Source organism: Onychostoma macrolepis, chromosome 06 (genome assembly GCF_012432095.1).
Source record: "Onychostoma macrolepis isolate SWU-2019 chromosome 06, ASM1243209v1, whole genome shotgun sequence".
Classification (NCBI taxonomy): Eukaryota; Metazoa; Chordata; class Actinopteri; order Cypriniformes; family Cyprinidae; genus Onychostoma; species Onychostoma macrolepis.
The window spans coordinates 2052089-2113036 of NC_081160.1; the positions used below are offsets into that span (position 1 = coordinate 2052089).

General features: G+C 36.5%; 2 protein-coding genes and 1 long non-coding RNA gene across 10 annotated transcripts; all 3 read left to right on the plus strand.

The window, feature by feature from the left end:
* The first annotated feature begins 7134 nt into the window (after positions 1-7134).
* LOC131542931 (E3 ubiquitin-protein ligase TRIM39-like) lies at positions 7135-15793 on the plus strand. The gene is made up of 8 exons (XM_058780031.1): positions 7135-7243; positions 10139-10230; positions 10589-11142; positions 11287-11382; positions 12694-12927; positions 13022-13160; positions 14880-14906; positions 15066-15793. Exons 2-8 carry the CDS (start codon positions 10158-10160, stop codon positions 15611-15613), a joined length of 1671 nt encoding a protein of 556 aa, XP_058636014.1. The 5' UTR covers positions 7135-7243; positions 10139-10157; the 3' UTR covers positions 15614-15793.
* Positions 15794-43403: 27610 nt separating this feature from the next.
* Positions 43404-48922, plus strand: LOC131542841 (E3 ubiquitin-protein ligase TRIM39-like). 2 transcript variants are annotated; one of them, XM_058779869.1, is made up of 8 exons: positions 43404-43503; positions 44167-44258; positions 44579-45132; positions 45279-45374; positions 46599-46832; positions 46927-47065; positions 47896-47931; positions 48085-48922. In XM_058779869.1, exons 2-8 carry the CDS (start codon positions 44186-44188, stop codon positions 48630-48632), a joined length of 1680 nt encoding a protein of 559 aa, XP_058635852.1. In that variant the 5' UTR covers positions 43404-43503; positions 44167-44185; the 3' UTR covers positions 48633-48922. The 2 variants fall into 2 exon arrangements, with proteins under 2 accessions (XP_058635852.1, XP_058635853.1); XM_058779870.1 differs by having other exon boundaries at positions 47905-47931.
* Positions 48923-50758: 1836 nt separating this feature from the next.
* On the plus strand, positions 50759-60640 carry LOC131542842 (uncharacterized). 7 transcript variants are annotated; one of them, XR_009271793.1, is made up of 9 exons: positions 50851-51027; positions 51113-51212; positions 52014-52149; positions 52973-53061; positions 53161-53277; positions 53398-53552; positions 54067-54154; positions 55129-55211; positions 60190-60640. It is a non-coding gene; the product is annotated as an uncharacterized LOC131542842 (long non-coding RNA). The 7 variants fall into 7 exon arrangements; XR_009271796.1 differs by having other exon boundaries at positions 53398-53499; XR_009271795.1 differs by lacking the exon at positions 60190-60640 and adding an exon at positions 55531-55566.
* Positions 60641-60948: the final 308 nt, after the last annotated feature.

A 60948-nucleotide genomic window follows, 5' to 3' on the forward strand; every position in this document is an offset into this window, starting at 1 on the left:
TTATTATTGTTTAGCACGTTATTAAAATCTATTTTGGAACAGAGTAGGCTATTAATAATGAACATGTTCTAAACATACTTGGACTCGTAGCATCCATCATATTACAGTGTACACTCATATTACTTTTATTATTGTTTTATATAAAGCATGAAAACATCATCGCGCCGTAAGAAATTTAAATACAATGAATTGCCTTTCATATTCAAAATGTTTTACTCAATTTCAAACATTGTAGTCAGGAATTATAGTTTGGGGAAAACCCAACTATGCCATATAGCCTAGTATGTACAATTTTATAGTAGCCTGTGATCTGATTCTGTAGCATGTTTTGTACTATAAAAAGGATATTTTATATCTGAGAAACGAATTATTATTGTTTAGCATGCTATTCAAATCTATTTGTGAACAGAGTATTAATATATTCAATATCTGTACAATATATTCAGCAATAAATAAAAATGTACCAAAATTATATCATCGGGATTTTTTAATTGGAGGTCCAAAGTAATTAAACAAAGAACATTGTTTTTCAACTTGCATGTAGTAATTTCAAAGAAGAAACAGGAAAAAAATGGCACGGGCAGAAATAAAGGCACCCTTCCTTAATATTTGGTTGCACACCCTTTCGCAGCAATGACAGCCTCCAAACGCTTCTTGAAGCCATCTATAGGCTTCTTGCATTTCTCTGCTGTTATTTTCTCCCACTCTTCCTTTGCAATTTGTTCAAGCTCTTGAGCATTTGCAGGGTTCTTTTCCCTAATGGCAGATTTCAGCTCACCCCAAAGATTTTCAATGGGATTGAGATCAGGGGTGTATTCCAGAAAGCAGGTTATGTGACATGCCCAGGTATGTTTGAGGATAAGTGAGCGGATAACCTCAGCTTTCGGTTCCAAAATCGGAGGTTACTTTCAGGGTAAGTAAATAACCATAGCAACTTGCTCTCTGAAGATAACCTACTCCGGAGCAGGTTATGTTCCAGGGTTAGTTCACTTCAGCGCTATCAGAGCATGTATGATCTACTGACGAGCCTTCAGTGGGCGTGACAGATAATATAAGTAATAAATAAGGTTAGCCTATATATTGCTCTAATATGGTTATTATATTTTATTAGCATATATAACAGTTATCTGTATAAATTATAAAACACTATTATGAAAATGTAATGTTTAATTTATTATATTAGCCTATATATATTTATTACATTTTATATTATCATCTCACACATGGATCGGTATTTTCTATAATGTATTTCTATAAAAAAAATACACATCTGATATGACTTAATATATAATTAGCATCAAATAAACAATATAATTCTTATTCTCAAGGATTAAATATTAAATGGAAAAAATAAATAAAAATGATTGCAAAACCATCAATTAGGTGGCGATATGCACTAAGCATAAGGCCTACATGACCTTTGAACAGAAGAAGAAGAAAGAAGCAGTATGGCACGCTTATTCTTAGCGTCCGTTTCCATAGTGACTCGTCGATTCGTCGCTCTGTTGAGAATGTCTTGAGTCTTAACCAGGAACATACTCTGAGTTGAATGAACTTACTCCCGGACACGTTTTTGTAACCACATACTTCGATTAAGCAAGGTTTGGGGTTAATCAACCGAAAGTTCAGGGTTTATTTATCTGACCGTGCTTTCTGGAATACACCACAGGACTCATTGCTGGCCATTTTAAAACAGTCCATTTTTTCCTTTTCAACCATTCCTGCATGCTTTTGGATGTGTGCTTTGGGTCTTTGTCTTGCTGGAGGACCCATGATCTTCGACTCAAACCAAGTTTTCTTACACTAGGTAGGACATTTCACTCTAAAATCTCTTGGTAATTCTCTGATTTTATGAGACCTGTGATACGGTCAAGTACCAGTACCAGACGCAGCAAAGCAGCCCCACAGCATTATGGATCCTCCACCATGCTTAATTGTTGGTAGGGTGTTCTTTTCATTATAAGCTTCATTGCGTTGTCTGCAAACAAACTGTATGTGTAAACACCATTATGACAAAGGAACAGGGGTGTATTCCTGTAAGACTTTAGCCAGCAATACTTCCTCCAACCACTAGGGGTCATACTTCTGCCATGATGAGCAGTATTGCTCCCAGCCACAAGGGGGCGCAGGATGTCTGTTGCCTGCAATCTTCCTCCCAGTTGCCAGGGGGCAACCATTAGCAAGAACTCTGTGCCTAGCAATTATTGTTGATGATACTCGCCTGTGTAGGGCTCTATTTAAGTTGCCTTTAGCCATTGTTTTTTGTTCAATCTTGAGCCTACCTACCTGTGTATCCTGTTGCAGACCGTGAGTCTTTGTAAGCAATCGTGCTTGTTTTGTTTTCCCTTTTTGTAACTATTGGAAGCTTTGCTTCTGGTTTTGTTTGTACTTTGTTTCTTGCCTTTTTTTGACCTTCTACAAGTAAAGCCACTTGAAGTTATACCTCTCGTCTCCCAATTGTGATTCCTCTGCACTTGGGTCTCAAAATCCTCAACTTAGGTTAGCTCACTTAGGAAGAACACCAGCTCTGTGTCCAGAAGATATGGGTTCTAGTCCTGCTAAGGTTCAAGATTTCAGTTTATAGTCTGGCAGTTCCTGCTTCTGTATCATTACAATTCTAGAAAGCAGGTTATGTGAGGATAAGTGAGCGGATAACCTCCACTTTCTGATTCCAAAATCAGAGGTTACTTTCAGGGTGTGTAAGTAACCATAGTAACTTGCTCTCTGAAGATAAGCAGGTTATGGTCCAGGATTAGTTCACTTCAGCGCTATCAGCGTTCACGTGATCTACTGACGAGCCTTCAGTGGGTGTGACAGATAGCGTACAACATTATATAATATTAGATTATGTAATATAGCCTATTATATATATATATATATATGATGTTAATGATTAAGAGCTAATATTATGGAATTAGATTTGTGCCAAATAAAATGAATGTAATTTTTAAAGAAATGTATGAAAACATCAAGTGAAACTGAATAAAATGTCTTTGAAACTAAAAAATAAATAAATTACAGGCAAAATCTTTGACCTCGTTTTTAATACACTGCAGGTTTTGCAACTGTTTTCTCATCTTTCATTCGTTGATCTGTACTTACAAATGCACTGCCAGAGTTTTAATTTACGCTTCTAAAGTTTTCGTTTACGATTCTGAAGATTTCGTTCGCCATTCTGACACACAGCTCTCGTGGGGGCGGGGTTAACAGCGGTGTGTTCTCATTGGCTACTGAGTTTTTGATTGACAGCTTCTTGACCTGGAAGTGAAGGCGTCAGTATCGTTGCGCCTGTGTGGATGTGAGCGTCTGTTAGCGGCTTCCTATTTCATTTTAATGATATAAAATGATATATAAAGATTTTTTATTATTATTTTATCAGTATTTTTCTGCTGCTACACTACATTGAGATGATTTCTTAGGAATAGCACAGATGAATGATATAATCATCATGATCATCAATCATCGTTGTTCTCAGGATACTCACAGTAAGTGTTCTTGATTTAGTCCAATCACAGGACCTGGTTATCTACACACAGTTACAGTCTTCAATTAGATCATATTTGCTTCGATTAGTTCATATTTTCCCCCAGCACATAGATTGTACAGTACTAAATTTACTGTATCTGACAATAACCAATGCTATTTTACAAGCCTGCTGTCAATCACTGCGCTGTCAACTTTAGCAAGGTAAGCCTTTTACAAACAAACTTTGACAAATAATGCCTAAATATATATCCAAATGCAAAACCTAATACATGCAAATAATTATGACTGAAAACAGTTTCCAGCAACTAGGGTATACACAGTCATGATTATATAGGGCTATACAGAGCCATCTAATGGTTACACAGCGGTATTACAGATGATTAATGGTACATAACTTTGAGGTATTTTAGTACCAAGTTAATACTAATATATATATATATATAAATAATTATATTGTGTATTTATTTGTTTGAAATATTTTAAGTTTGAAATGTGCCATGGGAGTTCAAAGCAGTTTGTATTGTTAGACTATGATACATGTCCTTTCTCTGTTTCCAGAGAGAAGAGCAACTCTTCCATAAACTTCTGATGCTGACCCAGAGGATGTAGTGATAGTACCAGAGAGCCCTCATCAGACAAGAATCTTATTGTGTTCAGACACATCACCTTTGAATGACTGGGATCTTGATCTTCAGACACCTGATATTATGCAAATATCTTTACTTCTTTGGAGCTCTAGATAAAACAAACACTGTTCACAAGTACACAAGAGGTTGCACTTTATTCTTATTAGTCTATGCTGATCTTGAATTGGCATACCAACAGCATGTGATTGTTAAGGGGATAGTTCAAAAATAAAAAATATATATATTTTGAATTTTACTCACCCTCATGCTGTCTCAAATGCATATTACTGTACTTTCTTTCTACTGGACAGGTAAACACAAGTTAAGATTTTTAGGCAAATAATTAATCTCTGAGTCCTAAAGATGCTTTAAAAACCACACACAGCGACCATGACCGTAATCCATCTGACCTTAGTTTTTAAATCAGTATCTTTTGAAGTGAAACAACAGATAAGAAAAACACTAATAATATAAACTTTTGACTATTAATTATCACTTCCACTCAACTGTCAAATGTGCATGGGTTACAGTTCACTTGTGTTATGTGGATTCTCAGAAATGGATTATTTTCTTAAAAATCTTTGTGTCAAGAAAGAAAGTTATATACATCTGGAATAGCATGAAAGTGAGTAAATGAAAGAATTTTCTTTTTGGCGTGGACTATCCCGTAAAGACTGATATTGCACTCAGTACATTACATACTCATTCACTGTTTTGTAACTTATACTGTAACAGGAACTGTTGAAAGGATCATTGCAGTGTTTAAAACATATGAATTTTAAACATTCTGTATGTTATGTTCTTGTGCATTTTGTGTGGTAATGTAAAATATAATAGTACTGTGCATTATGTATATATGCAGTTAGTGTTTTGTGGATTCTGGTCTTTCCTGTCACAACATAATTGCATCCAAGACTTTCACTTTGATACTTGTGTATATGCTATAGTGACAATAAAGAATGTCAATTTATTTGAATTAATTCATATTTTCATTTACATTCATTCAACTGGTTTATAAAAGTCACACTTGAAAGAGTTGATTGTTAAAAATGTATTTCCAATTTTAAATGTTAGATGATGTTAACTAAATAAAATAACTAAACAAAATGATCAGCATGATAAAAACAATTGGCAGCAAGAACATTGTTTGTGTGGGATATGTAATAAAATGAGCTTGATTGCCTGGTTGGAGTGAGACTTTCTTGACGTCTGAATATCACAGTATAGTATTGTATTTCAAATGTAACAGCTCAACCTAATTAGACCCTATAATGCAAAAGAATCAAGAGCAATAAACACATATAATAAGAGAACACTGGACATTATACGATATTTCCAGTATTACAGTACTTTAATAATTAAACCTCAATATGACCTTTTTCTCTCGCGTTTCTCATGCTCCTAAAAGCTTATGTTGACAGAGTAGTAGCAACAGATGAATACAGATTGAATTCAAAACAAAACTCCTAACTTTATATCATTAAAATTAAATAGGAAGCCGCTAACAGACGCTCACATCCACACAGGCGCAACGATACTGACGCCTTCACTTCCAGGTCAAGAAGCTGTCAATCAAAAACTCAGTAGCCAATGAGAACACACCGCTGTTAACCCCGCCCCCACGAGAGCTTTGTGTCAGAATGGCGAACAAAAACTTCAGAAGCGTAAATGAAATCTTCAGAATCGTAAACGAAAACTTTAGAAGCGTAAATGAAAACTCTGGAAGTGCATTTGTAAGTACAGATCAACGAATGAAAGATGAGAAAACAGTTGCAAAACCTGCAATGTATTAAAAACGAGGTCAAAGATTTTGCCTGTAATTTATTTATTTTTTAGTTTCAAAGACATTTTATTTAGTTTCACTTGATATTTTCATAAGTTTCTTGAAAAATTACATTCATTTTATTTGGCACAAATCTAATTCCATATAATATAGGCCTAAGTAATAAATAAGGTAATATATTATTCTAATATATCTTATTATATTCATTTTATTGGCATAACAGTTATCTGTATAAACTATAAAACACTATGACAAGGTAATGTTTAATTTATTATATTATATTTATTACATTTTATATTATCATCTCACACATGGATCGGCATTTTCTATAATGTATTTCTAGAATAAAAATAAATATCTGATATGATAATATATAATTAGCATCAAACAAACAATATAATTCATATTCAATCTCAAGGATTAAAGATTAAACTGGAAAAAAAAAAAACAGAAATGATTGCACAACCATCAATTAGGTGGCGGTATGCACTAAGCATTTAAATGACCATAGAACAAAAGAAGACGAAAGAAACAGCAAGGTGCGCTTTTTCTTAGCGTCCATTTCCATAGCGACTCGTCGATTCGTCGCTCTGTTGAGAATGTCTCGAGTCTTAACCAGGAACATACTCTGAGTTGAATGAACTTACTCCCTGACGCATTTTTGGAACCAGATACCTCGAGTAAGCAAGGTTTGGGGTTAATCAACCCAAAGTTCAGGGTTTAGCTGAAGGTAAGTTAACCGTGCGTTCTGGAATACACCACAGGGAGTAACGTGTGGCTTTTTAAAACACTGAAGTCATCATTCAGTGGCTAATTCATGTCACATGAGCACTGGCAATTTATCACAGGTGATTCTCATTTGTGATTTAGCACAGGTGAGTCAAAATGTATTTCCATACTGATTTATAGTAAAGGGTGCCAATACCAGTGTCACAGCTTGAAGTATTTCCCATTGCTGTTTTTTTTTTTAAATTGTTGTTTATCATTTGCTCTTATGTATCAAACACAAGTTCTCTATAGAAAAAAAGCTGTTTCACTTTATTTACTTTTTTTCAGGAGATATTCCACATTATGTACTTAAACTTCATGGGTTCCAATAATGGTGAGCAGGACTGTAAGTCTGCTGAAATCTCTTTATCACTGGCTGACAGAAACATCAGTCTCAGTACAAACAGACACACATGAACCAACACTGAATACAGGAGGAGCTCTGACATCACTGTAGTTCAGAGAAAGTGAAAGTGAAACTTGATCAGCAACAATATGGACGCCTGGAACTAACAAACTCTATAAACAACAGAATATTTAGTCGTTTAAAGGCACTTGTGGACACATCTGATGCTCACAGGTAAGTGAAATATAAGAAATATAAGAGAGATTGTCCTGAACAGGTTTCTGATGGCAGTGGTCTGGTTTAGTAGGGTTTATGTCAGACTGGAATAAGCTGAACAGAAGCAGGTTTAAGCGTCAAATACTCAGCTGCTTTAGATGTTTACTGCACTGAAATGCTATCATTATTGTATTAAAAGTATGTCATTTGATTGGTTGTAAATCAAAGTTTGGTGTTTCTGTCATTTTGCCACATTACATTAAAGACTAAAGAAACAGGAAGTAAATGACCTGCAGATAAACTGATCACAAACCTGCTAGAACTGCAGCTGAAAAATCACTTTAAAGGGGTCACATGATGCTTTTTTAAAGATCATTATTTTGTGTATACAGAATATGTTGACATGCTTTAATGTTCAAAAAACACATTATTTTTCAAATACTGTACATTATTGTAGTTCCTCTATGCCCCGCCTCTCTCAAACGCATCGTTTTCTTCCGACAAGCGCAGTCTGCTCTGATTGGCCAGCTGGCACAGTGCTTTGTGATTGGCCGAACACCGCAAGCACTAGTCGGAAATGTAACACCCCTTACCATAATCGCGAGCTTCATCTTTCAAAAGAAATGTAAATACAGTTAATAATGTCCTTAGTTTTACCATCAGTTCAAGCCCGAACGTGGAACAGAGTCACGTGACAGACACAGTGATGAAGCACTTATGTGTTTGCACACAAGCCACGATTAAGACAGCTAACTCCACTGTGATGTGACCCTGTGTGTCTCTCTCTCTCTCGCACACACACACGCACGCACGCACACACATACACACAATGCGCAAAACTCTGCATTTGAACAGTCAATAGCAAATACTTAAACTAATAACAAAACATACTTACACTCGCTGATTCAGAAGCCCTGATTGTCATAGCAAAGTCAGAATTACCTCCTCTCCTAGGTTCACGAAACGGTCGTCCATAAAATGCGTTGCTGTTCTGTTGTAAGTAATCTTAATGATTCCTAAATGCATCTACTTTCGGAAGGCCAAATAAAGTGCTTTTGCTTTCGCATAGAAACACACGGCATCTCCCTGACATGGCTGCATCAACACTACTGCTGTTATTGAAACCACACCTTCTTTCTTTGCGTGAACATTTGGGTGACATTACACAAATATTTCCACACAGTGACGTAGACATGTGGGGGCGTGTTTGAATGAGCCGTTTTAGAGGGGCGTGGCAGAGTCTTAACTTTGATAAAGAATATCTCTTTGGTTTTGAGACTTTAGTCTTTGCAACTTCAGGGATCTCATCTATGCACAATCAGCTTGTAACACTCCAAAAAGAAAGGAAAACTTGAAATCACATCATATGAAATATGATATATATAAAATCACTTTTATAAGGTGTTTGAACACAGTTGTGTGGCAGCAGTGTGTGAAAACAACCAGCCTATAATGGTAAAAATCCACCCACTCATTTTTTTATAATCTAAAAAAATCATAAACAGTCTCTCAGAACGAGCAGTTTCAGATTCTCCCTCTGTTCATGTCACCGAGGGGAAAAAGACCCGCCAATTTGTGACGCTGTCCTATCAGCATAGACACAGCCCTGAGTGAGAAGCTGCGGTCCGCCTCCGCCATTACTGATTACTTGCTGTAGCTGCTGGAGATGTCAGCATCAAAGAGGCATTTCAAGTGTTGTGATTTGGGACGCACTAACGAACATAGGAATCTCCATAGACTCTCTCCATCTGAGCCGCTGAGGACACTGTGGTTAAATTTCATTGTCTAAGGAAATGTCCTGGAAAAAATCCCCAATAAAAGTCCCCAATACGTGTAGGGATTAATACCAACACTTCGTGCGCGAACGTCAGCTCCAGACAAAGTTAGTATCACAGGTTTGTTTTCCAAATTGCCCTTCTGAAAGAGCCTCTCGGCACTCTGTGAGGCTAATGATGCTAAAGCTACCATCGTCTCTGCCTGTTTTCACTGGTGCTGCCTTCATGAATGATCGTGAATAGGAACGTGGTGGTTAAAAGTTGCATATGAAAGCAATGTGAGTCGATCGCTTGAGGGTTTTTTTGAGCTCATAATCACGCGTGGGACTTATAAAGTTTGTGATAGCATGAGACCAGCTATGTTGTTATTGTTATCGTGCTGTGCTCCCTGTCTGTGTAATTCATAAACGCGAATTTATTATGCACAGTAACGTTACAATCAGATGACTAACTTTTAAACAGAGTATGTTTTCTGTAAAGATAACAGGCTTGTACTAATAGGGGAATGTTTATTTGCAAAGGCTAGCACTGCTAATGCGGAGCTTGAGCTCTTGAAGCTCTGCCCTCTTCTCCGGGAGCAACAGCTCATTTGCATTTAAAGCAACATACTCAAATTCAGCACATTTGGCTCATACCCTAAAAGTGGCAATTTTAACAAGCTATAAAAAAAATAATCTGTCGGGTATTTTGAGCTAAAACTTCACATACACACTCTGGGGATATTAGTGACTTATTTTACATCTTGTAAAAAGGAGCATAATAGGTCCCCTTTAATATTAAACAGGATGAGGGATTACTCTTGACTGTGCAATATCTTTTGTGGAGAGATGTGTCTAATTTTCTATAAAGAGATATATATGTATGTTTGTTGGAAAATGTATCACTTGTTCTTTGTACTGTCTTCAATCTAAACAGCAGGTCATAGTTCAGATTGTTCAGTGAGTTTATGATTCACTCGCTGTGTTTCAAATGAATAATTGTGTTTCCATCACTATCACTTCTTACATGAGATTTAAACACTTTAATGTAAATATTAAATAAATGGCCATGAGTCAAATTGTCAAATGGCCATGAGTCAAGTCTGAAAAAGAGAAAATAACTTATACTGTATAATACAAAATTATTTTTTCTTGAAAAGTCTTGAAGAGATAAAAACGATGGCAGAATCTTCACCAACATCAACAAAAGCAAGAAAAAACAGGATACAGAGTATTGAACATGATCCTCCAAGTAAGTTAATAAACCAGAAAAACAGTAAGTTTATGAATGACTTTTACTCTTCTTATATAATATTTAATGAGTAAAGAAGATAATTCAATATTTTCAGCTTAACTCTGAAATATGTCTCAATATTGTTCATATATTCATGTATTAGGTAAGTGGTCGTGTAATGAGCTTCACATTCGGGTTCTGATCAGCTTTTTTCCAGGGTTCATTTTGCAATAATGATCAGCTGACTGTATATGATCTTGTACATATTTGTCTCTAGACGCTCTTTACATTCAACCAGCTGCACCTGCATCATGGGCTTCTTTATAAACATTACTGGAGTTTACATGCACACTGATCCTAAATAATCTCTTTCCAGTAATGTCATCCTCCATTAGTTCACTGACTGAGGAGATTCGGTGCTCGATATGTCTGGAGGTGTTCACTGATCCAGTCACGACTCCATGTGGACACAACTTCTGCAAGATCTGTCTGAATAAGTGCTGGAACAACAGCCAGACCTGCAGCTGTCCATACTGTAAAGAAACCTTCAAGCAAAGACCTGATCTCAAGATTAATACCCCACTCCGAGAGCTCGTAGATCACTATAAGAAGAAAAGTCCTGAGAAAACAGCTGAAGTTCTGTGTGACGTCTGTGAGGAAAGAAAGCTGAAAGCCCTGAAGTCGTGTCTGGTGTGTCAGAGCTCTTACTGTGAAACTCATCTGGAGCCTCATTTGAGAGTGACAGGTTTGAAGAAACACAAACTGATGGATCCTGTGAGTAATCTGGAGGACTATATATGTCAGAAACATGAGAGACCTCTGGATCTGTTCTGTAGAGATGATCAGACGTGTGTGTGTTCAATCTGCATCGTTAAAGACCACAAGAACCACAACACTGTTCCTATAGAAGAGGAGAGTGAGCAGAATAAGGTAAGTTACCAAAAACTGCTTTTAAAAGGCTCATATAATAAGGAATCAGATAGTATTTCATGTTGTGAAATAAAATCTCATTATGAAAACATATTGTAAATTTAATCTGTGTTATGATCAACGAGTCTGTTGTTCTCTCTATAGTCTGAACTGATGAAGACACAGAAAGACGTGCAGCAGACGATCCAGAACAGAATCAAGAAGATTCAAGACATCAAACACTCAGCAGAAGTCAGAAAAGTGAGTTTAAAATAATGAAATAATAAAATACATTTAAATATTATATATAATTTTGTTGTAGATGTATAGTTGGGTGGTTGTTTTCTATTCTGAAGGGCTCATCCCTGTGCCCTAATGCCTTTTAAGGGTTTACCCTCGAGAGTGAGAGCTTTGAAGGAATGAAGGGTGTAGGGGACCAAAACCAGTTCCTTATAAACACTTTTTCGTCATTTTACAACAAAAATTGTTCAGTGTGAACCTGCCATTAACTCCACCACCTTAAGATGCGTAGGAAGGATCCAACGAAGGAGAAATCGATGGAAAACTCATGTATTGAAATATTCTTGATCACTGGAGCATCACTTCAGAGCATCATCATCTGCATTTACGTGATCTGCCATTATGTGCTGAAGTTTGGTTATATAAAACATCCATAATAAATATAATTAAAGCAAGATGCCCTGTTAAGATAAGTAACATATATGATTTATTTAACTGCAAAGGGAAAACATAAGTTAAAATTATTGTGACAGATGTGGGAGGAGAATTTATATGTGCACCATATTTTTTGAAAAGAAAGACTTCGGCATTGAACACATCTGTTTATCCTCTCATATACTGTAGCTCCTCTGAACGCTTCCTCACTCCTCGTTCCACACAATTAAAGAACTGAAATGTCCTTCAAGATGACTGACTTTGATCAGTTTCTGGGTCATGGACTGAAGGACGGAGGAAATGAGGAAACATTCATTTGAGTTTTGATGAGCACTCGGTGTATTAGTGTTGGGGATTTTACAGCGACTCTTTCTGTAGGTTACATTGTTACACCAGTAGTTGGTGACAAGTAAACATCTTCATGATTGAGTCATTGATTTTGATTTATTCACTCAAATGATTCATTCAAAAACAGGAATGAATCAAAACTACAGTTTGCTGCAGCTTTGTTTGAAACTAGAATATTATTCAGGAATCAGAGCAAATACAAACAACTGACAATAATTTGTCTAAAATGTAAGTTACTTAACATCTTATTTATTTTATTGTTGTACACTTGCAATCACACTGTTGGTCTGAATATCATCATGGCTGTGATTATCTGATCACTTAGTAAAGTAATAGCACACTTCTCCTCAACATTATTGAAAAACACATGATTTGAGAATCATTCAGTGCAAACGGTGCAGGATGAAGTTTATTCTTCAGTTGAGGGATTCTGAAACCCCTTAAAAACACATGTATGTATGTGAAAAAAAAAATGTATGAGCAATAGTAACACAGATTCTTCTCTTAGTAAGCACCACTAATAATTAGTTGACTGTCCTGGTTGACCAGAGAAACACAGTGAAGGAGAAAGCAGCCCGTGTCGAGCTCTTCACTGATCTCATCCGCTCCATTGAGAGATGTCAGACTGAACTGCTGGAGATGATGGAGGAGCAGCGGAAAGCAGCAGAGAAACAGGAGCAAGAGCTGATTGAAGAGCTGGAGCAGGAGATCACTGAGCTAAAGATGAGAAACACTGAGCTGGAGCAGCTCTCACACACTGAAGATCACCTCCACCTCCTACAGGTCAGTCAACATGATCTCTCTGATCAATGATAATGCAGTATATGACACCATAACACTCCCCATGCTGAAGGATTTCTCCTCTCTCCTGCTGTAGATTCACTCATCCCTGTGCAGCCCTAGAAACACCAGGAACTGGCCTGAGATCAGTATGAAGACTCATGAGAGTCTGGAGACTCTGAGGAGAGCTCTGAACCAACTGAAGGACACTATAGATGACAAACTCACACAAACTGGTACATCAATACATACACTGATCAGATAGAAACATGATGATTTACTCAATTCTTTAAATATACGGTAGAGTGGGAGAAAACGCCTCTCTTAAGGACTGTGTCATTTTTTTCTGTGAAACAAAAGTTAAATGTGTTCAGAAAAGTTATCATAGTTTTAGTGACAATGACACAAATTATAAACAAAGTATGAAACATGTCCAGCATTTTCATGTTATTAGATTTAAAAAAAAAAAAAAAAAAAAAAATTTGTACTAAGGGGGTGTTTTACTCCACCTACTGTATGAGGCAAAACGCCCCCATGGGTGGAGTACAATGCCCCCCAGTGTTTCAGAGCAATTTGCTTCAAACAATTACAGCAAAATCAGATACAGACAGAGTTTTTGCTTAAAATAAAAAAGAATATAATCAATAATTAAGAATTACAAGAATTACACCCAAATATGAAAATTGTGATGTCTATCTGCTTACCCCCAGGGCATCCAAGATGTAGGTGACTTTGTTTCTTCAGTAAAACACAAACGAAGATTTTTAACTCAAACCATTGCAGTCTGTCAGTCATATAATGCAAGTCAATGGGCACACAATCTTTGAGAGAAAAAAAAAAAACATGCACACACAAATCCAAATTAAACCTTGCGGCTCGTGACGATACATTGATGTCCTAAGACACGAAATGATCAGTTTGTGTGAGAAACTGAACAGCATTTATATAATTTTTTACCTCTGATACAGGCAATGTCCAACTCTCCTGAGCTCTTCCACAACATCCGGCACGTGACGCGTCAACGGCTCTGGAACATAGACACATATATACATAGATATATACATAGAACCTTGCGTATCGCAGCCCATAGAAACAGTCGCTAATGAGGCATCTATGTATATATTTATACATATCTATGTGCCAGAGCAGGTTGACGCGTCACGTGCCGGATGTTGTGACAGTCGGAAATTATATAAATGCTGTTCAGTTTCTCGCAGAAACCGATCGTTTCGTGTCTTAGTACATCAATGTATCGTCACGAGCTGCAAGGTTTAATTTGAATTTGTCTGTGCATGTTTTTTTTTCTCTCAAAGATTTAGTGTTCTAATGAAGAAACAGTCACCTACATCTTGGATGCCCTGGGAGTAAGCAGATAAACATCACATTTTCATTTTTAGGTGAACTATACCTTTAACTCGTTAGCTAATTAGCTACCTGATGCTAACTTGAGGTAATTTTTAAATATAAAATCTAAATATTTTATTCAACCTAGTTAGAATAGGCTTCATTTGATGGAAAAACAAAGGATTTGATGTTCAGAACAGAATAACTACAGTAATTGTTCATTGCTCCCTGGGGGGCGTTTTACTGACTATGTTTGAGAAAAAAATTATGTCATTCTGAAAATATAATTATATTTGTATTAAATAACACGTATTCACTATCTACAGGTCTACTGTTCTCATATCATATATAACTGTGATGTTCTACAAAACAAGCTTTAAAACACTTTCTTACTGTTTATAATTAGATCATTTACAGTGAAATCTGTTTTCTCTCCGATACATCACCAGTGTGAGCTTCATGATGAAAACTACTACATCACTCTCGTCAACGTAGTCCATATTTACAATAAAAATGTATCTTGACTTTATCTTGTGGTTATTTTGGGAAAAACACCCACTCTACCCTAACCTTCAGGTCTGATTATGTTTTATTGTCATGTGTCTCTACAGAGCTGAAGTGGATGCAGCAGTATGCAGGTACAGTGTGCTGTCTGCACTACACTAGTTTACATTCATACACTCACAGCTTCATTACTGCACTACAATCTGATTAAACACTGGATTAAACATTAAAAATATCAGCATCACAGAATCTGTGTATTGTGAAGTTGTGATTGATATTCTGTGTTTTCTCAGTGGATGTGACTCTGGATCCTGATACAGCTCATCCTGATCTCATTCTGTCTGATGATGGAAAACAAGTGAGAGATGGAGACATTAGACAGAAACTCCCAGACAAACCAGAGAGATTTGATACATGTCCCTGTGTCTTGGGGAAGGAGAGATTCTCCTCAGGGAGATTTTATTTTGAGGTGCAGATGAAGGGAAAAACTAAATGGGATTTAGGAGTGGCCAGAGAATCCATTAACAGGAAGGGAACGATCACAGCAAGACCCAGTGATGGACAATGGACCGTGTGGCTGAGGAATGGAGATGAATATAAAGCCTGTGAGGAACCTCGTGTCTCTCTGTCTCTGAGAGTGAAGCCGCAGCGGGTCGGTGTGTTTGTGGATTATGAGGAGGGTCTGGTCTCCTTTTATGATGTGGAGTCCAGCTCTCATATCTACTCTTTCACTGCTCAGTCTTTCACTGAAAAACTCTATCCATTATTTAGTCCATGCACTAATGATGGAGGTAAAAACTCAAGCCCACTGATCATCACATCTGTCAATTATAACAAATGAATGTAAACTCCTAAAATGAAATACAATATTAAAATAATTAATGATTTATAAAAATAAATGTTTATAATTACAATTTTAAAAACTTTTTGTGCTGCTTTTTTTATCATTTGTTTTTCAATTTTTAAAATCTATATTCTATAATTACATTTTCTCATGTTCTGTGATATTACTGTAATACATCAGACGACAAAACCTTGATATGTATCATAGAACTGTATGATTAATATATTCATATACAACGGTATGTACATGTTACTTTAAGGTACATAAAAATACCATGATTTTATGTTCATAGTAGTGTCCAAAAGACATGATCTTACTATAGTACCATGCCATATGTTAACACAATGGCAAAATGAGGTAAGTTTTACTATAAAATAGAACAGAAATACTTTGAAGTGAATTAAGTTCTATTCATAAATTAGAAACCTTTAAAAGTTTAAAGAGAAAGTATGTCTGTAACACAAATGGTGCAATACGACTTGCAGGCTAAATTCAATATCAGCATGAAATCCAGAATGACCATATTTACTGTTTTAAAGGCCATTCATGGGTTTATTATGAGTGTTCAAATCAGCAGTAAATATGCAAATCCTTTCATTCTTGGGAGTAAACACGTAAATCAATCTTAATTTTATTAATTAATGCAAGCCTTGGCCCTCTCATTAACCTTTCACATGAAATGCTATTATACTTACAGGTGCATCTCAAGAAATTAGAATGTCGTTGAAAAGTTCATTTTATTTCAGTAATTCAACTCAAATTGTGAAACTCGTGTATTAAACAAATTCAGTGCACACAGACTGAAGTAGTTTAAGTCTTTGGTTCTTTTAATTGTGGTGATTTTGGCTCACATTTAACAAAAACCCACCAATTCACTATCTCAACAAATTAGAATACTTCATAAGACCAATAAAAAAACATTTTTAGTGAATTATTGGCCTTCTGGAAAGTATGTTCATTTACTGTATATGTACTCAATACTTGGTAGGGGCTCCTTTTGCTTTAATTACTGCCTCAATTCGGCGTGGCATGGAGGTGATCAGTTTGCGGCACTGCTGAGGTGGTATGGAAGCCCAGGTTTCTTTGACACTGGCCTTCAACTCATCTGCATTGTTGGGTCTGGTGTCTCATCTTCCTCTTAACAATACCATAGATTCTCTATGGGGTTCAGGTCAGGCAAGTTTGCTGGCCAGTCAAGCACACCAACACCATGGTCATTTAACCAGCTTTTGGTACCTTTGGCAGTGTGGGCAGGTGCCAAATCCTGCTGGAAAATGAAATCAGCATCTCCATAAAGCCTCCAAAAGGAAGCATGAAGTGCTCTAAAATCTCCTGGTAGATGGCTGCGTTGACTGTGGACTTCAGAAAACACAGTGGACCAACACCAGCAGATGACATGGCAGCCCAAATCATCACTGACTGTGGAAACTTCACACTGGACTTCAAGCAACATGGATTCTTTGCCTCTCCATTCTTCCTCCAGACTCTGGGACCTTGATTTCCAAATGAAATGCAAAATTTACTTTCATCTGAAACGAGGACTTTGGACCACTGAGCAACAGTCCAGTTCTTTTTCTCCACAGCCCAGTTAAGATGCTTCTGACGTTGTCTCTGGTTCAGAAGTGGCTTGGTAGCCCTTTTCCTGAAGACATCTGAGCGTGGTGACTCTTGATGCACTGACTCCAGCTTCAGCCCACTCCTTGTGAAGCTCTCCCAAGTGTTTGAATCAGCTTTGCTTGACAGTATTCTCAAGCTTGCGGTCATCCCTGTTGCTTGTGCACCTTTTCCTACCCAAATTCTTCCTTCCAGTCAACTTTGCATTTAATATGCTTTGATACAGCACTCTGTAAACAGCCACACCTTTCAGTAATGACCCTCTGTGACTTGCCCTCTTTGTGGAGGGTGTCAATGTTTGTCTTCTGGATCATTGCCAAGTCAGCAGTCTTCTCCATTATTGTGGTTTCAAAGAACAAGAGATACCCAGAATTTATACTGTAGGGATGGTCATTTATTGAAACGCAAATGTAAATATTCTAATATTTTGAGATACTGATTTTTGACTTTCATGAGCTGTAAGCTCTAATCATCAAAATTAAAACAAACAAATAAAAAAAAAACTTTTGAAATGTTTTACTTTACATGCAATGAATCTAAAATATATGAAAGTTTCACTTTTTGAAATAACTTACAAGAAAAAATGAACTTTTTCACGACATTCTAATTCATTGAGATGCACCTGTCTTAATTAGCTTTTCAGCATGTAATGTCACAGCAGCGCCACCAGAGGGAGCCGAGCGCCGCCTCAAAGAGTAGAAGACAAAGAGGCGAAACTCTGCTGCTTTTTGGGTAACAGCTGCTAGGTGGCGCTTCGGTCGCGCTGCCGCCATTTTGGGTGAAAAATCCAACTGAATAACAGGGTTGTGGCTAGAAGGGATACAGCTCCGACCGGAAACGAACAATGAAATTAATTTTCTACCTATTAGATTGTGTTTTATTGACGTCTACACCTACCCCTTACAGTAATTAAAAAATAGTAATTATTGTTGTACAGTGTGACAAAAATTACACTGTATTGATGTGCACGCCCAGTAGCGCCATACGTATAACAGCACAGATACACAGAAATAGACAATAATAACGAGTCTTAATACATTTTTTATGGAAAAACAAAACTCATTATATTCATTACTCCTGTAATAATGGTGGTTTGAATTTAATTGATTTCAATTCCCTTAACAATACATTTAAAATTAATTGGCTGAAGCAATACCTATCTAAGCCAACTTCCATTTGGACTGCTTTTCCTCTACTTATTTTTTCACAGTTTGGTGGTCTTCCTTTTCTTTTAATGTGTAATTATGATATATCGAAACTCCCAATCAAACTTTACAACTTTCATCGACAGGTTCTTCTAGCATGGGCTTTAATTTATGAACATAATTTTTCGCCTCAGAGGTGTTTTATTTGGAACAATAAGAACATTTTAATTAAGAACAAATCTCTGTATTATGATAATTGGTTTAGTTTGGTTTTGGTGCAGCAGTTGTTTAATGGAATCAAGGTCTTTTGCTCAGGTATTCAGAATTTCTTTTGAAATATCAAATACCTGTCACTCCAAAATAATTTGCTGTAGTTATGGGAGCTATTCCTTCTGGTTTGTGTATGCTTCTTAAAAACTGTAGGTACTCTTCAACAGTTACTGCATCATTTCTCAATTCCTGTGACACTCCTGTTGGTCAAATTTGCTTTTCTGCATCAAGAAACAAGAACTATAAAATAAGATCATTATTTCTTGAGAACTTAATTTCTGCTCCACGTGTAACTTTTTAAAAAAAAATTAATAATTTATTTGATAATCTCAATTGGAAAAAAAAGTATGGTCACTACTGCAAATATTCTTTCTCACAAATAAGGTGAAAGAAATGTCTTTTAAACTGATCCACAGGTTTTTTCCTGTCAAGAAATTTATACAAAAGTTTAGAGATGATGTAGAGCTATCATGCTCTTTTTGTTTGAATGCTGATGAAACACTGGAACACTTATTTTGGTCAAGTCAATACACAGGAGTTTTGGTATGATATTGGTGCTTTTGTTAAGTTGAAGCTTTTGCCAGAATTTTCTAAATAAATTAGAAATATTATATTTGGGTATTTTGACTCTGTCACGGATCGGCCAGGCCCTCCCCTCCGTCAATCACAACGATCCGCATCACCTGAGTTCTAATCATGCTCACTTGCTTGCACCTCATCACCACTGTCATCTTACTCAGCATAAAAGCACACGCCACAGTTCATCCTCTGTCCGATCTCGTACACACGACGTGGACTCTACTCCTGCGACCATCTTGCTGAGTATAAACCTTACTATACTTACCCATTGTGCCTTACCTCCTGTTTCTGCTGCTTGTGTTCTCCTCTCCCGCCAGATCGTCTGTCTCCGTGGTCAGTGTGCTCCTGAAGATTCCCCCGTCTCATCTGCCCTTCGTATCTGTCCACCAAGTACTGAAATCCTCAACCCCTCCATCTCGAGTCCAGAATACGTTTCACCAAATAGACAGGTTCCCCATCTACAAGACGCGGCAGTGGGAGAACCGGGACAGGAGGGTTAATCGCAGAATGAAATAAGGGCTTTAATTTTGAAACCTGAAAGACGGAATGAACTCTCCTGTACGCAGGAGGAAGTTTGAGGTGGACTGCCACCGGACTAATAATCTTGGTGACAGTAAACGGGACAATGAATTTGGGAACAAGCTTATTACAAACGGTGCGAAGAGGAATGTTCTTAGATGAAAGCCACACTTCTTGACCAACGACATAGACGGGAGGCTTAGACCAGTGGCGATCGGCTTGGGCCTTGGTGCGCGCTCCCACCCGGAGGAGAGTCTGTCTGGCTCTGCTCCAGGTGCGACGACACCTCTGGACAAAGGCGTGAGCGGAGGGAATTCTGTACAGGGAAAAATGGGTGGCTGGTACCCTAAACTACCCTCAAACGGAGATAGGCCCGTAGCTGATACCGGTAAGGAGTTATGAGCGTACTCAACCCATGAGAGCTGCTGGCTCCAGGAGGACGGATTCTGAGAAACCAAACATCGTAACATGCATTCTAAATCTCGATTGGCTCTTTCTGTCTGACCATTACTCTGAGGATGATATCCGGATGAAAGACTAAGAGTCGCCCCTAAGAAGTGACAAAATTCGTCTCACCCCAGGATGACAAGCCAACTTGGAAGAATGACGTCCGACCGTAAACTTTCAGGTACAAACAAACGACCTGGTGGGCATCTGGGCGGGGGCGTTACCGCTTCAGATTCGATCTCCCAAGACACCACAGAGATGACCACTTTCTGTGGTAAAATGGGCTCGGGAGACAGCGGGCGTTCGGAATGGTCAAAAATACGGGATAACGCATCAGGTTTGATGTTCTTAGATCCCGGACGGTAAGAAATAGTAAAATTGAAACGACCGAAAAATAAAGCCCACCGAGCCTGCCTGGAGTTTAACCTTTTGGCGGATTTGATGTATTCCAAATTCTTATGGTCGGTCCAGACAATGAAAGGAACCCCCGAACCCTCCAACCAATGACGCCACTCTTCCAAGGCGAGCTTGACTGCCAGCAGCTCTCTATTACCAATATCGTAGTTGCGTTCGGCGGGAGATAAACGGTGAGACAAAGACGACTGATTATAACGGGATCCATGTGCTTTGACACAACGTGTCGCACCGTTCGCGCCCGGTCTAGTAGTGTTAAAACTACCACTTCTAGACTAGACGGTGTATCATTTCTACAGCAACGACTCTTTACTTCAGTGTTCGCTCGGCTTTCTGTAGCGCAGCTGATGAACTTCCCGTTAAACCAATATGCATTTAGACACAAAGCATGAGATGCTTTTTCTTGTTTAGAAAAAAATTATATAAATGCTTTTTGTTTGCTGATTTCTAATTTATTCTCTAGTTTAGAGTTTATTCAACGCACAAAATATAGCCTAATTTACATTCACGAGCCTTTTTTTTCTTATGATAATATTTCAAGTCCAGTCAAATCAAATCTGTCATGAATGTCATTTGCCATTCAGTGTTATATGGGTTAAAATACATGCTTTTAAGATATATATTATAAATAAAATATAGCCTATACCACCATTCAAAAAAGGCCAGTAATGGTTTTGAAACAAATCCTTTCTGTAGTAAGTTTGCATTTATTTGATATAACATACAGTAAAAACAGCAAATCTACAATTTGAAAGAACTGCTTTTTATTTGAATATATTTTAAAATGTGTTTTCCTCTCATGCTAAAGCTCTATTACTCCAGCTTTCAGTGTCACATGATCCTTCAGAAATCATGCTGTTTGTTGCTCAAGAAATTTTTATTCTTTTTATTATTATAGCTGGCACACCACAACGACAAAAAAAAGCTAGATTTACAATTTAATTGATAATAACAAAAATATAAGTTTAATTATTTAAGACAGATATAAATCAGGACTGCACTAAAATAATAACTATTTTGAAAATGAGAAGCATATGTTTCCCATCTTTCCACAACCCCAATTCCAGAAGAGTTTGGACATTTGTGAAATGCCATACAATCAAGAAAATGTTCTCTTTAACCGACATTTAATTGACTGAAGTACAAAGAAAAATATCCAATGTTTTTACTGGCCAAATTTTATTTTGTAAATATAAACTAATTTTGATTTTGATGGCTGCAACACACTCACTGCCCAGAGTTGGGACAGAGGCATGTTTAACACTGTCGCATCATCTTTCCCTTTAATTACAATGTTTAATTGTTTGGGAATTGAGGATACCAATTCTTAAAAGTTTTGTGAGCAAAATTTTGCCAAATCTCACACGATACAAGACTTCAGATGCCCATCAGTCTATGGTCATCGTTGTCTGATTCTTCTTTTCATGATGGGCCATACATGTTCAATAGGAGACAGATCTACTGGCCAGTCAGTCACATGCACATGTGTCTATGAAACCACACTCAAAAAAATGAACTTTCACTATTGTTAGTTTTACTACACCCACCCTTGTTCAAAGTACATAAAACATAAAAGTAACTAAATTAACACAAGTTAACTATGTTATTTCTACAGAAATTTAGTACTGTAGGCTTTACTTAGTAAGAGTTTGACTGGCCAACTTAACATTGTAGAGTAAAACGCAAAACCCCATGAATTTGGATCTTTGCGGATACCGTAGTTGCTCACCTGGAGGCGGAGCAACGGGACAGAACGCGCGAAGCACAAGGAGGAGGAGGAGAAGGAGAAGATGGTGGTTTTGTCAGGTATGAATATTTCATAATTCTTTACCATTCTGTTAAATATCGTCAGGAAAAAGTGATGAGAGTCTTTGAGTTTTAGCGTTTTTTAGCCAGTTTGTCGTATTCCTCAAAGCAAGCATGTGGCAGTGCAAGGACTGCAAAATAACAGTCTCGACCAGATCATATTTTTAAACATGAAAACTATACTCTTGTGTCTTAAATCTGCAGATTGCTGCTGAGTTTAGTCGAATCACTACCGTCCCACTAATTCCAACTTTTATGTCACAACTGGATGGTTACACAAGCAAGCTGGCCAGCATCTACCGGATAATTAAAGATAATGAGACCAGACGGAAAAACTGAACATGTCCTTAGTTTCATACGGATTACTTTATCACAGAATATTTGTTTTCGGCAAGACTTGCTTCATTTAACAGTAGACAAGTCAAGCTTTCTATAGATATATTTTTCATGTATCTGTGTGAAGTATTTGCTGAGTTACAGTTCATTTTAGTGACGTGTTTCAAAAAGCAGCTCGCGGAGACGGAGAAGACAGAGAGCGCACCCTGTTTGTTTTCTTTATTCTTCAAAAGCACAAAGTTTAGTTTTTATTATGAGTGTATACAAATAAAAGTAGACCCCTTACAGATTCGAATGGTGTATTGCTCTTATCTGTACGATCAAAAATGGCAGAGTAATTCAAGCTCATTTCGGCCTTATCAGGAAAATCTGCCTCAAAACGCATATATGCGTTTGTCGACCTCAGGGGGTTAAAGTGCCCGACAATCTTGCGGCATTTGGCTAGAACACTTTCGAATCCACTGCCGTGAATGGAAACCGTGACAATTTGTTGCAAAATGTGGGCCGTGCAGGGCAGGTGTTCAAATGGAAGCAGTCTCGCAGCAACGACCATGTTACGTGCACTGTCAGTGCCAAGTGTGGTAAGCTTTTCCTAAATTTTCCATTATTTGGCGACATCGAGAAAATGATCAGCACATGCCTCAGTGTAGTTTCGTTCTTCTGTTTTGCTCACAGTTAGTGCAAATGATTGCAGTTTCCATTATTTACCTATGAAATGTGCCTAAGTAGTTGTCATTGTTGACAGAAGTCCAGTGGTCTCCTGTGAGCGCGATTTGCACCGCTTGCTCTATCATGTTCATCCTCCGTGCCCTCTCATCTTCATACAAAGTGTGTATTTTTGACATGATGGTTCCTCTTGAGGGCAGATTGTATGAGGTGTCTCCTGATGCAGTTCGAATGATTTCCCTCAGTCCATCATCATCTACTATGTTGACGGGGCGGCAGTTTTTAGCAAACCAAACAACCAAAGCATTCGTTACCTTGTCACTTACAGATCTCATCATTTGCCCACGAATAAGACACTCCTGTAATTTACATTGGCAAGGCCCTGTAGAGATCGTTTCGCTAGAGTGTTTTGCTTTCAAGTGATATGCCAAAGACGAATTACTTCTGTGGTAAATAAATTCGGCTTTGAAAAATGCACAGATAACTTTTTTTTTTTTTCAGAGATCCATCGGGCAACGTTTTATAGTAAAACTTTCCATCTAAAAGTCCTTCCTTGCTCTTATCCATCTTTACTCAGGATGATTAGGTTCGGCTGAACTCGAGACTAGGGTGGCACGGGATGTACACTATGGCAAGCCGATTTAACTTTTATTCATTCTCAGGATATGACTTCTTGATATCAACAATTAAATTTTCACTAGTTAAAATGTTAATTCTTGATATCAGGAATTAGATTTCCACTAGTAACAATGGTTATTTTTTTATATCAGCAATTACATTTCCACTAGTAACAATGTTAAATCTTGATATCAACAATTAGATTTTCACTAGTTAAAATGCTAATTGTTGATATCAAGAATTAAATTGTTGATATCTGTAATTGTATTTTCACTAGTTAAATGTCACCATAGGCTGCCATTCAAAATCAATTGTTGATATCAAGAATTAATTTCTTACTAGTAACAATTTAATTCTTGATATCAGAAATACAATTCTTACTAGTAAAAATGTCTATTCTTGATATCAACGATTTAATTGTTGATATCAACAATTTAATTATTGATATCAACAATTTAATTCTTGATATCAACAATTTAATTGTCACTAGTGACAATGTTCATTTCTGATATCTGAAAATGTATTTCTGATATCAACAATTGGGAGGGTAATTCTTGATATCAACAATTAAATTGTTGATATCAACAATTAAATTGTTGATATCAGAAATTAAATTGTTGATATCAAGAATTAAATCTTGATAATGCCTATGGTGACATTTAACTAGTGAAAATACAATTACAGATATCAACAATTTAATTCTTGATATCAACAATTAGCATTTTAACTAGTGAAAATCTAATTGTTGATATCAAGATTTAACATTGTTACTAGTGGAAATGTAATTGCTGATATCAAAAATAACCATTGTTACTAGTGGAAATCTAATTCCTGATATCAAGAATTAACATTTTAACTAGTGAAAATTTAATTGTTGATATCAAGAAGTCATATCCTGAGAATGAATAAAAGTTAAAACGGCTTGCCATATGTACACACGTTAGCTCCCACAGGAAGTAAAAACATTTTTAAAAAGCTGTGTTAATTGCGTAAATGTTTTTTAACGCGTTAAATATTTAAATATATGTCAAAATCAGAGTATAATTAATTTTCCACATTAATTTCAGGCTTGTCTAGTACAAATATGTTTTTTCTTTTTTTTTTCATAATTACAATGTACTATATTTTTTCTTTATTTACCCCCAAAATTGTGTAAAGTTTAAACCATGTCTGTTACAACTAACCCGTGTTAAGTTTGTGCCCCGCACACTCCTTGCTGTTTGTCATTATTGTTAAAGAACAAAGAAAAAAAAAAACTCAAATCTTGACTGAATATCTGATTAAACCATTTTTATCCTTCCTCAAAAATTTTGCATCACAAAAAGCAACAATGACTGTTTAATATAATGCTGCATGATAATTTAATGCTACAATTTAATGTTGAGTGATAGGCCTAACCACAGCGTAATGCATGTCATTCAATAAATCGTTTAATGCACACCTAATTTAAGAAATGGAAACGTTTTTTTTTTTTTTTTTATAGGGTAATTTAATTATTTAGGTTTAGCTATCAAATTAAATTAAGCTAACCAATCATTTAAACACGTTGAAGCTTTTAAGTCAGGTGTGCTCGAAAACGTACGGAACCGTCTGCTCTCTAATTGCTCTCAAGATGTCATACAGTGATCGGTCTGCGCAGCACCTGTTGTCAGGTTTGCACAGGGGTGGCACTGGCTACAACCTTGCTGTCAAGCTGTTATATTCCTGTTATAAAGGCTATTTATTGTCCAACATTCCTAATTTTTCTGTCATTAATTTAACTTCATATGTTGGTATTAATTCAGTGTTTATAATGCTAACACTGGGACTTAAAATAATTTCAACCGAAACTGACATGGTTTCTAGAGAGCAAACGGTTTTGTGAAAAAAGGGAAGACTTTAAAATTAAGTCTGTAAATAAACTCTTAAAAGGATTTGATGATCACTAGTCTAGTGATTGTACGTTATTGTTGTAATCATTCAGGTTGTATTTCAGCTTTAATGTATGGTTTTTCAATCCAGAATGGCTGAAGCGCTGCTGCTGCTGAATGGAGGCTCTGTTGGCTTTCACTTCCTTTCAGTATAAGTTCTTCAGCATTAGCATGTTAGCATTAACTGCACAGTGAACAGTGAACCAGTGACAGACATTACTGAACATGAATTTGTGCAGCCAGCAGCTCTCAGCTTTCTGTGTAGAAACCATCAGAGAGACATGCAGTGGCCCACAATTCCCTGCTTATCTGCCTATATATTGGCCATGCATTCAGTCATCATTTAATGGATAAAATATTAAACTTATGATGACACTCAGTGTCACTTTCCTTCATGTTTCACGGATTATGGGCTCATTTTAGACAGCAGTGTCTGTTTTAAAAACATGTTAATAATGTATTTGTCTCTTACAAACACACAACTTTTCACTTCACAAGACTTTAACTGATGGACTGGAGTGGTGTGGATTACTTGTGGATTATTGTAATGTTTTTATCAGCTGTTTGGACTCTCATTCTGACGGCACCCATTCACTCAGAGCATCCATTGCTGAGACTGTGATGCAATGCTACATTTCTCCAAATTTGATGAAGAACCGAACTCATCTACATCTTGGATGGACTGAGGGTGAACACATCTTCGGCGCATTTTCATTTTTGGGTGAACTATTCATTTAGCAAAAGCCTTACTTAATGACATCACCCAACAGGAAGTGACATCATTATGGAGGGAAAACAGCAGCACATCATCAGTAAGTATTATCAATGGATTTTTTTAATTCTGGGATTTGTTAGTTGGTTTGTGTCTCTGGAAAACATGCATCTTTTTGGATCAAATGACACAAATCAGTTTGATTCAAAATATGTTGAGTTAAAGTTGATTTTATTTCTTCATGAATGTCCTGTTCATTTTGTTATCATTGTGTAAATAATCAAACTAATAGTGTTAAAGTGTCAGAGTAGTATTCTGAAAATCTGTTTTATGCTTTTATAGAAATGCTTCCTATAGTACATGCATATTCATTTATCAATTTGTTAAATTAAAATGTTGTTGTGTGATTTATTGCACTTCAAATTAATCAAAATTATATTTTCAGAGGTAATTTGCAAAATAATTATGTTGAAAATGATTACTTATATACATTGTGTAATGTGGAAACTGAAAATATTTAAATTAGACTCATCCAACCATAACGTCTCAGAGGTTCTTAGTTGGATTCAGGTCTGAGGAACATGAGGCGTCAGTCAATGCCATCAATGCCTTCATCATCCAGAAACTGTCTGTTCACTCTGGACACATGAGGTCAGGTTATTGTTCTGCTCCAGGAGGAACCCAGAGCCACTGCACCAGCGAAGATCTGATAGCGGCTCTGAGGATTTCATCCCAGTATCTATGTCACAAATTAAAGGCTTGGTAGACCCATTACAATTTGCTTACATGCCCGATCGGAGCATGGTGGATGCCTCTCTGACCTTGTTACATAAGGTCCAACACCACCTAGATAAAACAAACGCTCATTTTAGAATTCTTTTCATGGATTTTACATCAGCCTTTAATACTGTACAACCGCAAATTTAAAAGAAACATTGCAAGATTCAGGTGTAAGCAGTTGGTTGATTTTATGGATCGAAAAATGTTTAAGAAATAGACCCCAATGAGTCTGTGTCGATGGAGTCTCATCTGATTGTACAGTCCTGAATTCAGGGTTACCACAGGGATGCGTGTTATCACCTCTGCTTTTTTCTGTCTATATTACTGAACTTCAATGTAACCGGGATGATCTCACCCTGATCAAATACGCTGATGATTTGGTTTTAATCTCTTGTCAATTGGACATGAATAGTTTAACTTATTGTGAGTATATTGGAAGTCTTGTTCAGTGGTTTGATGACAAAGGTACTATGTTGTGGGAACAAAAATAGGACCGGTACAGTTGGTGTCTCATATGAACAAATTACTATAAAAGGTGTAAAGGTAGAGCAAGTTTCAAATTTTAAATATTTAGGTACAATCATTGATGATAAACTCTCTCAGGCGTACGGATCCATGTGCAAGCTTTTATTAAACAGTGACATAGTCAAAAACACAGGCAGGGTCAAACATCAGCAAAAAGGTATAGCATGGGCAAGACACAGAGTATTCCGAGGGCATGTGTGGGTCATCGATCAGAGAACAATATCCAGAGGGCTTGACAAGAGGGGTAATCCGATAATGAGAGCAATAATCTAGGTGAGGTGCAAACAGAGTCCAGAGGCGGAACAGGGTCCATGTGGAAGTGGAGAGATTGGGGACTGAGGCAGAGCCGGCAGGCCAGAGCACCAAGGCGGAGCAGAAAACCAGAGTGAAACCAACCGAGTAGGGAGCCAGGACAGAGCCAGAGGCCAGGACAGGGCAGACAGAGCATGGACCCACCAGGGCGTAGCAGACGGACCAGGAGCCCACCAGGGCAGAGCAGCTGGAGCAGGAGCCCACCAGGGCGGATCAGGCTGATCAGGAACACACAGCAGAGATCGGAGCCTAGGAAAAACTAAGACACAAGAAACAGGGAGAGCATATATGATCTCAAGGACCGAGGCAGAGAACACAAGTTCATCAATATTTTGCCTTGTGATAACTGAGCGGGCAGACAGTCCATAAGCCAACTCCCTTATCAAAACTGGACAGGTAGACAATTTAAGACCTGACTCATTGATAGTGACCTGACAGACAGGCAGTTCAGAATTTGACTCACTGACTACGTTTACATGGACATCAGTAATCTAATTATTTACCTTATTCTGAATAAGACAATATTATGATTAAGGTGTTTATATGGGTTGCTTTTAGAATAATCCTTTCATGTTCCTGTTTTACATGTTATAGTACATAGATCGATTAATGGCATGCGTCATTACGTCACCACACAACGCCATCCGACATCTCTGGAATTTCACGTATAAACATAAACATATAGTTCGTCTTTGTGATGATGCCATATATAGTTTTGGGTGTTTCATTTTTAATTTTATGAAAGCTTCAAGTGCAGTTAATTATTTGTACATGCAAACAGACGACGGCGGTGTTGAAGCTCTTTTATTTGCCATCAAACGGTTGAACACTGCCGTGTGTGTGTCCTGTCGCAAAATGCGGTGAAAAGTCCTGCACGACGGTAATAGTTTGATTAAGGTGTTTACATGTCTGTACTGCACCTCGATAATGTGACTAAAATAGGAATACTCCACATGTCTTAATTCGATTTCTGTTTACTTCGATTATGACTTTAGCCGGATTAAGGTAATCAAAAATCTCTGTTTACATGGTAGACTCTTAATCAGAGTATTGTCTTAATCGTATTAAAATCGGAGTATTGATGTCCATGTAAACATAGTGATTGACAGGAACTGGACAGGAAGACAGCTTAAGACCTGACTCATTGACCGGAACAAGACTGACAGATAGCTCAAAATCAGGGGTATAGACAGAGACTGGCAAGACAGACAGTTCAAAATCAGACTCTTTGGTCGAAACGGGACAGATATATGGTTTAAGCTGAGACTCCTTGACTGAGACAGGATGGTTACACAGTTCATGAATGGTTTCTTTGGCAATGACAGGGGTAACGGGATGGAGACATCATAGTGGACGCCGCCCCCTCGAGCAGTTCTGTGGATCCCCATCATGGGAAGCGCTGCAGACAGGGGACTCAGTTTAGGGACAGGAGGGCTAGAGTGAGTGAGTTTGGGGATACCAGCTGCGCGTGCAGACACCAGTGGTGCATCCCTCACACTGGATACCAGACTAGGATACAAAAGAACTGACCTTGAATATCTGGGTGTGGCAGACAGAAGGTCTGTGGTGTGAAAGTCAATATGATGGAAAGCGACCTCTTGTGGCAGTCGGACGGAAGGCCGCGAACGAGATTCGTGACAACAAGAAAGCAAAACAGCGTTTAGGTCTACTTAGGAAACTAAGACATTTTAGTATCGATAGGAGGGTCCTAACCATTGTTTATAGATCGATGATTGAAAATACTTTAACATATAATATTGTATCGTGGTGTGGTAATTTAACAATGAGAGAAAAATAAATTAACACGAGTAATTAATGAAGCAAATAAGATCACTGGCCAGAACAATGCAAGAGCTGTTTTTAAACTTTATGGAAAAAAAGGTGATTGCAGTTTATTAAAATCAAACTCATCCACTCTATTCCTGCTTTGAGGCCCTTCCTTCAGGCGCAGGCTGCGTATACCGCTGGCTAAAAATAACTTATATAAAAGATAATTTGTAAACCAAATTCTTAATTTAGGTGTTATCATGAGATATTTTCTGGGTAGGCATGTGTACACGTGTATGCATATGTGTGGGCATACACGTGTATATATATATATATATTTTTTTTTTTTTTTTTTTCTGTGTTTAATTATGTACTATTATATGTTAGGATGTATTTTCTATGCCAGTGTCAAAGATGAATTTCTGTTCAGGAAATCTGTACAGATAATAAAACTAAACTAAACTAACAGCAGTAGAGGTACTGTTGGCTAACACATGGAGATCTGTGCAACCCTCCAAAGATATTCCTCCCCAGACCATCACTGACCCACTGCCAAACCGGTCATGCTGGAAGATGTTGCAGACAGTATAACATTCTCCACAGCATCTCCAGGCTATTTCACGTCTGTCACGTGCTCAGTGTGAACCTGCTCTCATCCGTGAAGAGAACGAGGACACAGTGGTGAACCTGCTGATTGATAGCAGTCCTGCTGCTGGGTTATAGCTCTTCCAGCTCTCCTCGTGTAATGGTTCATCTCCAAGTATATCTTCTATCTTCTTGAGACTGTGCTGGGAGACACACCAAACCTCTTTACTACAGCACGTACGTATGTACCATCCAGAGCTGGACTATCTGTGCAACCTGATTGTGTTGCAGGTACTGCCTCATGATTGAAGTAGTGAGAAGGACCCTAAAAACACAAGACTAGAGACAAATCAGTCAGGAAGGACAAGAAGAGAGCAATTATCTGTGGACGTCACCTGCAAAACCATTCCCTCTTTGGGGCTTGTCTTGATGTTGTCTCTCCAGAGAATCTGTTCACACTTTCATTTTCACCATGGTAAAACCAAGTAAGTGTTACCATAAGAATAGAAAATAACATCCTTCTGCAGCCTTCGGTCATTTCTGACCGGAGAATTTTACATTTAGAATTTTTAAAAATCTTAGCTTCACCAGAATGGTACGAAACTCTGTGACTTTTATGGCACCTGGTATGTGAACACACAAAAAAATTGAGAGCATGATTCGAAAAAGTTAAGTGGTCATAAAAAAAAGAGTCACACTCATCGTCTTCAGTCAAAAATGACCGACCATAGGAAATGAATGGGAAACGGGAAAAAATTAAAAAGTACAGAAAATTTTTGTGTGTACAATCTACAAATCCCCAACAATGCAGAAAAACATTGCACAGCAATGAAGGGGTGAAACTCTAAAACATCTAGAGTGCAAAATCAACACATCCACTCATACACACGCGCACACACACACACTTGTACACACACACACCCCAATGAACTGGTGTGCCTGTAACACAGCAACTATGTAAAATAAAATCAATAATTCAACTACATTGCAGTTAAAAAGTGGACAACAAGGAATGGGTTATACTCTAAAACATCAAGAGTGTAAAACAGATACATCCACTCACACACACTCACAGACACACACACACATACACAATTATACACATTCAAATGACTTGGTATGGCTATAACCATATAGCCAAAATGAGTTAGAGTGAAATAAGAGGTTGAAATCAGATCAGACCCTGAAGGATTAGGCTCTGATAAAGCATTCTTCTTCATTTTTGTTACATTTTTATAGTTTTTTAATGTTAGTGTGTAACAAAATGCTTTGTGTTCAGGGTTGACTAGTAATAATAATGCAAAAATCTATATAATACCCTATATAATAATAATAATAATGCAAAAAATATATAAACCTTGACAAAAAGTAGTCTTTGAGAATGCCTAAATATACATTTATATCGACAACCTAATAAAAGTAAAAAATTATGTCTAAAAACAACTAGGGAATTCACAAGACTCTCTATAGAGTCCTATACAGGCAACTAGTGGTTACACCATAAAATTACATGTTTTCCTTTCTTTGCTCACACCAGGAGGTGCTAATCTGCATTCAAAAAATTGGATTTTAAAGGCCTAGTGTCTATTTTCATCTGAAATACTGCATAAATTGAAAAATAATTTGAAAAAAAAAAATGTTGTACTATTTTCAATGGGAACAATCTATCATAATTATTGCATAAATATTAATTAGTACCATAAAATTCTCTCAAAATACAAAAGAAAAAAGAAAAAATATTATTGAACAAAAATATATTAGACTGATTTTACTGAAGAAAAAAAAATTACATTTCAGGTGTCCGGTCACTTTTGACTGTGAAGGCTATGAGTGTGACTCCCAAATAAGGAATGCAGAAGGGTTAAGCATCAGTAAGTTGAGCAGCATTTGACCTGGAAACTCTTCACAAATGTTGCTAAACAATCAAGATTTCGTACAGTCCTGCTCACCATTATTGGCACCCCTTCATTTTTTGCATAACCTGTACAATATCTTCAGGAATAAACACAAATGTACCAAAATTATATCATCAGGATTTTTTATTTGGAGGTCCAAAGTAATTATAGAACATTGAAATTACTACATGCAAGTTGAAAAACAAAGAAGAAACAGAAAAAAAAAAAAGAAAAAAAAACGGCACGGGCAGCAATAAAGGCACCCTTCCTTAATATTTGGTTGCACACCCTTTCGCAGCAATGACAGCCTCCAAACGCTTCTTGAAGCCATCTATAAGCTTCTTGCATTTCTCTGCTGTTATTTCCTCCCACTCTTCCTTGCAATGTGTTCAAGCTCTTAAACACTTGCAGGGTTCTTTTCCCCAATGGCAGATTTCAGCTCACCCCAAAGATTTTCAATGGGATTGAGATCAGGACTCATTGCTGGCCATTTTAAAACAGTCCATTTTTTTTTTTTCCATTTCAACCTTTCCTGCATGCTTTTGGATGTGTGCTTTGGGTCTTTGTCTTGCTGGAAGACCCATGATCTCAAACCAAGTTTTCGTACACTAGGTAGGACATTTCACTCTAAAATCTCTTTCTCTGATTTCATGATTCCTGTGATACGTTCAAGCCCTCCAGTACCAGACGCAGCAAAGCAGCCCCACAGCATTATGGATCCTCCACCATGCTTAACTGTTGGTAGGGTGTTCTTTTCATTATAAGCTTCATTGCGTTGTCTGCAAACAAACTGTTGGTGTGCATTGCCAAAAAGCTCTATTTTTGCTTCATCTGTCCACAGAACATATTCCCAGAAAGATTGTGGTTTGTCCAGGTCTTTTGCAAAGATCAGTCGTTCCTTTTAATGTCTTTTCTTCAACAATGGTGTCTTCCTTGGCCTTCACCCATGAAGCCCTGCTTGGTTTAGTGTGTGGCGTATAGTACTTGTTGAAACCATGACCCCAGATTGTTCCAGGTTGTCCTTCAGGTCTTTGGATGTTAGACGTGGTGTTTTTTCCACCATGCGCCCCAACCTTCGAAGAGTTCTCTCATCAGTTTTCCTCTTTCCTCTACATCCAGGGAGGTTCTTAACAGTTCCATGCTTGGCAAACTTCATTGTGCACTGTTGAAAAAGGGATACCAAGATTTTTAGAGATGGCATTATACCCTTTAGAGGTCTTGTGTTTGCTAATAATAGCCCTTCTGATGTCCTCAGACAGCTCCTTTGTCTTCACCATTATGACGCATGAACAGGGAGTAACATGGCTTTTTAAAACACTGAAGTCATCATTCAGTGGCTAGTTTATGTTACATGGGCACTGACAATTTATCACAGGTGACTCTCATTTGTGATTTACCACAGGTGAAACAAAATGTATTTCCGTACTGATTTATAGTAAAGGGTGCCAATGATCTACTAGTTCAGCGCATTGGCAGACGCCGGTGGTTTGGCAGGTTAGCATCAACTGTGCTGAGACCGGAGAGGATGGATGCAGGTAGTATGGATGATGAAAATGATTCTTCAATAATTGATAGTGAGGGATGGTCTCAGGTACCATGATGCATCAAACAAATGGAAAAACAGAGAATCTGAGTCGGATGACAATATCACAGAGATAGGAGTAAATAACGAAACCAGGGAAATGGAGGTGGACTATAAAGTAATAGTTGCATTTTCCGGAAAAATCGAAAACATCAATAATCCAATGAAATTTACGAAAATAATAAAGAAAGCATTAGGCAATGTTAACTCTGCAAGGTACTTATCAAACAATAACGCCCTCATTTTTTGTGCAAACAGAAAGCAACAAGAGAATGTGTTAAAGATCAAATAACTAGGTGGTGCAGCAGTCAAATGTCACGTACCGGAGGAACTTGATCATCTTAAAGGCGTAATCTGCCTGTGTCCTTATCTGAAGAGGTATTAAAGACACAGATAAAGAATGAAATGGTGACAGAAGTGAAGCATTTGAAGTTCAGTAAAAATGGTAGGAAAGAAGAAAGTACTACCGTTGTATTAACATTCAATTGCAAAAACTTGCCAGAACGCATAAAAATTGGATATATGTGCTATACGGTTCGTCCGTATGTAAGACCAGCACTGAGCTGTTTTAACTGCCAAAGATTGGGACATGTTGCAGCAGTTTGTAAAGAGAGAAGAAGATGTTGTAAACGTGGGGGAGATCATGATTATGGTCAATATGCTGAGGAGACTGAACCTTACAGAAGCAATGAAATACAAAACAGTACAAAATATTTTGTATGCTCAAGCAGTTAAGCAAGTACAAGCTGTTAATGGAAATCTGAAGGAAAACAACACAACCCAATTTAAAGATACATGCAGTCATAAATGTCTCTCGGATGGAAATATGCTTGTGGTAAACAAAATCAATTTTGTGGGATTTATAGCAGAAGTCATTAACTGCTCAGCTCAAACAACGAAAAGAACCGAAAAGCTGAAAATCATAATATCCGCAGCTGCTCGACATTTGAGTATTACTGAAATCTCAGTTGAACAGATTCAGACGTTACTTGGACGAACCGAGGGAACCTCAGTGTTATGTGATCCTTCGGGCAGTCAAAGAAGTAAAACCATGAAATGAAAATACTACAGTGGAATGCTCGAAGTTTGATCGCGAATGGCCAAGAATTTAAAAGATATGTACATCAGTTAACAATTTTACCAGATATTATTTGTATTCAGGAGACTTGGCTACATCCGCAATTAAACTTTGTCATTCCTGGTTACAAGTTGGTTAGAAAAGACAGAATTGGATCAAATGGTGGGGGATGTGAAACCTTTATTAAAAATGGGGTGGTTTTTAGAGAAATAATATTAGCTACCCAGAGTGAATGTGTTGTGGTAGAGGTATGGTCACAGGAACGTGGGATAAAGGTGGTCAACTTTTATAATCCTTGTAATCAGTTAACATTAGATGAATTGAATATAATAAGAACTAAGGCTGGGGATAATTTAATATGGTGTGGGGATTTTAATGCACATAATTCACTGTGGGGAAGTTTATGCACAGATTGGAATGGAAGGGTTGTAGAAGAGTTTATGGAAGAACAAGCTTTAGTGTGTTTAAACGATGGGAAGGGAACTCGATTTAATAAAAGGGATTCTTCAACTTCTTGTCTAGATCTAACAATAGTTCCCGGGAACTATAGCATTGTAATGTAGATGGGAAGTCCTGGATCATTCAACATTAGGTAGAGATCATTTTCCAATAATATGTGCTTTTGCAATGGAAATTCATCAACAAAATAAAACAAAGCAAACCAGGTGGAAATTTGATAAAGCTGACTGGGATAAATTTTTAAAGTTATGCATTTTTAAGTTATGCATTGATGGGATGGAGAATTGAAGATGATATAGACTTATGTTCTGAAAGATTAAATTCAATTATTATAAATGCAGCTGAAGAATCCATTCCTAAATCAGAAGGTAGAGATGGGTTGAGGATTGTTCCTTGGTGGAATGAAGAGTGTACTAAAGCAGTCAAAGATAGAAATAGTGCATTCAGGGAGCTTAGGAAAACATTAATACCTACAAATGTGCAAATTTATCAGAGGAAACGGGCTCAGGCAAGGAAGATAATTAAGCCAAATTAAGTCAAAAAGAGGTATTGGCAATCATTTTGTACCACAATAGGTAGTGAAACTCAGTTGAGAGAAGTATGGAGTGTCATTAAAAAGATGGTTGGAGTTTATAGAAACCAGAATATATTTTAATGGATGAAGTGGAAAAAGCAGTGACTGAAGAGGAAAAGGCTGAACTGTTGGCCTTTACCTTTCAAAAGGCTCACAGTACAGATAATCTAGAAGAAAATTATAAGAGAAGGAGGGAAGAAATTGTAAAGCTATCAAGATATCTATATAAAAAAATCTAATAGTCTAACAGCACTAGATGCCACTTTTAAAATGTGGGAACTTAAAAGAGTATTAATGCAAATTAGAAATACTGCCCCAGGGAAAGATATAATTTGTTATAATGATTAAACAAATTGGTGAAGTAATATTAGATCTTTTTAATAAAATACGGATAGAAGGTCAACTGCCTTTATCATGGAAACAAGCTGTCATAATTCATATTCCCAGGAAAAGATTCTTCAATAGCACGTAATTATAGGCCAATTGCTCTGACATCTAACCTCTGTAAAGTGATGGAAACCGTTTATATTATGTGTTGGAAAGCAGAGGATTAATAGCTCCCTATCAGTTTGGCTTCCGACCAGGTAGATCTACTTCAGATGCATTATTAAGACTGGAGACTGATGTAAAGAAGGCATTAGCAATGAAAGAGGTGTTAGTGGCAGTGTACTTCGACATTGAAAAGGCATATGATATGATGCGGAGGGAAGGAGTGTTATTAAAGTTGCAGAGAATTGAAATCTTAGGAAGATTTTATAATTGGGTTTTAAGTTTCTTATTTGGTCGAACGATTCAAGTCAAGGTGGGTAGTGTATTATCTCAGATGGTGAATGCAGAAAACGGAGCTCCTCAGGGAAGTGCTATAAGTCCTATATTATTGTGTTTGAAGGAATTCATCCAGGAATTTCAACAGCATTATATGCTGATGATGGAGCAATGTGGAAGAGTGGGAAAAATGTTAAATAAATTGTACATAAAATTCAGGAAGCAATAGAGAGCGTAGAGAAATGGTCTGTGGAATGGGGATTCAGATTCTCTATAGACCCTTTTTCTGTTAGTAAACAATGTGACGTTTTTCTGTGGGCGGGGCTTAGCTGGAGGCAGAAAGATTCCACTGACTCCTTCACTAACGCTAGCTATGAAGTTTGTTGGTAACACTTTACAATAACAGTACATGAATTATCATGTACTAATACCTTAATTAATAATTACTTGGCTATGAACTAATGAAGAGTTAAGGCATGTATTAATCAAGAACTAATGAAGAACTAACTTAACTACGACATGAGTCACATGAATTACCGCATGAATAACACCACCTTAATTACATGTTAGTTCCTGCATGTTAGTTAATGTATTAATTAACACTTTGGGGTAAACTAAATCAAACATGCTCTAGAAGAAAGATTCATGAAAATGGCACACTGCAAAATTGTTTATAAATTCTCCACCTGCAGCTATGTCACAAACATCAGTGAATGACAGTGGATTTCTTGCAATATTTACGTTTAACCAACTCATCCAACGCACAATGATGCATTCATAATTAAAAACAACTTCATCTCATCCTGTTTTGAGTGATTCCACTGCTGCCCTCCTACAATAACGTATTCATTAAGCAGATGCGATTTTCCAAATTAAAATCAGTGTTAGCAGAGATGATGGTTATGTTATGGATTGGTTTACTGTCTTTATATCATAATAATGCACTGAAATCAGACGTTTGTCTTGAGTTCTTGCTCTTCTTTTGAGCCACTATTGCCCCTTCAAAATGTTAACCTTCCTCCTATCGTTCAGTTCCTTCTCCATCCAAATGCAGTCACATGACCTCTGCTCTTCCACTTTTTACAAACCACCAAAAACACCAAATATCTGATTTAGATGAGCTGAATATGTATAAAACATGTGTAATTGATAACTTTTAAAGATGTGCCCTCCAAGACAAGTCATGACATGATACATTGACAACTCATGAATTCATGTTAAGTTATAAGTAATTAATGATGAGTTAATGATATTGTGCCCCCCCCAAGTAAAGTCATGACATTATGATACATTAACAAGGCATGAATTAATGTTAAGTTAATGATGAGTTAGTAATATTGAAATGATAACATTTCGTTTTATTGTGTGATTTCTGCTGCCGGCTCGTTTCCAATAATAGGACTACAAGTTTAACAAGACTTAACTTTAAACCTTAAAATAAATAACATTTTAAATGGTTTAACCTTTACTTGTCATGAAATGTTTACTTTGTTTGCCATGGGCCACAAAAGGCGTAATCTCCGACATGCTGTGACTGACAATAGAACAATAAAAAAAAAACACCAAAACCGCAACATAATTACGAAATGAAACAATTTTATTCGTGCGCTGTAATCCAGATCTTCAGAATCCATACGACTGCGAGGAACAGACCCAAATCCAAGCCTTTATTCAACGATCTTCATCTCCATCCCGAGCAGCGAGTCCAGCGACCGTAAACAGCAAAGCCCGCGCTGACTGACGCGTTCGTTACAAATTCAAATGTTGCCGTTTCAAACGACAGGTTTTACGGCAGGATAATCGAACGCTCATTGGCTCTCGCCTGCATTCGTCACAGATCGCGACATGCCGTGTTTCTGGTGAGGTGTGTATTTGAATGATGCTAGCAGCACGCGAGCCTTCACAAGTTCACTGAGAGGGAGAGGATCAGGAAAATAATCTGGATAATATTTTCAGCGATTAACAACATAAATTCTGCTCAAATGAAGATATCAATCTTTCATTTGAAAGCCATGTTTCTAGCATCTGTAAAACTGCGTTTTTCCATCTCAAAAACATATCTAAATTGCGACCTATGCTCTCAACGTCAAATGCAGAAATGTTAATTCATGCGTTTATGACCTCAAGGTTAGACTATTGTACATAAATGATTGTAATTGCATTTATCTGTCTGTCATGTTTTTCTTCTACTGAACAGAAATAGCTATGTTTAGGTGTAGATGTAGGAGTGGGATTAGCGATTATAAAAACTTTTAATGCTATATTGTTACTAAAATGGTTATTTTCTTGCATGTTTATAAAATGTTTAGGTTTGGAGGTAGTTTAAGAGGTCTAAAAGTCTAAATCACTTATTGATAAATGATAAAAATGCATTGATAAGAATATCTTAATGAAATAAAAACAATATTACTAACTCATCATTAACTTAACATTAATTCATGCCTTGTTAATGTATCATAATGTCATGACTTTACTTGGGGGGGCACAATATCATTAACTCATCATTAATTACTTATAACTTAACATGAATTCATGAGTTGTCAATGTATCATGTCATGACTTGTCTTGGAGGGCACATCTTTAAAAAGTTATCAATTACACATGTTTTATACATATTCAGCTCATCTAAATCAGATATTTGGTGTTTTTTTGGTGGTTTGTAAAAAAGTGGAAGAGCAGAGGTCATGTGACTGCATTTGGATGGAGAAGGAACTGAACGATAGGAGGAAGGTTAACATTTTGAAGGGGCAATAGTGGCCCAAAAGAAGAGCAAGAACTCAAGACAAACGTCTGATTTCAGTGCATTATTATGATATAAAGACAGTAAACCAATCCATAACATAACCATCATCTCTGCTAACACTGATTTTAATTTGGAAAATCGCATCTGCTTAATGAATACGTTATTGTAGGAGGGCAGCAGTGGAATCACTCAAAACAGGATGAGATGAAGTTGTTTTTAATTATGAATGCATCATTGTGCGTTGGATGAGTTGGTTAAATGTAAATATTGCAAGAAATCCACTGTCATTCACTGATGTTTGTGACATAGCTGCAGGTGGAGAATTTATAAACAATTTTGCAGTGTGCCATTTTCATGAATCTTTCTTCGAGAGCATGTTTGATTTAGTTTACCCCAAAGTGTTAATTAATACATTAACTAACATGCAGGAACTACCATGTAATTAAGGTGGTGTTATTCATGAGGTAATTCATGTGACTCATGTCGTAGTTAAGTTAGTTCTTCATTAGTTCTTGATTAATACATGTCTTAACTCTTCATTAGTTCATAGTCAAGTAATTATTAATTAAGGTATTAGTACATGATAATTCATGTACTGTTATTGTAAAGTGTTACCAGTTTGTGTACCTTGTTTTTTTAACAATGGCTGGAGAAAATCTGATTTTACCTGCATATGTAAGGTCACTCACTGTGCAGGACCATTATTGTTATTTAAATAAGTTAACTTTAACGGACAAAGTCAGTATGCTCATGGATGGACGATCTGACAGGATTAACGTTACCTCCGATTGAGTGACTCGTTAAAGAAACCTAACGAGTAGTAAAGAGAAACTCACCTGTGTCTATCTAGTCATGAAGATGTATATTTCAACTTCAGCAGGCTATTTTTACAGCTAACATTACGTGAGAGTGAACTGGGCCAAAATACAAAAAGTTAAACATTCAGTGTGATGGATATATTATTTGAAGATGTATGTATCATGGCCAAACAGTTATTTTAAAGTATATACATCCTGTAAATTATGTAAGTTAAGTTTACAATACTTTACATACAGTACATTTAAAGGAAGATGTGAATAGTTTCTGGAAATAAAAATTCCAGAAATTCATTTTGAACTTTCTGTATTTGATTATTCTTTCTTACTAAGTTCTTAGAAAGTCCAGACACTATCAATCACAACAATTACAGATGATTAAGCATATAAATCGTCAGTTTGTTGTTTTACACACATGCACACAGACATTATTTCATAGTTGTGAGATGCATAAGAAATCTTTAGACACGTAACACAAACCATAATCCATAAAAACAAAAGACAATACTTTATTTAACCTTTTCTGATAAGAAGTGTGCGCTGCAAACGCAGCATTTTTGACGATAGTTTATGTCCAGTCCACTCGTTTTATCTTGATTAAACACAGCTGTCATCAGTTTTTTGTCTGGAAGTGGCAGCAGGTATGCATTAAAATTTCAAATTGGAGCCTGTACTACATAGATTCTTGCATCCAACATCACAACAAGATGATATTTTAAGCTCCTCACGTAGCCGAATCTGTGCTGGTTTGAATGGGCCGCCTCCAGTTTTCCTTTTGTTTTGCCTCCAGCTAGCGCGGTGACGTAATCGTGACGTCGGCGCAAAAAGGGTCTATATCCAAAACGTGTTGTCGGTTTTTTACCAAAAAAAGGGTCGCAGAAAATATTAAACTTTATTTATATAAAAAAACATTAGAAAGGGTAACAAAATTTAAATATTTAGGTTTATGGTTTGATTCTAAATTAACATGGAAAATCCGTATTGAATACATTGAAAATAAATGCAGTAAAGTACTAAATCTAATGAGATGTGTAGTAGGCCAAGAATGGGGGGCAAATAAACAATCAATGATCACATTATACTGTGCACTTCTACGATCTGTTTTAGATTATGGATGTATTATATATGGATCTGCATCAATCAGTATGCTTAAAAAGTTCGATCTTATTCAAGCATGAGCTTTGAGATGTATTACAGGTGCAATTAAAACAACGCCAATCTCAGCAATGCAAGTTGAAACAGGAGAGTCCTCATTAGATATAAGACGGAGACAATTATCTGTTGCTTACTGGATCAATTTACAAGGGCATAATTCAGATCATCCTACAAAATCAATATTAGAGAGGAGTTGGGAGACAATAAACTTAACAGGAACAGGGTTTGCATGGGAAGTTAAGGATTGGGCTGCAAAAATGTCAATAAATAATATTACATTTTCATCAATAGTTACAATTTCCCCAATACCTCCTTGGTTTTTCAGTCAACCTGAAGTTGATTTACAAATTCATGAATGTATTCAAAAAAGACAGATTGACATTAATATCAAAAGCTATTCAACAGAATATATCAGAACAGTTTATTATGCATTTCTTCCAATATACACAGATGGCTCAAGAAACCCAGAGATAAATCGTACTGGATCTGCATTTTATGCTCCAGAATTTAAAATCTGAAAATATGGGATGTTAACGGATGGGACTCAGTATACACTGACGAAATGGTGGCAATTCAGATGGCACTTAGTCGGGTAGAAGAAGTGACGCCAAATAAGGTGGTGATTTGATCAGATTCAATGGCTTCACTTATCAGTCTTCAAACTTTAAAAAGCAGTTAGAAATGATATCTTAATAGAAATTATGAATATATTGTATAGATTAAGACATGCTGGAATAATAGTTAATTTTGTTTGGGTTCCAGCTCATGTTGATATACCAGGAAATGAAACATCTGATAAAATGGCTAAAGAGTCACTTAATCTGAATAGTCCTATTATTTCAGTTTCACTAAGCAGGATGGAGGGGAAAAGTATAATTAAAGAAGCTTGCAATCGGAAATGGCAAGAGAATTGGAATGACTGTAAAACAGGAAGACATTTTTATAATATACAAAATAGGGTAAGTCAAAGCAAAATGATACTAAACTTAAGTAGAGAAGATCAGGCCATTTTAACAAGACTAAGGATGGGTCATACAAAACTTAATTATACACTTCATATAATAGGAAAACACAGTACTGGATTATGTGAAATATGCCGAGTAAAGGAAACAGTTGATCATGTGTTGTTACTCTGTTCTAGGTATGAACAGGAAAGGAATGAACTACAAAGAGAATTACAGAATTTAGGATGCAATGAGTTTTCCATCTGCAACATATTAAACACAAAACAAGGATCTGGTAAAATAATGAAGACAATCTTAAAATTCATTAAGAATAGTGGACTTAAGAATAGAATATAGATATCATAATATATACCTCGACTGAAATCACTTCACACTCCAGCACAGGAGGTGGCGGTATGCACCTAAAAAGATGGTATGCGACCCGCCAATAAATCCACAGAAGAAGAAGAAAGCTTTTAAGTTTTTCCCATTGTTTATTTTGTTTTTAATTGTTGGTTATCATTTGCTCTTTTGTATCGAATACAAGTTCTCTATAGAAAAAAGCTTGATCAGTTTTTGTCAAGAGATATTCACATTATACTTAAAGTTCATTGGTGCCAATAAAGGTGAGCAGGACTGTAAGTCTGCTGAAATCTCTTTATCACTGGCTGACAGAAACATCAGTCTCAGTACAAACAGACACACATGAACCAACACTGAATACAGGAGGAGCTCTGACATCACTGTAGTTCAGAGAAAGTGAAAGTGAAACTTGATCTGCAACAATATGGACGCCTGAAACGACCAATCTCTATAAACAACATAATATTTAGCTGTTTAAAGGTACTTGTGGACACATCTGATGCTCAGAGGTAAGTGAAATATAAGAAATATAAGATAAATTGTCCTGAACAGGTTTCTGATGGCAGTGGTCTGGTTTAGTAGGGTTTATGTCTGGAATAAGTTGAACAGAAGCAGGTTTAAGCGTCAAATACTCAGCTGCTTTAGGTGTTTACTGCACTGAAATGCTATCATTATTGTATTAAAAGTATGTCATTTGATTGGTTTTAAAGCAAAGTTTGGTGTTTCTGTCATTTTTCCACAATATAAAGACTAAAGAAACAGGAAGTAAATGACCTGCAGACAAACTGAACACAAACCTGCTTCATTGCAGCTGAAAAATCACTTTAATATTAAACAGATGAGGATGACTCTTGACTGTATAATATCTTTTGTGGAGAGATGTGTCTAATTTTCTATAAAGAGATATATATTTATGTTTGTTGGAATATATATCACTTGTTCTTTGTACTGTCTTCAGTCTAAACAGCAGGTCATAGTTCAGATTGTTCAGTGAGTTTATGATTCACTCGCTGTGTTTCAAATGAATGATTGTTTCCATCACTATCACTTCTTACATGAGATTTAAACACTTTAATGCAAATATTGAATAAATGATCATGATCCAATTGTTTCAAGTCTGAAAAGGAGAAAATAACTTATACTGTATAATACAAAATAATTTTTTCTTAAAGTCTTGAAGAGATAAAAACGATGGCAGAATCTTCACCAACATCAACAAAAGCAAGAAAAACCAGGAGACGGAGTATTGAACATAATCCTCCATGTAAGTTAATAAACCAGAAAAACAGTTTATGAATGACTCAGATACTCTTCTTAGATCATATGTAATGAGTACAGCAGATAATTAATATTTTCAGGTTAACTCAATATTTCTTGTTCATATATTCATTTATTAGGTAAGTGGTCGTGTAATGAGCTTTTCTGGGTTCATTTTGCAATAATGACCAGCTGACTGTATATGATCTTGTACATATTTGTCTCTAGACGCTCTTTACATTCAACCAGCTGCACCTGCATCATGGGCTTCTTTATAAACATTACTGGAGTTTACATGCACACTGATCCTAAATAATCTCTTTCCAGCAATGTCATCCTCCATCAGTTCACTGTCTGAGGAGATTCAGTGCTCGATATGTCTGGAGGTGTTCACTGATCCAGTCACGACTCCATGTGGACACAACTTCTGCAAGATCTGTCTGAATAAGTGCTGGAACAACAGCCAGACCTGCAGCTGTCCATACTGTAAAGAAACATTCAAGCAAAGACCTGATCTCAAGATTAATACCACACTCCGAGAGCTCGTAGATCACTATAAGAAGAAAAGTCCTGAGAAAACAGCTGAAGTTCTGTGTGACATCTGTGAGGAAAGAAAGCAGAAAGCCCTGAAGTCGTGTCTGGTGTGTCAGAGCTCTTACTGTGAAACTCACCTGGAGCGTCATTTGAGAGTGACAGGTTTGAAGAAACACAAACTGATGGATCCTGTGAGTAATCTGGAGGACTATATATGTCAGAAACATGAGAGACCTCTGGATCTGTTCTGTAGAGATGATCAGACGTGTGTGTGTTCATTCTGTACTGTGACGGACCACAAGAACCACAACACTGTTCCTATAGAAGAGGAGAGTGAAGAGAAGAAGGTAGAAGTTGCTAAAAACTGCTTTTAAAAGGCTCATATAATAAGGAATCAGATTTTATTTAATGTTGTGAAATAAAAGCTCATTATTAAAACATATTGTAAGTTTAATCTGTGTTATGATCAACGAGTCTGTTGTTCTCTCTATAGACTGAACTGATGAAGACACAGAAAGACGTGCAGCAGACGATCCAGAACAGAATCAAGAAGATTCAAGACATCAAACACTCAGCAGAAGTCAGAAAAGTGAGTTTAAAATAATGAAATAATAAAATACATTTAAATATTATATTTCAGTTTGTTGTAGATGTATAGTTGGGTGGCTGGTTTCTATTCTGAAGGGCTCATCCCTGTGCCCTAATGCCTTTTAAGGGTTTACCATCGAGAGTGAGAGCTTTGAAGGAATGAAGGGTGTAGGAGACCAAAACCAGCTCCTTATAAACACTTTTCGTCATTTTACAACAAAAATTGTTCAGTGTGAACCTGCCATTAACTCCACCACCTTAAGATGCGTAGGAAGGATCCAACGAAGGAGAAATCGAAGGAAAACTTGTATATTGAAATATTCTTGATCACTGGAGCATCACTTCAGAGCATCATCAGCTGCATTTACGTGATCTGCCATTATGTGTTGAAGTTTGGTTATATAAAACATCCATAATAAATATAATTAAAGCTGCCCTGTTAAGATAAGTAACATATATGATTATTTAACTGCAAAGGGAAAACATAAGTTAAAATTATTGTGAGAGATTTATATGTGCACCATATTTTTTGAAAAGAAAGACTTCGGCATTGAACACACCTGTTTATCCTCTCATATACTGTAGCTCCTCTGAACGCTTCCTCACGCCTCGTTCCACACAATTAAAGAACTGAAATGTCCTTCAAGATGACTGACTTTGATCAGTTTCTGGGTCATGGACTGAAGGACGGAGGAAATGAGGAAACATTCATTTGAGTTTTGATGAGCACTCGGTGTATTAGTGTTGGGGATTTTACAGCGACTCTTTCTGTAGGTTACATTGTTACACCAGTAGTTGGTGACAAGTAGACCTCTTCATGATTGAGTCATTGATTTTGATTTATTCACTCAAATGATTCATTCAAAAACAGGAATGAATCAAAACTACAGTTTGCTGCAGCTTTGTTTGAAACTAGAATATTATTCAGGAATCAGAGCAAATACAAACAACTGACAATAATTTGTCTAAAATGTAAGTTACTTAACATCTTATTTATTTTATTGTTGTACACTTGTGATTATCTGATCACTTAGTAAAGTAATAGCACACTTCTCCTCAACATGATTGAAAAACACATGATTTGAGAATCATTCAGTGCAAACGGTGCAGGATGAAGTTTATTCTTCAGTTGTATGTGAAAAAAAAAAATGTATGAGCAATAGTAACACTGATTCTTCTCTTAGTAAACACCGCTAATGATTTGTTGACTGTCCTGGTTGACCAGAGAAACACAGAGAAGGAGAAAGCAGCCCATGTCGAGCTCTTCACTGATCTCATCCGCTCCATTGAGAGATGTCAGACTGAACTGCTGGAGATGATGGAGGAGCAGCAGAAAGCAGCAGAGAAACAGGAGCAAGAGCTGATTGAAGAGCTGGAGCAGGAGATCACTGAGCTAAAGATGAGAAACACTGAGCTGGAGCAGCTCTCACACACTGAAGATCACCTCCACCTCCTACAGGTCAGTCAACATGATCTCTCTGATCAATGATAATGCAGTATATGACACCATAACACTCTCCATGCTGAAGGATTTCTCCTCTCTCCTGCTGTAGATTCACTCATCCCTGTGCAGCCCTAGAAACACCAGGAACTGGCCTGAGATCAGTATGAAGACTCATGAGAGTCTGGAGACTCTGAGGAGAGCTCTGAACCAACTGAAGGACACTATAGATGACAAACTCACACAAACTGGTACATCAATACATACACTGATCAGATAGAAACATGATGATTTACTCAATTCTTTAAATATACGGTAGAGTGGGAGAAAACGCCTCTCTTAAGGACTGTGTCATTTTTTTCTGTGAAACAAAAGTTAAATGTGTTCAGAAAAGTTATCATAGTTTTAGTGACAATGACACAAATTATAAACAAAGTATGAAACATGTCCAGCATTTTCATGTCATTAGATTTTTAACAAAAAAAAATTAATTTGTACTAAGGGGGTGTTTTGCTCCACCTACTGTATGAGGCAAAACGCCCCCATGGGTGGAGTACAATGCCCCCCAGTGTTTCAGAGCAATTTACTTTAAACAATTACAGCAAAATCAGATACAGACAGAGTTTTTGCTTAAAATTAAAAAGAATATAATCAATAATTAAGAATTACAAAATTATAATAGCCTATTTGAAACATTTTGTTAGTTGATGCTAACTAGCTACCTGATGCTAACTTGAAGTAATTTTGAAATATATCTGAAAATATAATTATATTTGTATTAAATAACACGTATTCACTATCTACAGGTCTACTGTTCTCATATCATATATAACTGTGATGTTCTACAAAACAAGCTTTAAAACACTTTCTTACTGTTTATAATTAGATCATTTACAGTGAAATCTGTTTTCTCTCCGATACATCACCAGTGTGAGCTTCATGATGAAAACTACTACATCACTCTCGTCAACGTAGTCCATATTTACAATAAAAATGTATCTTGACTTTATCTTGTGGTTATTTTGGGAAAACACCCACTCTACCCTAACCTTCAGGTCTGATTATGTTTTATTGTCATTAGTCTCTACAGAGCTGAAGTGGATGCAGCAGTATGCAGGTACAGTGTGCTGTCTGCACTACACTAGTTTACATTCATACACTCACAGCTTCATTACTGCACTACAATCTGATTAAACACTGGATTAAATATTAAAAACATCACAGAATCTGTGTATTGTGAAGTTGTGATTGATATTCTGTGTTTTCTCAGTGGATGTGACTCTGGATCCTGATACAGCTCATCCTAAACTCATTCTGTCTGATGATGGAAAACAAGTGAGACACGGAGACATTAGACAGAAACTCCCAGACAAACCAGAGAGATTTAATAAATGTGTCTGTGTCTTGGGAAAGGAGGGATTCTCCTCAGGGAGATATTATTTTGAGGTGCAGATGAAGGGAAAGACTGATTGGGATTTAGGAGTGGCCAGAGAATCCATTAACAGGAAGGGACAGATCACAGCAAGCCCCAGTGATGGATGCTGGACTGTGATTCTGAGGAATGGAGATGAATATGAAGCCTGTGATGATCCTCTTGTCTCTCTGTCTCTGAAAGTGAAGCCGCAGCGGGTCGGTGTGTTTGTGGATTATGAGGAGGGTCTGGTCTCCTTTTATGATGTGGAGTCCAGCTCTCATATCTACTCTTTCACTGCTCAGTCTTTCACTGAAAAACTCTATCCATATTTTTGCCCATGCCCTAATGAAGGAGGTAAAAACTCGAGCCCGCTGATCATCACACCTGTCAATTACAACAAATGATATACTTCTAAAATTAAATACAAGATTAAAATAATTAATGATTTATAAAAATAAATGTTTATAATTACAATTTTGAAAACATTTTGTGCTGCTATTTTTTATTATTTGTTTTTCAATTTTTTAAATCTATATGCTGTAATTACATTTTCTCATGTTCTGTGATATTACTGTAATACATCAGATGGTAATACCTTGATATGTATCATATAACTGTATGATTACTATATTCATATACAACAGTATGTACATGTTACTTTAAGGTACATAAAAATACCATGATTTTATGTTCATAGTAGTGTCCAGAAAACATGATCTCACCATTGTACCATGCCACATGTTAACACAATGACAAAATGAGGTAAGTTTTACTATAAAAATACAGAATTACTTAGAAGTGAATTAAGTTCTATTCATAAATTTGAAACCTTTAAAAGTTTAAAGAGAAAGTATGTCTGTAACACAAATGGTGGAATATGACTTGCATGCTAACTTCAATATCAGCATGAAATCCAGAATGACCATATTTACTGTTTTAAAGGCCATGTTATGAGTGTTCAAATCAGCAGTAAATATGATGATCCTTTCATTCTTGGGAGTAAACAAGTAAATTAATCTTAATTTTATTAATTAATGCAAGCCTTGGCCCTCTCATTAACCTTTCACATGAAATGCTATTATACTTATACCTTAATTAGCCTATCTAACCAGCCTAGGACTCATTGCTGATTTTGTTTGTCCATTTGAGAAAATTCAATATTTATAGAGTTAATTTCATTAAGATCCTTATACAGTATATTGATCCCAGAATTAAGATGTTCAATAAATAAATTCTAATTTACTGTAGATTAATTTAACAGATTAAACAGATGCCTGTGACTCAGACTTAATCAAAAAACATTGCCATTCTATTCAAAAACACTTTTATACTGATCACTTTCTAATTATATGTCTCTAGAATGTCTTCGCTTTCATTTATTTTATCACATTCACTATAAATGCAGAAATGTGTTCCTGTATATGTACAGTATCTGAAAGCGTGTTGTTCAGCATGTAATGTCTCAGCAGCGCCACCAGAGGGAGCCGAGCGCCGCCTTCAGTATTAGCGTGTTTACATCAGCATTAACTGCACAGAGAACAGTGCACCAGTGACAGACATTACTGAACATGAACTTGTGCAGCCAGCAGCTCTCAGCTTTCTGTGTGTAAACCATCAGAGAATCAAAAAATAGAGTTTCTTAGACAGCACATAGGCTAGATGGCTGATGACATGCACTGGCCCACAATTCTCTGCTTATCTGTGTTTCTCACATATATTGGGCATGCATTCAGTCATCATTAAATGGATAAAATATTAAACTTATGATCACACTCAGAGTCACTTTCCTTCTTGTTTCACTGTTTCAAGAAGGAGCGCTATTACAGTTTTAATTTAAAAACATGTTAATAATGGATTTGTCTCTTACAAACACACAACTTTTCACTTCACAAGACTTTAACTGATGGACTGGAGTGGTGTGGATTATTGTGATGTTTTTATCAGCTGTTTGGACTCTCATTCTGACGGCACCCATTCACTCAGAGCATCCATTACTGAGATACTGATGCAATGCTGCATTTCTCCAAATCTGATGAAGAAACAAACCTATCTACATCTTGGATGGACTGAAGGTGAGCACATCTTCAGCGCATTTTCATTTTTGAGTGAACTATTCAGCATTGCCAACTGCTTTCAATTGAAAGTAGCTAAAACTAGTAGCTAAATGTCACTAGATTTCATCATAATGACAAATACACTGATCTATATAAAGATGAATATAGATCAGTGGGCAAGATAAAAACTTAGATAAGGTTTGTCCAAGAAGTTGTTATATTTGTCCCTAAACTTTTGAAAAAAGTCTCAAAAGAGGTGGGGAAGTACCTAAATCTAGCTAATTGTTAAATTGGCAACACTGGTACACAGTAAAATCAGCAGTGTAATATTTGCAGTGTTAAAAGTTATTAATTCCCAAAGAGTTGAATTAACAATCTACAGTGTTAAACAGTGGTGCTCAGTGTTGTCACACGGTGTAATATTTATGTAATTATTTATGTAATTTAAAAAAAAAAAACCCGCCGAATTGATCTGACTCCGCCCCACAAAGCGACGACGCCATTTTATCTTCAGGCGAACGAGACGGTAAATTGGATTGCTTTTCTCTTTATAAAATTACACGGGATAAATACTTTTTGTTGATAATTTTACTCAAAATTTGATTGGTGGTGAACACATTTAGAAATTACTAACTGCGAGTGTTTTTGTCAGGTTTACAGTGTTAAGTTCGTGAGGTGTAGAGAGGCAACGTTAGCCTACAGAAGAGTGAAAGTTTCTAATGCGGGCTCGATTTCCTGAAATAAGGTGATTTTACTTGTAAAATAACTTTTGGAATGTGTTTACAATTTGTTATATACTTTTAGCTTCTTTCATTTTGGCTCGTTGACAGATCCTCTCGGCTCTATTCCCGCCGAGGCCTGGTTTTACTTCGAGTCTGAAGCAGACACATTTGGGCGGTTTTCTACTCCGAGGAGAGAATTCATCAAATGGTAAATTTATATTTGTTTTTGAAACGGTAATAGTGGGACTGTTAAACATTTACCCGCTAACAATTTCGTTTTTGTGACTCATAACACCGTGTTGAAGTGTCGCGTCGCGTCAAGTCTTTCTGCAGACGGAGCTGTGTAACGCGGGACATTTACCAGTCATTTAATTGGCGTTATCTAATCTATTGCTAAAATTAGAGCGCGTTTAAAAACTTAAATCCGTCAGTCTTTCAGTTTCCTTCAGTGACCATGAGCAGAGCATGCTTGAAACCAGTCTTTATCAATTCATATGGCATGCTATTTTGGGTAAATGTCTTAAATATTTCCAGATGTACAAAGTTAAGTTTTAATTGAGAAAGATATGTCTGAATCTATCTGTATTTTCTTTTCACATTATAAATAATAAATTAATAGTAAGATAAATTCTAAACGTGTTAATTTATTCTAATGTAGTACACTGTTCATTTTAAGATGCCTTATTACTCATTAAAATTATATAAATGTGTTTAATAATCAGATTAAATAAATACTTAAATTGTTTCAGGAATGCCTCCATGTGAATATTGCACAAGGTTTTATGTCTTAATTCTAGGGTCAATTAAACGACTGTTAAAGTTAAGGATGTAAATAAAAATAAGTTTATGATTTGACACCCGTATTATAGACAGCTCTCAGCATGCTCAAAATTACGGGTAATCATAATTATTTTACCATATTTACAGTCCTAATGTAAATTAAATTACTGAAATTAGTGTTTTTTTTTTTTTATTTTTTGTTTTTTTTATTATTATTCTTTTTCAATAGAATTGGCCCAGACGTCTGCAGTGTGCAGTGAAGGAAGCTCCTCTCATAAGATTGCAGACTGGGAGCCTGATGACACTGTGTGAGTGAGGGAAGCCCTTCAAGAAAGGAGCAGAATGATGAAGATGAAGCCAGAATTGTGAGTCTGTCATTTATGTTATTCTGTGTACAGTAAAAATTTTAAACACAAACGAATATGAAAAATTAAAATTTAACTGGGCAGCCACACAATATCTGCTTATGGTCACACCTGGAATTGACCAATTATTAAAGATATCAAACGCATAAAGCCCAAAAATGAAAACTTATCGTCATTTCTCACTGTCATTCCAAACCTGCAAGACTTTCATTCATTTTCAAAACAAATGAAGATATTTTAAATGAAACCTGAGATTTCTGTCCTTCCATTGACAGTCTACATAACTACCACTTGGATGCTTCAAGAAGTTCATAAAGAGATCATAAAAGTAATCCAAATGAATCAAGCGGTTCAGTCAAAATTTTCTGAAGAGACTCGATCGCTTTATACAATGAACAGATTAAATTCTTTTCTTTTTTTTTCACATTTAAACTTTAATCAGGGATCATAAACAGAAAATTTGGACTAAACCACATGATACGTATGGATTAGATCTCTTTATGAAGTTTATGAATTATCAAAGTGGTAGTTGTGTGGACCGTCAATCAAGGGACAGAAATCTTATATTCTATTAAAATATCTTCCATTGTGTTTTAAAGATAACGAAAGTCTTGGTTGAGTAAATGATGGAATTTTCATTTCTGAACTAACCCTGTAATAAAAGAATGTGGCCATATGCGTCTTGTGCTTGTTCACTTGTGCATCACCCAAGATGCATGCTAATGCCAGGTGTGAACAGAGCCACTGTGTGACTACACAATCAGTTTAGCAGAATGGTTCCTGAGAGAGATATTGTCATTATTTTTATTTATTTATTTTCCAGGAAGCCAAGTTCCTGGCTTTTCCCAAGACCTTCAAGGACACGATTGACCTCGGAATCAGCTGTAAAGGAGGACTAAACCGATGTTTAAGGTTAGACTATATTTCAGAATAAGATCTATATTCATTTATTATCTATATTCTGTGTTCATGCATTTTTTTTTTTCTGAAGTTGTCTTATCTGTTAATTAGAATGGGACAGTGATATTGCATCAATTTGTCTCCTTCATTTGATTCCACCATCGCCACAAGGCTGCAAGGGACCTGGAGAAATGTCCTCCTATCAAGCTGAAAAATATCTTCAAAAAGGTACATTTCTGTCACACTCTGCCTCAAAATATTGCCAGATGTGTTGTATATGAAAGACTAATAAAAATAAAATCAATTGGAGAGCTGACCTTAATTGTTATTTTTGCCTTTGATCTGCAGGCACTAACCAGAAGAACACCTTGTAGAGACCACACAGCCGTACCTGCTCGCTGATGGGACAACGAGGAACAGCATTCATGGATGCTACACAACTGTCGACAAGTATCTTGCTGCAGTCTTGTTCAAATCTACCTGTCATATTTGTTAATGTCTAGGTAAATTTGATGCTTTTATGTGTTTTATTAACTATGTTATGTTTCCGTGCAACACTTAATGAATGTGACTGACTAATTAACCTCTACACATCTGGTATATGCTTTAAAGTTGCCACTTTGCCCATTTGTTAAATAAACGTTGGAATTTGTACATCTGTCTGAAGACTCTTGATTTTATGTCTTATCTTGTACATTAACTCTATACAATAGCATTTTTATTTTTGCACTGAAAAGAATACTATATTATTAACACTTAAAGGATTAAAACAACACCAGGGGTGTTAAATACCCCAGAGTGTAAAATTTGAACAACAATTGCAAGTGTAACAATTCACACTCAGAGTGTAATTTTTCTACACTATAAGGTGCTATATTAACACTAAAAATTCAACACTATGAATGGTGTACTTTTAACACTAGACCGATTGGGACCATATATGATCTTTAGTAGTGTTAAAATTGACACTTTAAGTGTTAAACTGACACTGCGTTTTTTTACTGTGTATTCCTTTAGCACAAACCAGTTACTTAATGACATCAGCCAACAGGAAGTGACATCATTATGGAGGGAAAACAGCAACACATCATCTGTAACATCATCAGTAAGTATTATCAGTGTTTTTTTTTTTAATTCTGTGATTTGTGTCTCTGGAAAACATTCATCTTTTTGGACGACAAATCGGTTTGCTTCAAAATCAAAATTGATTAATATGAAAATTATAACTTAAAGTTGATTTATTTCTTAATGAATGTCCTGTTTATTTTGTTATCATTGTGTAAATAGTCAAATTAATAGTGTTAATGTGTCAGAGTAGTATTCTGAACATCTGTTTTATGCTTTTATAGAAATGCTTCCTATATTACATGCATATTCATTTATCAAAACATCATACTGTACATCAGCAATGAGCCATTTGACATGCTGCCCACAATTCATTAGTTCCATGTGTCGAAGGAAAAGTAGATTCATCACAGCAGATGATATCAGAAGCTGTCTGAATCAAGAGGTCTTGACCCGTTCTACATCCAGTCATGAGTTTGATGAATCCAGTCACATTCATAATGAGGAACTGCAGATGTATTGTGGGATTCTTTATGACTTCTGGGAATGAACACTTTAGAGTATAAACCAGGAATTAATGATCTTTGATCCACATGAGATAAACTTCACCCAGCCAAAACCTGACACAAATTAGCAGTAATTTAATACAGAGCGCCTGTCTGGAACCATAGAAGCACTTTAGACGACTGAAATACGCCGTGTTTGTGTATGCATGTGTTTGTGTGTGTGTTTGTGAGCACAATAATTGCCGACTGATTGCTCTCAATGGTCTGTCCAGTGAAGACAACAAAAAGACTTACTTTGATCATATCTTCAGTTCTGTGCAGACAGTTTCGGGGTTGACGCTTGTTCTGCAGAATTTTAATAGGAAGTACACTAATGTAGCTTAGCATTACTAGTAAAGATTATCATAGTGTTACCGGATTTTATGCAAAAGCGTCACCACATTATATTACCGCAATGCATTAGATGTAACTTTTTTGCATGTTTCCATTATTATGCTTTCTTATATAGTCCACAAACAGAAGCCTGGCAGACATTTGATTGTGGAGCAACCTGGAAAATCCAAGCTGTTAATCAAAGTTTGTCGAATAGAGGTGAGCTATTACCTTTCTAAGCAATCAAATGGTAAAACAGGTCAAAAGATCTCATTGACATACTGTACATCTCACATGAGACAGTAAGAAAACACTCAGCAACCATTTAGGGCAATGCCCTGCCATAGCAAATAATAAACTATAGGCAAAGATTTTACACCAATACATATTATATCCAACAGTCACAATGAGATGCACATATACTGCAAATTCATTAAAAATACACACTCTGAACCATATGACATCTAACTAAGAGTCACAACAACAGCAGCAGCATGAATTAAGTAGTAAAATGTAAAGCAATGATCTTTTTTTCCAGCTGCAATCCATGATGGGAACTTGCACAACATTGTGCAATGTAAAATAGTTTGTTCAGATGACTCAGTTTGGAAAGTTGGGACAACATTTGGACACGTTCAGAACAAATACTTGAGTACATCAACACAAAACTTTTGATAGAAACATGTTTAGAGTATTCTTGTTCAGTTCACACAATATAGTAAACTGATTCCTCTTACTAAACAAACACTGTTCAAACTACTTTATTTGCATTTGTTAGAGGACAACTGTTAGAACTTTTACTAATTTTCTTTTTACAGTGTCAAATTATATTTATTTCTATAGTGTTTTATACAGTATGGATTATTCAAATCAGCTTCTCATTAATAAAAAGAAAAAACTTAATGTTGTAAAATTCATCAATTATGAATCCAATTCAATTTGAGCTGTAAAGCAGTTCTAGAGAAGACAATAATGTCATTATCCATCTCTGTTCAGTTCACTTCTCATCCCAATGTGTCAGTGCAGTTTAATCAGTAATATTACTGATTACTAATTTTCTTTTCATTTTTATTTTACTGTGAGTTTTTCACGGCTGAGTTTCTTTTAAACATCTAGTTTTCTTTCTTCTGCCCTCCAGTGCAAACTATGGAGTTTCTGTAGATAAAGTGTGAGTTACACGACACATTTCTTGTTGTGAGAGTAACGAGCGTGACGGCTCTCGGTGTGGAGCGGAGCTGCTGCTGATTGATGAAGAGGGAGCTGTTAGCTGGAGAATGATGTTTGTTGGCTGGCTGTGGTCACATCCATCTGTGGATAATTCATCTGGAGGGATTCCAGGTCTGTTACAATGATGCACTTAAACCTGTTAAGCTCCAAATCCCAAATCCAGGACACCCAATAGCTCAGAGAGTCCGTCTGATACCTCACACTCCACCGTCACAGCACTCCTCTTTAACTCCGCTCGAGTCAATACTGCGGCGCCACACGGACAGACCTCCATCACTCATGATCTGACGCTCTGCTCGCTCCGTCTTCTGCCATGTGTGTGTAACATTAGACGCTTTTTCCTGTGGACTGTCCTTCCGTTCTCATGCTCTGAGCTCGGAGTGACCACATTAAGTCCACTGACCTGTTAACCAGTGTGCAGAAAACAGACCCATTTACACAGTGTAACGGATCTACTGTATCTGTCTGTCTGTCTGTCCGTCCATCCGTCTATCTATCTATTGTCTGTCTGTCTTTCTTTCTATCTATCTATCTATCTGTCTGTCTGTCTGTCTGTCCGTCCGTCCGTCCATCGATCTGTCTGTCTGTCTGTCTGTCTGTCTGTCTGTCTGTCTGTCTATCTATCTGTCTATCTGTCTGTCTGTCTGTCTGTCTGTCTGTCTGTCATTCTATCTGTCATTCTATCTATCTATGTCATTCTATGTATGTATGTATCTGTCTATCTGTCTGTCTATCTATCTGGCTGTCTATCTGTCTATCTATCATCTATCTATCTGTCTGTCTGTCTGTTTGTCATTCTATCTATCTATATATCTATCTATCTATCTATCGGTCTGTCTGTCTATCTATCTATCTATCTATCGGTCTGTCTGTCTATCTATCTGTCATCCTGTCTGTCTATCTGTCTGTCTGTCTATCTATCTATCTGTCATTCTATCTATCTATCTATCTGTCATTCTATCTATCTATCTATCTATCTATCTGTCATTCTATCTATCTATGTCATTCTATGTATGTATGTATGTATGTATCTGTCTATCTATCTGTCTGTCTATCTATCTGGCTGTCTATCTGTTTGTCATTCTATCTATCTATATATCTATCTATCTGTCTGTTTGTCATTCTATCTATCTATATATCTATCTATCGGTCTGTCTGTCTGTGTCTATCTGTCTATCTATCTATATATCTATCTATCTATCGGTCTGTCTGTCTATCTATCTGTCTGTCTATCTATCTATCTGTCTGTCTGTCTATCTATCTATCTATCTGTCATTCTATCTATCTATATGTCATTCTATGTATGTATGTATGTATCTGTCTATCTATCTGGCTGTCTATCTGTCTGTCTATCTATCTATCTATCTATCTGTCTGTCTGTCTGTCTGTCATTCTGTCTGTCTATCTATCTGTCTGTCTGTCTGTCTGTCTGTCTGTCTGTCCATCTATGGAATGTTCTATTGTTTTAATGTCTTATCTATCTATTAGTGCTGTCAAACAATTAATCGCGATTAATCGCATACAACATAAAAGTTTTGGTTTGCATAATATATATGCGTGTTCTGTGTATATTTATTATGAATATATAAATACACACACATACAGTATATATTTAGAAAATATTTACATGTCTATATTTATATTCATATAATTTATATTATAAATACATATATTTAATATATAAACAACATATTTTCTGAAATATATGCAAGCATGCATGTGTATTTATATATACATAATAAATATACACAGTACACATACTTATGTTATGCAAACAAAAACTTTATTTTGGATGTGATTAATCGTTTGACAGCACTACTATCTATCTATCTATGATTTATGGCCTATAAACCTTCAAACTTTTTTGGAATAACTTTTTCACTTTCAGACAACTCAACTTTGGAAACAAGGCTTTGTCAAGCCAACATTCAAGGTTTTGTTTTGATAAACTTTGCTTTTCTAGTTAGTTAGTTATATGAAAAAAAATCTTTGAATTTCAGTTCATTTTAGAACTACTTCCCACATCTGAACTGCAATTCTGCATCGTTTGCCACCTCAATCCAAATTCCTGAATTTCAGTTTAGAAGTTGAATTGTAATTTACAGTTTTTCTCAGTCGCTTTGGTGCATTTCTCGAATCATCCTTAATATTTGCAAAACAGTAAGTGCATTTCTCAAAACAACTCATACAAATAGCAAAACACCATGGATTACCTGCAAAAGCCAGTCTCTTGCTCAAAATACTTAGTTCATCTCTCAAAAATAAATGTGTCAATGAACATGTCAGTGCCATCAGAATGACAAGTCCTTGTGTCATTGTGTACGGATAAGACAGTCAGATTGCTTAGTCATGTTGTCAATATAAGTGTACTCTGGAGGGATGTTCTGATGTAAACTATGGCAACAGTTTGGATGACAGTTACTGTATTGAAATGCAGAATACTGCACTTTTTATGTACGCCATATATCCATTTCAAACGTACAAATTTACACATTACTGTATGTGGGATATTGATTGAAAGACTGGATTGGATACAGTTTACTAGTGATCTGACACATCATTGTGATATAGAAAAGAAAAAGAAATATGGGCACAAGGGTGAATTTTTATTTATTTTTTATTTTTTTTGGAAAGTCCATTGTCAGAATTTGTAACTCTTGTGTTGTCCTCTGTCTATATGCTTTCCAATTGAAGGTTCATGAGATGTATCTTTGAGCTATTTCAGAGAACTGGTTTTGTCATTGGTTGATCTATATTCTCTTCATTAGTGCAAGTCAAGATTCACTTTCACAATTCATGGCAAATTTATAAAAAGTCTAATAGAAATGTGTAGAACATATGCCTGACAGTTTATGACAACTAGATCAACCATTTTGCATTTAATGACTTATACGATGAACTAATGATTTGAGGTTTTGCGGGTAAGACTATAGCACAGAGAACTATATCATACATTTCATAACAACATGACAATAGCAACTGAAAATGTAGAAACCACAGACAAATGTACATAATCAATTGCATAAATGTACCAAAGCAATCACAACTTGTTCAAAAGAATGAGAAACTGCTTTTATGATGTGCACAAGTGAGTAGATGATGTGGAGGTTGAACAAGTAGTTTTGAGAATTTCATGCACCAAAGCGATTGAGAAAAACTGTAAAATCCACAATGCTAGGTTGTTGTGTGCGGTTGCCAGGGTGTTGCTATGCAGATTTTGGGTGCTAGAGAGTTTTTGTGGTGTTACTATGGTGTTCTAGACTGTTTCCTGAAGTCTCCTCCTCTCTAATATTCTGCTCTCTACAGTATGCATGGCTTGTTTCCCTCCTTTAATGAAAAATCATTAGTCTGATGACTTCAGTCTGAAAACTGCAGCCAGACGAATGTTGCGGGGAGTTTGGTACTCAGGGTTTGTTCAAAACACTGCCTCTCTGTTAGAGCAATATTAATAGTGATGCTTAACTTAGCAAACACCAGTAATAAAGTTGAAGACAATCTGTAAAGTGTCTCTGGTGCGCAGCACAGGTCTGAACAGCAAATAAAAGCCCCGAGCAGCAGAAGTGATGGCAGCGAGCCACGGGGCAACTACCTGATCCCGGGTTTTTTACAGCGTGTCCTGATGTAGGGAAATAGTTTGCATTTTTGGAGTCGAGCCTGGACTGTGGAGGGCAGAGACTGTGTGTGTGTGTGTGTGTGTGTGTGTGTGTGTGTGTGTGAGAGAGAAATGAGCCGTGTCCAGAGATGGTGAGATCACCACGCTGGCGCCAGTTATCAGGATACCATCTGACTGACCATGATCTTCACACACACACACAAACACAAACCTGTTTACCTGGTTATGATAGTCACGTTATCCAAAGTTGACTCCTGCTTTTATGTTCAGTTCTTGACTGTTTATAAAGTTAAGCGTATACATCGGTTACAGCTACAGTCGTGTGTTTTTCATTCATGATGCTTCTTTCCTTCTCAGATGGCAGTAGATCTTCATAAACACGCTGACAGCTGAATCGCTCATCTCATCTGCTTGATATTCAGTGATCCCGAGACATACTAAAGTCACGCCAAATCAACACGTCTGATGGCTCAATCATCGTGATACTGTGATACAGTTACACCAGCTGAGAGATCATTCAGACCTCAAAACACATTCTCACTGCAGTGCAGTGCTGTAAACAGATTGGCTTTTTGGCGTGAAGAATGAAGATGGGGAAAACCTTGGTTAAACATCTGGGGCAGTGAATGAAAGGTTGTAGGTTTGAATCCATAAGGGCTGCTCAAGGTGTAAAAAACACTTAACCTCCTCAAGGGTCATTGTCTCTGTAGTAAGTGCACTGTAACTCACTGTTTAAAGAAAAATACATCAGCTAAACGGTACAGTTGTGTGTGTTGAAGTACTGCAGTGGTGGAGGAAGCAGGTAAGTTTCACAGGTACAGTGTTATTGTTGTTAACTAAAACTAAAATTTTTTTAAATATATTTAATTGAAATAAATGTTAATTTAAGTACAATAAAATATTTTTAAAATGTAAAAACATTTCCGATGTTTGTTGAGTTTGGGTTGAAGTACTTGCATTACTAAAATAAACTAAAACTATCATTTAAAAAACTAAATAAACATGTTTTTAAAAAAACAACAACTAATAAAACCATAAAATGCAAACAACAACATTAATAAAATTTTTAAATGAAAATGAGAAATATAAAAAAAACAAATTCAAAATATTATTTAA

What these genes read in the sequence shown, in the direction of transcription:
- LOC131542931 (XM_058780031.1), top strand. Translation starts at nt 10,158, where the DNA reads ATGGCAGAATCTTCACCAACATCAACAAAAGCAAGAAAAAACAGGATA. An exon ending in AGGAGAGTGAGCAGAATAAG is followed by an intron (nt 11,143 to 11,286) that starts GTAAGTTACCAA and finishes TTCTCTCTATAG; the next exon opens with TCTGAACTGATGAAGACACA. An exon ending in TGACAAACTCACACAAACTG is followed by an intron (nt 13,161 to 14,879) that starts GTACATCAATAC and finishes GTGTCTCTACAG; the next exon opens with AGCTGAAGTGGATGCAGCAG.
- LOC131542841 (XM_058779869.1), top strand. Translation starts at nt 44,186, where the DNA reads ATGGCAGAATCTTCACCAACATCAACAAAAGCAAGAAAAACCAGGAGA. An exon ending in TATTGAACATAATCCTCCAT is followed by an intron (nt 44,259 to 44,578) that starts GTAAGTTAATAA and finishes ATCTCTTTCCAG; the next exon opens with CAATGTCATCCTCCATCAGT. An exon ending in ATCACCTCCACCTCCTACAG is followed by an intron (nt 46,833 to 46,926) that starts GTCAGTCAACAT and finishes CTCCTGCTGTAG; the next exon opens with ATTCACTCATCCCTGTGCAG.